The sequence below is a fragment of the Homalodisca vitripennis genome, chromosome 2 (genome assembly GCF_021130785.1).
Source record: "Homalodisca vitripennis isolate AUS2020 chromosome 2, UT_GWSS_2.1, whole genome shotgun sequence".
NCBI classification, from domain to species: Eukaryota; Metazoa; Arthropoda; class Insecta; order Hemiptera; family Cicadellidae; genus Homalodisca; species Homalodisca vitripennis.
This window is the reverse complement of record NC_060208.1, coordinates 120787537-120859625: the sequence shown is the minus strand read 5'-3', so window position 1 is coordinate 120859625 and position 72089 is coordinate 120787537.

Sequence of the window (72089 nt, the reverse complement as noted above, 5' to 3'; positions counted from 1 at the left end):
CGGATCGTGGGGATGTCCTAACCGGTCGTAAGATCGGCGGATAAGGGTGAAATAAAATAGCCCTCGTGGACCAAATTAGGCATCGGAGCTGAAGAGTCACAGCTACCTTCCGTGGTATTCATGTGGGTTGGAGAAGGCTCACTGTTTTTCCGAGCAGAGGGCAAAAGTGAAATAAAATAGCTTTCGCGAAAAAGAAAAAACAAAAACTCCCCTTCAGACATGAAGGGTTGGTCACACCATCTGACCATGGGTCACGTACACAAGCGGATGTGGTGACACTGCTCGATAGAGATGTGTGGCTGACCCATGTAGCGCAGCATGCGTGGTAACTCCCGGCATCTACGTGCCGCACCCACGGGAGCAAGAGGAAGCCGATGAAGGATGAAGGTGGTTGGTCGGAGCGGATGCGTTTTCCCGCTGCAATGGCCATGAGCTCTGCGTCAAAGGGGGTAGCTGTCAGGGCGAACACCCCCCACTTCCTGAGGCATCGCGTTCGGAGACGACCTTTTGCTTTGGAGTACTTATTAACATTATGGATAAACTAAAACAACAAAAATAACGAAGAGAAAGGAGAGGACGCCCTCATGAACGTCGAGCAGAGTACGAGCGAAGCTTGTACTAAACAATACGAGAGAGGACCGTGTTCGGCGCCTTCCACCGGGACAGAGTTAACTCTATACCATCCGGTGGATGCCGCCAAAACACCGGTAGAGCGACTGGGCTCTAAAATTGACGAGCTAGCAGCGTATATCAAGGACAGGAATAACGTTCACGGGGAAATAAAGAAGTTAGTCAAGGCTATTGACACTGCTTACCACCTGGCGCTAAGGGACCTTACCGTTGCTCCGAAACCCGTTCCAGGCAAGACCGCGAAGACAACGCAGACATCTCCCAGGACGATTTCCCAGCCGAGTGTGCCGCAAACACCAAACCCTACATCCCAGGAGTCGAAAACCAAGAAAAGGCCTTTATCGACACCGAGCCCCGTTTCTGATCAAGATATGCGAGTGCCTAAAAAACCGGCTAAAGAAAATACTTGGGCTGTAGTGACTGGGAGAAGATGAAAGAAGAAAGGGTTACGGGATCCGGTTGACACACCGAAGGAAACTGAAAAATCCCAAGGAAATGATGGTTTCCAAACATATGAATAGCCATCGTAAGACAAACAGGATAAAACGAAGAACAAAGGCTGTCCTTGTTCAACGTGCTGAAGGGCGAACATATGCCGATCTCCTTAAGGAAATCAAGGCGAAAGTAAACCCGACGGCAACTGGCGTGGACATTAAGGCCATCAAACAGACGAGACAGAGAGGGGTACTTCTAGAAATGAGCCCCAAGTCAACGGACAGTGCAGCTTTTGCTGCTGTAATAAAGACGGCCACCGAAAATATAGGCACGGTAAAAAGCACTGACGCCAATGACGACGATAGAGATTCTTGATCTAGATGGAGTCTCCACGGAAAATGACGTTCGTGAAGCGCTCAATCGAGACTTCACGACAAACCTAGAAATAAAACGAATAAACTTGACCAAAGTTACACCGCGAGGACAACGAGCGGCTTTCTGCGAAATAGACGAGACCAGTGCAAACAAGGCCCTCGACAAAGCTCGCATAAAAATTGGATTGGATTAACTGCCGTATTCGCCCAGTCGTCAAAGTGACCCGCTGTTTCAGATGCCTTGGTTTTGGACATCAAACACGTAAACTGCGTAGGAACTAGATAGAAGTAAATGTTGCTATAAGTGCGGCGGGGTTAACCCATAAGGCGGTTGACTGTACGGAGATGCCAAAATGCTTCCTATGTGCACTGGAAAAGGAAGATCAAAATAGCACAAGCCATATTGCTGGCTCCAGAGCTTGTAAGGCATTCCGCACTGCGCTTGCCGAGTATTCGAAAAGAGCAGAAATGACAAGCGTATTACAAGGCAACCTGAATAGGTGCGCCTTGGCGCAAAATCTACTGTGCCAGCTCATCTTTGAAGACAAGATCGACATCTGCCTTATCTGCGAACAATACCTAAACATCCAAAGTAGGTCGTGGTTCGCTGATAACTCCGGCACGGCAGCAATCTGGATCACAAACCCTAAGAAGATTACCGTCGTTGACAAGGGCAGTGGAATGGGTTTTCGTCTGGATCAAAACCCCAACAACCTACTTTTATAAGCGTCTATCTTTCGCCAAATGAGGGGATCGTTGTATTCCGTCAAAAACTGGCAAACGTAGAAAACACTATCCTTAAGCTTGGCGGGGAGGTCATTGTCGGTGGCGACTTTAATGCTAAATCGGTCGAATGGGGTACAGACCTATCTGACACCCGAGGAAATGAAGTCGCGGACCTCGCAGCGAGGCTTGACCTTGTAGTGCTAAACACCGGGAACCACCAAAACCTTCCGAAGGCCGGGTTACCGAGAATCCATCCTGGATATTACGCTGGCGACCCCAAGGACTGCCAACATTATCAAGAACTGGAGGGTATCAGAAGAATACAGCGGCTAGCGACCACCAGTATGTGACATTCGCCATAGGACTCGCACCTGGATCGACTTCGCTACGCAACTTTCACATGCGGAAGTGGAACGCCAGGAAACTTGATCAAGATGCATTGCTAACGTCCCTTACACGGAGCATGGCTATCTTCAGGTAAATCCTACTCCAAGTACTCGGAGGGAGACGGAGGAAATTGTGTCAAGAACAATGAAGGTGATTATAACTTCAATGCAACGCCTCTATTCCACAACGGATAGATCGGGGTGTCCCACAAGCCGGCTTGCTGGTGGACATCGGAGAAAGCGGATCTTCGAAAAAAACAATGTCACTTGCTACGTCGACGAGCAACGAGTGAAGCAGCGAAACATTTCTCTTGACCAGGGTATTTACTCGAATGAGTATAAGCAGGCCAAAAGAGCTATGAATAAGGCCATCAAAGCAAGTAAAGCGGCATTGTGGAAGGAGATCTGCAACGATCTCAATAATGATTCTCTGGGGTAAAGCATACCAAATTGTCCACTAAACGACTAGGTAAAGCTGCACCGGAAGCGCCGAAATCTCATGCTGTAATGAACAGCATAGTGTCGGAGACTGTTTCCTGAACACCCGCCGCGGGAGAAGAGACAGTATGTAGCAACCAGTGAAAAAACACCCTTCACCACCAAGGAATTGCAGGATGCAGCGAAGACCATCAAGATCGGGAAAGCGCCAGGTCCTGATGGCATTCCAGCCGCAGTGATCAAGATTGTAGCTCTGAAGTTTCCACGCATACTTCTGAGTGATTACAATGCATGATTAGCTACTGGCACGTTTCCCACAGTCTGGAAGCGGCAGAGATTGGTTCTGCTAGATAAAGGGAAGGGAACCCCTATAACGCCTTCGTCGTTTAGACCACTCTGCATGCTGGATATAGCAGGAAAACTGCTTGAGAAGATCATTCAAGGTAGGCTTCGCAAGGACATCGATCGTGCCGGAGGTTATGCGACAAACCAACATGGCTTCCGAAAGGGGAGATCGACAATTGGCGGGATTCAGAAGGTAATGGAGACAGCTCAAGAGGCATTGGTCTGGGAGCCTCAAAGCTCGCAAGGTGTGTCTTCTCCTTACATTCGACGTAAAAAAATGCTTTTAAACAGCGCAAATTGGGAAGACATTTTGGACGCTTTAGAGCACAGATTTGTGGTGAAGCCAGAAAATCTGGGAATGATTGACGACTACCTCGACAAGAGGAAGCTGATTGTGGAAACGACGGAGGGTCAGCGTGAACATGAAGTAACAGCCGGCGTGCCTCAAGGCTCAATTATGGGTGCCGACCTCTGGAACGCTGACTACGATGAGCTCTTGCGTAGCTCGTTTGCCGAAAACAAGTACAGCTCACGGGCTTTGCTGATGACGTTGCGGCTACGATAGTGGTAGATAGTGCCGAAGAAGCAGAGTTTTTAATTCGGGAGACCACGGATGCCATCGAAATATGGCTTGAAAAACACCACCTGAAACTTGCCAAACAGAAGACAGAGATGGTCGTCTTGACTAGACAAAACCATTCACCGTAGAAATAGGAGGCGCAACTCTGACGTCAACAAGAGCTCTACGCTATCTAGGAGTAATGATTGATAAGAAAGCTATCCTATCGTGAACACCTCGAAAGTGCATGCAAGAGAGCCAGCAAGACCGTATCCAACCTATCAAGGATCTTGGGCAAACTCGATAGGGACCACGAACCAGGAAAAGACGAGTCCTGCTTGAGGTAGTTCACTCTGTACTGCTTTATGGAGCAGAAATATGGGCGGACGTCTTGAAGCAGAAAACATATCGGCGAAAGGTAGCAGCGGTGCAGCGGAAGAGGCGCTCTCAGGGTTGCCTGCGCATACCGCACCGTCTACGAAGCCGCAGTATTGGTAATTGCAGGGAGCTGCGCCTATCGACTTATTGGCGTATGAGAGAGCCAAGCTCTCCAACGCTAAAGAAAATTGTGACAACTACACGGAGGCAAAAACAAGAATAAAAAACGAGAACGCAACAAGAGTGGCAGAACCGATGGACGTCGGGGGATACAGGCAGATAGACGGAGCGCCTCATTCCGAACATCGATGTTGGGGTCTCTCGGAAGCACGGGGACACGGACTTCTTCCCTGACCCAGTTATTGACGGGACACGGGCAGTTCAATGCGTATCTTTTCAAGATGGGCCTGCACACCACACCGACGTGCAAATATTGCCCTGACAAAATTGACAACGTCGAACACACATTCTTCGAGTGTGCTCGGTGGATTGACTGTAGAAGCACCACTGAAGAGATCATAGGCACCAGGCTCTCCCCCTCAAGCCTGGTGGCCTATATGATCAAAAAAGAAGAAAATTGATCAGCTATTGAAGCTTACGCACAGCGCCTCCAGAAAGATTAAAATTGCAAAAAAGGGACCAGTAACCTGGAGTCGGCGTTGCAAGACGCAGCACGGACTGGATTGATGTAATGCTAACGCGGTTCCAATCCAGTCCCCCCCCGTACCATCTACGGGGGGAGGGGAGAGGATTGTTTTTTTTAGTGGGTAGGTCTGCCAGTCTGGCAGGAATCCCACACTACCCCCACGTATATCTGCCGGAAGATGGACGGTGGAGTTTAGCGATGGTGGTGTCTTTGGAAGATCTTTTTTCAAACCTCTAAAAAAAAAATACAGCCTGAATGTGTGTGTGAGTGTGTGTGTGTGTATGGGCTCTGAGGTCCCGGAGGACCGGTAGCAAGCACAGTGACAGGATCGTGATTTTGGTCTTGGACGCTGTGTGGTAGTGGGGGTACACGTTTGCGAGGAGAGCTCTCAGTCTCGGTCAGTGATGGAGGAGAAGCAGCATCTACTCGAGCAATCGCGGGAAAAGTTAAAGGATGGGAGGAAAAGTATTGACTTACGAAGGTTATTGTTTGTGGTGTCTGTGTTTAGAAGAGTGAAGGAGGCTATATTTACACCCACTGTGAGTATACTATAATATACCAATATTTAGAAACTTTACTATAGCCATACGGTAGTGTCTCATACTCTCCTTCCCGCTTACGCTTAGGACCGGTAATTTTAAATAGTTTAGTCTCTTCTACAGTAACTATGTTTTTATCTTTTGTCCGTCTAATACGGTTTTCTGTTATTTCTAGAGTTGGATCCGTTTCACTAAGCACCATTTCTTTTAATTTTTAAAAATTTAGACGTTTACTAGTTTTTAAATTTAGAGTGAGACCTTTTATTTTACAGACTTCAACTAACGAATTTTTATTTGTGGACCACACTAAGTAGGCATAGGTTTTAGGACCACCAGAAACGAATTCTACAATGTATGACCCGGGACCGTAGTCGACCAACTCATCGGTCATCTCCCCGAGGTAGTCACCGGTAGGAACTTTATACATGCCATTTTTATGTATGTACAGTACGCTGTCTGTGTCATAGTAAAGGACTTGAGATTGTAGCTGTTCCAAGTGTTCATACAGTTTTAACCTCGCGTGAGATGTAGCAAAAGCGGCCAAGACGACGTTGACGGTTCTGAGGGACTCGCTAACCTCTTCTATGTTTTGCCAATTTACGAGGAAAACCTCTTCGTTAATTTCTTGAACCGTATTTACTTGTGTCCCGGGACTGGTTAGTAGTTTGAAAAATGTGTCGGGTGATCGTATTATCGATGTCTTTGTCTGGTTCTCTCTCTGTCCGAATTTTCCCCAAAACGAATTTAGCATTAATTTCGCGAGGGAGCGAAGACCCGCGTTCTTTTCAATTTTTGTTCGGTCAAATCTGATACCTTCATGTTCAAAATATGTTTTAATGTACGTTTCTTTGTCCTGATCAGTGAGACACAGGGTAACCCGATGCCTCCTGCTTGATTTAAAATATTTATTTACAAAGTCTGTGATTTATTTACCTCGTATTCCCATAATTCGTACATTTCTAAAATGGTATAGCCTTTTTCTACAGCTTTTCTAATTTCCTGCATCGTCCATGTCCCCGTCAATGCTCTCTCTTCCGTTGTGAGGGCACAGTCACCCGAGTACATGTCCTCCCCACACGTCCTACATAAAACAAACATTAATTTATCGTTCATGCGTGTAGGGAGAACCGGGTGATACAACATTAGCGGGGGCAGGACTTTACATTTAAGAAGACCTTCAGCCTGCATGCCTCGCCCCCTACATTCTCTGTCACCCACATAGAGTTTAGGATGAGATTTTACGTACATTTTAAATTTATTAACAAAAGGATAGAGAGAGCATACGTCCACATACTGTATAGACTCCCCCTCTGCACACTTGTGGTATGTTCTTGCGTTGCCTGTTCTACCACCAAAGAAGGCGTCTCTTGGAATAAGTGGGAGCGTGTTTAGAATTGGTAATGAATTTAGGTATGCCAATCTAGGATCTTTTTTCATTTTCTTAAATTCACACTCCCACATCTCGATAACTTCGTATCCGGAATTTTGGGGTTTAGCTATTTTGGATTTGGTCCTTTCGTACCTCAGATGCAAAGAGTCTGAGGGATCATCTGATAAGGGCACTTCCCTCTCATACTTGTAACATTTAGGCCACCCGTGGAAATAACAACCCTGAAATTCATACACACCACCGTCGAAACCATCTACTTTCATACCAGCAATTTTGACTTCTTTTTCCCGCCCTGCATGCTGAATTCGGACGCCGCGCTGATCCTCCTCCCAAGTCAGCCACTGCAAAGCGATGGGGGATTGCATGTCAACAAGTCTGTATCCATTGTTAGGGACCAGGCCAGTAGTATTGGGTTTTAAGAACTTCCGTCTAAACACCAAGTTACAGGCGCTGGCTATGGTGACGGCTTCCATGAACGGGTCTACGTTACATTCTTCGAGAAACATTGCTCTGAATTTTATGCACGCCTGCGCCAAAATCTCCACATCTGAAATACAATACTCAATCAGTTCTTTTTGGAAATCGAACACTTCGTTTTTGTTGACCTGGTCATTATGCCACTTTTCAAATTCTTTATAACTTTTTTCGAACATCGATTCAGGGCAGTAGTATTCCTTGGGTGGGATGGGGCCTACATAGTTTTGGTTTGCCAGAGTGTTAAACAAGTGAGGGAAGTAACCCTTCTTCTTCTCTGGGGGTAGATCAAAGGCTTTGTTGAGTGCTGAGAGGGCCATGGGGAAATAGTTCAGTGAGTCGATAAATCTCACGTTGTCCAATTCCATGAGAATGACTTTGGTGCCACGCATAATTAGCTCTGGACTGAATTTTGTCTGTTCCAGTACGTATTTTAAGATGAACTGAAAATCAAAGCCCTGGCCGTTATGAGCCATTACACAAACGTTTTTGAAATTTTTTCTAACATCCATCACATAATCCATGAATTTAACTACAGGATCTTGTCTGAAGACTCGAGTGCGGGTATTACAATGTTTACAATTTCCACCACCGATACATTTGAAACAGAATTGTTGCGAGACACATAGATTTACTTTATGAACTTTTTTATCATCAATGTACTCGTCCTGTCTTGTTTCCAGATCGAAAAATATGAATAGATAATCTTCTGTTTTGGGCTTGCCTGTGTCGACTCGCATGTAGCACTGGTGGTTTGGGGCCTTGAAATCATTACAGATTTTACAGAAAACTTCCCCGCACACGTGTTTCGATTTACGCTGTTTCAGAAATACGAGTCTTTGACATTGTTTGCATTTATTAACAGATTTACACCGTTCACCCTGGTGAGCCGCGAAACATATTTGATTTTTTAGAGTGATGTTACAATTTGGGCAAACTATTCCTCCATGCTCCTCTTTACAGGGTGGAGAAACTGTCTGGCACGCAGGGCAGATATTGGAACATCTGTGAAAACCTTTGTGGTCGTAAGGGACATGGAATGCTTCGCAAAAGAGTTTACAAGCAAAGGCTGCAGTGAGGGATGTGATCACATTATAATGACCGTTATGATACAGTAGGTTAATTTTATACAGAACACTTTCATTATTACCGCTAAAATACACGTCCCTACCCTTATTGTTATAGTTGTAAACTGTAATATTATATTTTTTGAGGTGAGAAATTTTGAAAGTTCGGGGACCCCCGCTCCCTGTTCAGAAATTTGGACCCCGGATTTAGTCACCAGTTTTTGAGCTCTGAAAAATTGCCTCTTACCCATGTCTTGCCTTATTGCTTTGAACTGAGGATCTTTTTTAGAGTTGGCTTTGGCTACTACCAGAGCACGCGCTAGACACAGATTATCGCTATTCTTAATGACTACGATACCTCTACGGGTCTTGCATTCTTCTTGGAAATTGTTATAAAAACCAGGTCTTACCCTACCACTATCAACAGGGAGATTTACACGCGCACATTCGACTTTGAACGTATAGGTAGATTTTACAGAGTCCGCGTTACTTTGAATTATCCCCCCGAAAATTTCAAAAAGGACATCGTCTTTGACCTGATCAGCTGGTCGAAATGCCACGTAGCCCGGATCTTTACTTTTTAAATTTAGACTATGAAGGGTGAAGCCCAGGTAGTCCGAATCAGTGCAATTTGCTTTCATTTCATTTACAATTTTAGAAAACCCCGTCCTTAGCCAATCGATTTCATTAATGTTTTCAGGGACGGGATTGAATTTAAAGGTGGTCTTAGTACCACATACCCTGAATTTTCTCACATAGGTCTCGTTTCTTCCTAGAATTTGTACAGGATCCAACTCCATATCCATATATACAGGTTCAAAATCTACTTCAATATTTTCGTACGACATGTTTAAAACTAAGGATATATTATTTACAATAAGGTATTATAGAAACGATATTACGTTAGAAAAGCAACTAAAATGACTAAAAAGCCAATATCCAAAGCTGCTACTAGTAACGATAATTTCTATTTCGATTAAGAAAAATAATTACAAGAATAGTATTAACGGTAATTAAAATAAATATTATTAAAAGTAAAAATATTTTATCGTATTAGATTGAATTATTTTACTCGAGTAATATCAAAAGGTCGTAATTGTTTAAGAAATTGTGTAAAACTCAGAGCGACACACGTCCTATCTCCCTGGCCTCCCGCACGGATCTGACGGGAGAGAGAGGAAGGAGTGCTGGCCTCTCAGGTTTCACCAATCAGAGCGCTTAGATACTATTTACATCCAATCAAGGACGCGCTTATTCCAGCCAGTGGGGAAGCGCAAAATTTTCTTGTTCAGACCTGTCTAACTCAGGTCTATTTATGTTAGACTTCCTCCGATGACGTCACGTATTGCTACATGTGTGGTGAGAGTGAAGAGTGCCAATGTGAATAGTTGTTTAGAAATAGTATAATAAATTAGTTTTTACCCAAAAAATGTTTTATTTTAAACTCCTGGAACCCCTATGCTCAGCTCTATACATCGACTAACCACATCACACAATAAGGTACGATTCGTCTTTATTTCTCTTGTTTACTCCATCTTGACTCCGTAAAGTGATTTTACTTTCCCACCATTTTCACAATTGAGGTTATGTTCCCCTGTTCCCGCCAACTGGGCGCAGCCATCTAAGAAAGTGAGGTTATGTTCCCCTGTTCCCGCCAATTTTTCCCGCCAATTCATGGTCGCAGCCATATTGAATACGCGGGAAACCAAGAAAGTGAGGTTAGGTTCCCCTGTTCCCGCCAATTTTTCCCGCCCCCACCGCCATATTGGAATTCCCTCCGTCCCTCGTTTCTCCCTCACGGGGAGTGTGAGGACCCAACAAATCATCGATTTTGACACCCCAAATCACCGATTTTACCGAAAAATACCCAGAATTTGGAACATTTTGATAGGATAAGAGTGTGAGGAGGGAAGTTCTCCCTCACATGAGGGGATTTCTCCCGCACATGAGGGAATTTCTCCCTCCCATAAGAGCCCATGTTACGGCTCAACGCGGACGAGGTCTACTAGTATAGAATGATAAATGCTTTAAATAGTGTTCGTTCTGTTACCCTGTGTATCATACAAAGGATATAATACTGACCCCAGGAGTTAAGGAAACGTCACTGGATAGTGAACTAAAACCCGGCATTTCTAAAAAATGTACTTGTTTGTGAATGACAAAATAGTATTGGTGCTTTTATAATTTTGTATCAATGAATTTATCACGGTCGGTTGAAGATTCGTGATTTCGTAAACTGATAAGGATTACTACTGGTATATATTTAGTAGTGACAAGACGGGGATTTTAGCCAGTGATCGGTAAATTTGCATTGAAAACACCTATTAGAGTCCGGAACTCTCATTGCACCATAAACAGTCACTAACGGTGACAAGATGGAACGCCCTCTCGTTACGCGGTAGACATACGTACATTTCTAGAACCATGGTTAAGTCTCAGAATTCAAGCTGAAGCAGGTAGCTATTTTATTTAACCGCTTACTTTTCGATTAATTACTTCTGGTCATTCAAAAAGGAAATCTCTTTAAAAAAATTATTTCTGTGTGTTGTTTCTGGTAAACAAACATTTTTTTATTCAATATTTCTTTCACTCTTTTACTTAACTCTACAAATTTAAATGTTCTTTTACTTCTTGTTTCATGGTTTTTTGTATTTTTTACAGTGTCATTATTGACCTTTTACTGCATTTAATGCTACAATGGGAACTCAACGAATACCCTGAGAATTAGCATATACTGATTTGTTTGCAAAGTGAAGCATATTGGATGTTACAATGAATAATTCAACGATGCAATTAAACTAAAATATCGAAAGATTTTATGTACTTAAGAAAAATTGTAGTAATAATTTTAAGTATCAAAACAATGAAATTACAACGACACCATCCTTTTGTAGAATAAGAAACAAAAATTGTTATACAATTGAATGATATAATATGTAAGATGTTATGAAAGTATTCGTTATTAGTTCTATTTCATAATTTGTGTATGTTTTTTTGTTTGCTACGAATAAAGACTGGAGTGTCTGAACCTTTATAGTTTGTTTAGAAATAAATATTTATGATAAGATTATTATTAGGGTGTGTATGAACTGAGTATTAGCATTCAATGAAACAACTGAATAAACTTGTACCAGAATCTGCCGGGTGTTGTGTAGGTGTAGACACCAATACACGTAAGTCCCTTCTGGCCCATCCGTCATTTATTATTACCGACGGGTAGTGCAGTCAGTGATCGGTAAATTTGCATTGCAAACGCCTATTACGGTCTGGAACTGGCATCGCACCATAAACAGTCACTAACGGTCTTGCCTAGAGCATAAATATGGTTGTCTGTATGAAAATGCAGTAACACACCGCCATCTTTACAGCCCTGTTTGCTGGTTGTTACATCGTTTTACTTTTACTGCTGGCTATGATGTTATAAGTTATTGCATATGTGTTATTGATGATTATGTATTGCGGAGAAGATTTATCTTGTAAATAATGAATCTCATCACTATTCACTTTACACAGAGGTCGCTAAAGTTGGTAATTGCTAACGGAGTTGAAGACGAAGAAACCTACAGTTCACGATATGTTCTGCAGAGATAATAACACAGACATTTCTATCGAGTCACTGAGTGGAAGGTATAATTTAGAGCAGTAAAGTTTTAAAAACTAATTTTTGGCATGAGTTTTTTAAATCTCATTTAAGCCTCAGCGTCGGCTTTGCCATCTTAGAAGTGCACTGGTTTTTCTTTCAAAGTACAAAGTATATGATTGGACCCCTCCGGTATTTAAATCCATTATCTCTCGATTAGGGAGCCAAGACTATAATCATTAGTCTACGGAGGAGGACAAGGCATGAGTTACACAAAAATACAATATACAATTATACTATTCAAGGTGTTATTAAATTACCATTAAATGTCGACTTTACCTCTAGTTCACATTCCGCATAGACAGCGCCTGAAATCCAGTTTACAGGAGTAGAGTCTGTAACAACCTGAGATTTTACACGCTGCGTTAATTGTAAAGTGAACATGAAGTAAACTCAACATTAAAATTGAATGAACCCTTCCTAATTCTTAAAGCGTTATCATTGACCACTTAGAGTATTTCATGTTAATATAAAAAACCTAACGAATATGTTAATCTTAAATTATATAAGTGTTACACTATATTATGTTTAAATTGTCTTCATATACTATCCGAAATTATTGGTAGTGATTTAACTAGGTTGGAATGCCTTAAAAATTAAAAAAAGAATTTAAATATTACTTTTGAAACTCTATTCTACTTTTTTCCAAATCACTTTCCATATATTTTGTAATATTATATAGCTTATAAACTATGAAAACTGTTCATAAATAAGACTTTGAACATCTTAGGTCCTAAATTTATAAGCTTTTTATGTTGTAATTGTGAAAATTACAAAATTGGACACAGAAACCACATTAGAGAATGCATATAGAATCAGGTTTCAACTAAGTATTACACAGTGTAAACTAAAAGTTACGTATTTATGAAACAGAATTACATAATTCATACTAAATTTTTAACCTATATAGACATTTTTCCATATTATATTCCTTCTACATAAAATGTTTAGTGTTACATAAGCAACAAATGGAAAATTCACGAGGTCTGGTACGTTATATCAGTACGAATTAAATATCTGAATATCGAGTACTGCACATGAGCCCTTATGTAGTAAATGTACAGTTGAACTTACAGTTATAATAGGTTTTCTAATATTGCTCTCTCAAACGTGGTGACCACTTAAAATATGATTTTTTAATAAAACTCCTGTTTCAGATATATTGAAAGGTAGATAAAGTATTTACTTACGAGTTATTTGGAGAGCTTAAGACACGAAATCATAAAACAAGTTATTAGAAGAATCAACGAACATAAACAACCAGGATTAGCATAGCATTTATTCGTAGTATTTATCCATCCATATGAAGGTATATTTGTATCCCTGGTTTTACAAACGCTAATAAGTTCTGTTCGTATCATATTCTACACAAGTAGTGTATTAAAGGAAGTTAAGATTTCAATAATTTTGTTGATTATATAATTAGGGACTATGCTCTTAAAACGGAAATAATAAAATTCACTCATTACGGAGATTTATTATGTCAGTATTTATAGCGGCGTCTGTTGAAAATAAAGACTATATTTGAGTGTAAGCACGTACGGACTTTTTAAGGAGTTAAAATAGACGGTTAAATTTAATATCTAATAAATTACATTAATACAAAAATGTCAAAGGTCGTAATATGAAAGAGTAGAATTAGGAGTTACTCTCCAGTCCACTGTTCGGCGAACTCAGTGTCTCACGATCCTCTTTCTTGCAGTCCTGAATTTCGTGAATATTCTCATCAATAGTTTTTCCCGCTTAGTTAATAGATGTAATACAATTGTTATGAATCGTTAACTGACAGAGGATATTTCATAGTACTACAATTATTTTTAATCCTAGGATTCTTATCAATTTCGAACATCTGTTGGTCATGAATAAACTAAAATACAAATTGAGCATGAGTGAAAAAGAATGCAAGTTCCCACAAAGTGTAGAGTAGGAATCACTTTGATCTGCACCAAATAGCATAGCAATGATTAACAGCAATTACAAGGTAGGCTTACTTTGTAGGGCAGGTCTTGTCGTTTAGTCAAAGCTAAATAACAGTCAATGATACAGACATTTGCCTGGTGCGCCTAAATACTAGTATTAGATATCCCTGTGTGCTTTAAACCTTGCTCCACATTAAAGCCAGGAAATTCACTTCCAGTACAGTAGCATACATGGGAATTAAGGAATTTAACGCTTTTGTCAAATATTTCAATATTACGGTAAGACACTTTATGTGTATATTTTAACTAATATTAATAAATAAAACCAACTTCTTAGTTATAACTGCAGTAGTTGCCCACTTACTATACCTATAATAAATCAATAACTGGGAAATATTAATGCTTGTGATACAACTTTTTTTTTAAGGAAAACCCAGAATGAAGTATAAAGCAGATGGGTATTAAATTAAAATAAGTGCATAAATAATCGTTATACATAATGTTTCCTATTAAAAGAGACGGTGATGTATGTTTAAAACTTATTCTGCACGTCATAATCATAAACATTAATACATTCAAAGACAAGATTATGAACCTGTGTTATCTCTATTTCAAATTCAAATTCCGGCGTCTTAGACCATTTGTCCATCGGTCTTCCCCAATCACAGGCAAATAATAATTATTAGGTATTTCATATTATGCTGAAACAAGATTAATCGTTAACTCTTGTTTAATCCCTTACAGTGATTCTGTATACATACGTATCCCCTTTCTTTGGGTTTTACATACAAGTGTTTCTAAATGCTAACTAGATAATCAAACCTTTATTATAACCTATAAAATTTATCGTATTTGTGTGTACATAATCGAAGGAAAAGTATTGATGTGTCACCCGAATGGAAATATAGCTTAAACTAGTATATCTCCCAAAATATTTTCTTAAGTCCGTAGTGAAATAGAAATCGTCAGAAATAAAAATATATGAAGTTATTTTGTGTACTATACTGAGCTCCTACTTTCAAAGTACCATTTATCAGTAAATAAAAATGTTTTATTTCAAAATCGTTCCGCAAAGTCTATTTTTTTCTTTTACTTAACTGCTACCGTAAAAATCTAATATTTTCCAACGTGTATGCAGTTAGTCATTTATTTGTTTAACTGATCCGTCAGCAGTTTTTTGAATAACAACAAATACATTGAATTGAAAACATAAGCGTTAGGAGATTTAATCAGTGCACGGAAAGTTAGAAAAGAGCAAATAGTGGGCGAGTTGAATGATTTGGAAAGTTGATCTTGAATTTATAACATAAATGTATCAAGTGAATAACAAATAGTTGTGAAAAAATGTTGTGGTTATGTACTAAGTTGTTCTGATAATATGTGGATTACTTTTTAAATAACTTAATTAGCAATTGCATTAAGAGTGCGTTAAGTGTCTGACGCACACTTTCCGGATAACGCAGATGTAAACTGGATATTAAGCAAGACGAAACAGTTGAAAGGTACATATACAGGGACTACTCTAGAGACTCGTCTTCACCAGTCGTCTCATCGCTTTGTGGAACGAGCTGGAAAGGCGGACCGGTAGGAGAAAGCTGTGTATATGGTTCAATCATCTGGCCTTGCAGGATTGCCATTTCTCGTGGTCTGCAGGCAAACTGAAGCAAATGGTACGGGTAGATGTGGTACAAGTCATTCGAGAACTGGAGATCTATTCTGAGAACCATGGACGACAGAGCCAAATGCGCGGGCATGAGACAGAAGCTGAAAGCAACTGAATGGGTGTAGATCGCACAAATAGTAAATAGCGCCTTTCGATTAACTCGCCGCTTACTGAATTGAACTGATTTCATTCAATGGGTTAGGATAACAAGTCTAAACATTTTGATTTGGGAATTATTGAATTTTGATATATTTGTTTCAATTGTAAATTTTGTATTAAAAATTTTAAACGTGCAAAATATTTTTATAATTTAAAATTATGTTTATAATTTTCCCCTAAACTGTCATTATCACCAGGATATGGACAAACTTCATAAGAACAAAATGGCGTATAAGCTATTATTAGTTATATTCTAAAACACTTTGTTCATTGACTCATTTATTTATCTGCCCGATATTTGTATTATATAAAATAGTAAGGAAAGTCAGACAAAGATGACGTTGTAATTATTTTTCAGTAATAAGCAAACTTATAATGGTCACATAAAACGGAACCAGCGTTACAATGAATACAGAACAAATGCTGTACTCCAGACAGCCAAGTCGACATTGCATTCCCTCAGTTTTTACAGCTCCTTTCTTTAATTAGAAATATTTCTTTCCTCTTAATGCTTGACTAACCTTTGTTTTAATTAGGGAAACATGAATATAGTTTAAAACGTTGTACCAGTGGAATAAAGCCTTTAATGAACATTTATATCCTATTCACATTAAGTTCGTCTTTTAAAACTCAAATATAAATCGGTCTAGTATACCTTTTACTTTATGTTTCAAATAACTAGGCAAAAATACTTCTAAATATCTAGTTTTTTATCTTATATATTCAACAGCAAATAATCAGCCAATTCTTGAACACAGAAGAATATTCGAAACTAGAATAGTGTAGGCCTATCTTTAAATTCACTTTATAACATAAGGAATATCTTTAAATAAAACCAACCTGACTTCAAATACATGTAGGCAATATTAAACTTTACATTTCCTGATAATAGGCCTACTAAAATTTTAAATATTTTAGGCAAAACGCAAAAATATTATATTACTAGTGTACTGATTTGTACTGCGGATTGTTATGAAAGTCGTGTTCGTAAAATCATTATTTCACGTGGTGCACAGGGTTTTTCGTATGTTTATCCATTTCCACGGGTGGCAGCCAAGTGCTGTCTGGCTCGTAATATAATGGGATGTTTCCGTTTCAAACTGATGGAAACTACGATAATACGAGTACTTCATGTCTTTGGGCTTATTTTTGTTGACATTATCATTTGACTTTGAAGATGGTTAGATTAGTTAGTTTATTACCACATACCAACGGCTTCGTCCGTAACTTCTATGCAACATTCCGTGCATTTAATTAAATAGCTCCCACGATTTCAGTAGGTGTTGAAATATTTTAGAGCAATCTATAGGATCTCCAAAGTTGAAGGTCCTAGCTTTCGTCGTGAATGCACTTTTGATGCAATATGACAGGTTCCTATGATATTTAAAAAATTAAATTATTCATATATAATGCTGTAGGTAACCAATTTCAGTGTTTACGAGAAAGAGGACAAGAAATAAAGCAAAATTTCTAGTAATTATTGTTTTAGTTTTTTTACATATAGTTCAAATTAACTAAGTGTCTAACACACGATTGGAGTTTGCTATTATGCCCCTACAAACAATATATGTATATAGATGTGTTTTTGTAATGAGGTTGGGTTTTAAACAGTACTTTTTTGTAAAGTGTGTTGAAATAGTTAAATTATGCTAATGCACAGTCCCTTCGTTTTTGTTCCTTTAACTGCGTCAATATGCCGTCACACAATGTAGAATGAAACCCAATTAATTACCTTACATGTAATTCACAATTTAGGTTATTAAGAACAAAAATAAATCCGGAATGAATTAATTAACTGATTTGCCTTGCGCCACGATGTTGAAATACGTGTTGTTAGTATTAAGCTTTTATTTCTCCATGCTTTCATTTTATAAATATCAAAATATTAAAAATGCAGGTTAAATAAATTGAAAAATTGTCGAGCTGCCATAAAAATTTTATATCAGAGCAGTTAATTACATTTAGCCGTGCTCTTCAATTATGATTACACAATATTATACAACAAGATAAATGGGATACTTAAGAACTAGTACCATTATCTTTGTTTTAGAATTGTAATTCCCATCGGGCACAAAACTTATGACTTTAGGACCTATTTTATAATATATAACACTTTCTTATGTGTAATACTTTAGATAGCCTGAAAGTGTGAACCTTCAGTATTTCCTAACCTAATAACATGAACTGTTCAACGCGGGCATTTTAATAACAGTTTTTCGGTATTTTTATTAAAAGCATAATATTTACGATGCAATAATAAGACTTTTAAACTACATACTACATTATAGCTCATAATGTATTCTTCTTGAATATAATACATTTCATGATTAAATTGTATCGGCTGTATTATTTTCTGTATCAAAATAAATATAATGACGTAATTTTCTTCACAGTCTTCTGGTGATTTTACTGTGGTGGCCGTTTGTGCAAAATTTCAGATTGCTTAGAATGGCATAACGACTTACACTATGACACTGCCAAATGTGCACTGAACATAGCTACACGGGGCACTCAGATTGCCTCCTCCCCCCCCCCCCACCCGACAAGCAATCCTCGTAAATTCTGTGATCATATACTATGGATTTTCAGTAGCAAATCCGCCTACTGCACAGCTTTGTTCACTAGTTTATATAATTTTTTTTTTCTATTCATTATTAGATATGATACTATAAGTATGATATCGTTGGTTGTGTAAGGTAAGTAAATACTAGTACAGTGTGTGTGGGGTAACAGAAACTGCATGATTTGATGTACAGACCGATACAGGTAACCTCTTACTAGCCCATATATGATATGTTATTACTGACGGTATTGTGGCCAGTCATCGGTAGATTTGCCATGCAAGCGCCTATTACAGCTCGAAACTCGCATTAAGCTATAAGCCGTCACTAACGGTCCTGCCTGGAGCATAAATATCTGTCTAAAACTGTAGTAACACCAACAACTGCACACCTCTGCTCACTGGTTCCTATTATATTTTTTCAATTCACTATTGAGTCTGATATTATAACTATAGTATAGTTTGTGGTATAAAGTAAGTAAATACAATGTGTGCGGTAACACAAACTGCATGGTGTTGTGTAGAGACCGATACACGTAAGCCCCTGCTGGCCCATTCGTCATAAATTAATAACGACGAGTATTGTGGCCAGTGGTCGGTCAGTTTGCATTGCAAGTGCCTAAAGTCCGGAACTTACACGTACTAATACGTGTAAGTTGTAGTAGTTTGACAATATTCCCAAGCTATTAGCAACCTACAATATTGTACAAGATTTATATTATACAATCAAGGCTACTGGTTCTAAACTATTCGATGTGGTAGTCCCCCCTTCCCAGGAAAAATGCTACCGATACTAGTACTTATAGGTTATACTAATGTGATATTATTTATATTATATTATTGTAGAAACATATACATTGACAAGTTTATTATTGTTATTGTTGGAATATCCTGGATTTTCCTTCGTGTATTTCCGTGGTATAATGTTGTGTGCGTAACGTCACGTAATAATAGTGTATTTTTTTAAGTTTTATTTTTTTTGTATTATATATTACTTTTAAAAGTAAACGTGCAAACTAAGAATTACTCACATTTTAAATGCGGAATGTGTCTGATCAGTTCCTTTTAAGTGATACAAAAAGTATCCATTAAAATGTTTGAACTAATTGTATTCATGTAATCCAGTTCACAGTCCACCACGGTAGAATTGAAACTTCCGCAGACGAAAGACTGGTGAAATTGTTTCACATCTAAATTATTATTTATGAATAAAGTCCATAATTTCATTTAAGACTATACATTTATACTTAAAATTGAGCATTAAGTTTTAAAAATAGCCTACTATTAGAAAGAATAGTAACCTTTAAAGTTACCGTATAACCTTTACCATACCTTTACCTTAGAATAATTATCAGTCTTTATAATATAATGTTAAAACTCTTCAACTGCTTCTTGACTTCAAAATTAGAATTTTTCATCCCAAATAAATTGCATAGTATAAATTAACAGCATTTGATTTCTATAATTACTCTTATATAGTTTTAACTTATCTGTTATATATAATTGTATACCTTTTGCGAGATTCATACCTTGTCTATTTTATGCAATTATTTTAACGTGTTTGAAGCGTACTAATACTGACTGTATTATATGTTTTTATGAAAACCAACGACATGTGAGGTATATATTTTGTATAAGATACAATAGTTGGTATTATTTCTACATATATCTCAGTAGCTTATTTTTAATATATTAACTGACGTTTCTCTAGCTATGCACCTAAAACTTCTTCACTTTACAGTACGTAATATTGACTGCATCTTTATACTGATCATGAAACATCCAAGTAACCTATGATCCATGTGATTTTTATAGTCATCTCAGTAGCTTATTTTTAATATATTAACTGACGTTTCTCTAGCCATGTACTTAAAAATCCTTCACTTTACAGTATGTAATATTGACTGCATCTTTATACTGATCATGAAACATCCAAGTAAACTATGATCCATGTGATTTTTATACTCATCTCAGTAGTTTATTTTGAATATATTAACTGACATTTCTCTAGCTATGCACCTAAAACTTCTTCACTTTACAGTACGTAATATTGACTGCATCTTTATACTGATCATGAAACATCCAAGTAACCTATGATCCATGTGATTTTTATAGTCATCTCAGTAGCTTATTGTTAATATATTAACTGACGTTTCTCTAGCCATGTACTTAAAAATCCTTCACTTTACAGTATGTAATATTGACTGCATCTTTATACTGATCATGAAACATCCAAGTACCCTGTGATCCATGTGATTTTTACAGTCAAATAATATCTTTATAATCACATATAATATACAATCTAAATTTTGGTATAAAAATGTTTTTAATTAAACAAAACAATCTTCAGCTGCTGTGGTTTTGGTAGAGGTAGATGGGTACCTAAAACTTTTAACATAACAAATGATAATTTCATTACTGCAAATATGGCTAAGATTTACACGTTTAGAATAAGTGTGAGGCACGTACATACATACATACATACATACATTTATAAGCATCAGCTAAAACAGACTTCTAAAATGACTCTCACCCTATTTATCTGATTGTCTAACAGTGAATAGTAAGTTTAACTTTTCAGTATCTTCCTATATTTATTGTTCCCTGACATTAATAATATACGAATCGGCAGTGTTCTAAAAACACTTAAGCTGTATGCAATAATATAAATGGCCTAAAATATTATTATTTATTCATTCAACATGCAAATAACGCATAAGTTTAATGGGTAAGACTTAAAATACAAGCTAAACATTTAGATGTTACATCAAGTAACGGTTTAATTTTAACTTGTTATATATATCTTGAGATCATCAAAACAGCATTTTCCTTGTTACATTATATTTTATTTGGATATATTGTGTTTTCATAATTTCATATTTTGGTCATACTTATTTCGAGAAAATGATAACATAAAATATAAATACATTTAAATGAACGTGTATGATTTAATATAAACAACACAATATAGAAGACTTATTATTCTGTTTTTGGTTTACATAATCTGCGATTGGAGATCAAGCAAAATATAATTCCACTCCCAAACCGCTGATAAGGATTTGATGTTTTGATACGTTCCTTTGGATTAGATTTTATGAATTGTGATGATGAAATTGCAGTTCTATGGTTAGGTCAACAATTTATTTTGGTAGTGAACAAAAATAAAGATTATATTTTTAACACCGGTCTTGTAAGCCTAAAACATACAAAGTAAATATGTATAATAAGAGGTATGGTTTGATGTTATTCACAATATAAAAAAATATATGATTAAGACCGCTTTATTCCAAAAATAAATAATTTAAAAAGACTCAAAACTTTATTACTTCTTTTTTTTAAGGTTATAGCCACTGAATGATATTGTAACACCTCATCCATGTAAGATTCAAAACAAAACACGAGTTTTCGGAACTCTGAATTCGGAGAGAAAACGGTCAACAAAACATTATTGTTTTAGAAAATTTAAGCACTACTTAAAACTTGTTGCCCTATTCAGCTTTAATAGTAATTTAGGTTAGTTAGAAATTTAAGTCATTAATTTCTCGTATAATAAACAGATTGGTTATTCAATGTATATCGAACGTACATTGTGACGGTATAATGTTTTATAAGTCTTTTTAGTTGCACGTTAAATTCATTGCAAAATAAACAAATAATTTTCGACTGATGGGAATGTTTGGGTAAGAGTTATCGAGAATAAATGGATTTAATTGTGGGATCGACAAATAAAGTGGCGCCATCTCACGGCTATATACAGATAGCCTGATCACTGTAATATACAGCTGTAATTATTGCCAGCTGACAGCCAAGCGCGTTCTTACGGATTTATAAACTCGATAATTTTATTATATCTCTTATATGAATGGGGTATTATTCTAGTAAAAACGTAACATTTGCTAAAATACGGATTTTTCATACCGTAAAAACTAACTTATTGCTTACTTAAGTTGTAAATAGGGAAAATCTCGAGACGTGGTGTTAGTGTTTTAAGTTCACTTCATGGTGGTAAGTTTCAAAACAAATCTTGTTATACTAAGCAAGTTTAGTTGTAAATAAACAAGTCATAGTTTATTGTTTTTGAATGAAGAGTAATGTAAATATATTCGTTTTTCTTTTTATTTTGAAATTATTTCCGTATGGCAAGAAATAAATTAAAATTCTTTCAATATATTTGTTTTTCGAGTATCTTCAAAGTTCTCAACAATTTATTAGGTACAAGTAGAAGAAACTCTCCAATTAGGTGCAGTGAATTAGCATAACAGTTCGTTACAGCAGACAGTCTAACCACAAGTATAATGGAGTAAGTTAATAGTCGTTAATGTAGTACGTGGCTCTCTAAGTACAATAATCAATTACATTCTGGCCTTATCGCTTCTTTAATGCGGGGGAGTAACAGCCTAAACATTAATAACATTTCAAATCTTACAAATGTATTAAATTGATTTAAAGCTTGTATCAGAATATTGCAAAATGACGAATGAAAATTCATCTTGCAGGTATGACAAGAAAATTTTTTCGAGGGATAGGCTTACACTTAATAGGCAAATGGTCAGGTGAGGTGGTGGTTCTACAAGCAATGTCAGTCAAAGCAGGCTGTGGCTGCGATCAGCTACGACCGATTGAAAGTTTAGAGAGGTCGAGACAGTCTTGTTGGAGAATTTTTGGAGTTTATTTTGGTGTAGTCGCAGTTGTAGCTTAAAGATAATTGCAATGTAGTTATTTGAAAGAGTTCAGATTATTGGCAATTTGTGGAAGGTGTTCGTATTGACTATTGTGCTGGGCCATTAGAAGTACCAAGAAACCAGCAAAGATTTATAATGTCAAGTGCAGCAAAAGAATATTATTAATTGAAGCTCGTATTAAAGGCCTAGAATAAACAGACTCTGAAGCCTGGAAGTTACTGAATATTATGATAGAGTGAGATGGCTAATTAAATATTCAATTGAAGTAAAATATTCTTTATACCTACCCGGTAGTAAGTAATCTACGTTTATTCCAGCCAATTAGGAATTTACAACTAGTTATAATTAAACAGTTATTGCATACTGAAAATATACCCAGTACCTTGTTGTCGTGTGGCTTATATAATTTAAAAAACCATTAGGCAACAGGAGTAATCATGTGGGCTACGATTTTCAATTTAGTATTCTAGCGTACTCTAGAATTAAAAAATTATCAACACTGGGATTTATTATTATTATACCCGTTCTCTACGAAAATCTTTATGTTACCTACCATAATTTTGCTTTTTAGGCTGGCTTGGGTATCAATTATGCAACATATTAAACATTTTCTTGTCAAGGGGTGGTCTTTGCTACTATATTCTGCTATAGAACTAGAAAAGATAATAAATAATAGATGTAAATAATAATGTACAAATGGGTATATTTTGTAAGTATAATGTATGAACAAACAGTTTCTATAAAAAGTGGCATAATATATGAATTTGTACTATATCCCAGATAATTCGATAAAATTTAATACAATAAACATTTTAATTTGATAATATTCTATATAAAAATAATGAAATAAAACTACTTCAGGATATTTTAGTGTTTGCTTACCCATATAGATTTCAATCCTTTAAAACGCTGATAATATACACTTTGTTTGACCCAATTATATTTCAAAGACATTTATAGTAAATAACTCAGGAGCATTGTTATTAGCATAAATACGTTTATAACTTTTATTACTCTGTTTACTGAAATGAATTATCTTCTTAATCCATAGAATGATTTCCCGAAGATTTATATCAATGATTTTTGACAAAATTTTATAAATAAACGGTGATAAAATTATGACTGTCCTTTTTGTATTTCCTGTTATCTTAAGTTGTTACTGGTTTTAATATATTTAGCTTAGTACTGAGAACAAATTTTAATCCCTAACCTTTGTGGAAAAGTTGATGGGCAAACATTACGCAGATACAGCAACGGAGGGTCACGTCTGTTCTTGTAGGATTGATTGCCTTATTAGAATTGCAAATGTCTTTCTACTAATGAATAAGGTGTAGCAAATTGCACCAATTTCAATAATGGAATGTAATTGCTGGATGGTAGGCAACATAACGTTGAATAGCCGATTTAAATTATTTGAGTATTTATTTTTATTACAATTAATTATTGGAATCAGTTTAATAACTCACCACGGAAATTGTCTGAACATTACTAGTGGGAGGTAAAAATATATTTTGCTGTCTATCTCTATCCTTTGCTTTGGTTATTACAAAATACGCTTTTCGTTAGTTTAATTATGGAAGAATGTCAATAATATTTTAATATTGTTTACAGATTTCTTGTATATTTACCTAAAAGCGATGTACAAATTGCTAAATGCTTGGACTTAAACATATATTTGTATATCTACCGGCAATAAAATATACGTTGCACTCCGGTAGAAAAATATATATATATATATATATATATATATATATATATATATATATAATATGATATTTTTAGAATCGATGAAACCTGAAACCCTTTGATCCTAAAAGCATATACTCACTATAACACCTCTGAAATACTTCTGTTCGCTGAGAGTTTTTGGCAGTTATGAAAATCACTGAGATATTAGTAACATCAACATTATGTTACATTATGAAGATTCATGTAGCCTTAAACTTATATTTCCAAATTTCAAGCGTTACTTTTTCGGAAAATATGGAGTCTTGAACTCTAAAAACTTGTCTAGATTTGTTATTATTCCACTCTGTGTACATTTAAAGAAACACCTGGCTTACAGAACCTTGGCTACAAAGGGTGAACGGTTTAAAGGAGCTCGTGACTTCCAGGAAATCAAGAAATACTATAGTATCGAATACGTAGAATGTTGAAGCATCTCTGCACAAAACTCTTGCCAGCTAAAATATATAGAAATTTCCTGCCTCGGATAGCTACCAATTTCAAAGTTCACACAAGGGTATCCGAAGGCTTTAAGAGCATCCAGCTAATAAGAGTTATACATATGGGAGCTTCTGGTGCCTTAAAAAGCTTTCTGGCTATGAAAATAAATCAGTCACTAGAAGTAACCGGACTTTGAAGCTTGTAGGTATCGAGTTCTTTTAACAACTAGAAGATCTCAAAATTTGGTTTTCTTTTTTTTCTTAGATTCAGGGCATCTAGATCCACTAGGTTATACAACATACCTCTTTAAATTACCAGTTTTACATAGGATTTATCGCCTTTTAGACCGCACAGCTTGTAAGCACCGGAGCTATGAGACCTCTTGATATATAAAACTTCTCGGTGTTCTCAGCCTCCTAATATAAACTTTATAAACTATAAAATTTTATTATCCCTAAGGAAGTCCGACCGCTGAACAATTCTCGTCTACATACGGTTTTTAGTTCTAAAATATTCTACTTTCGAGCGATCCCAGCCTATTTGAGTTACAAACTTATGAAAACAACTAGCATGAAAATGGATTAACGACTGTACTTTTTCGAGGTCTGAACTTTCATTCCCTGAGAGTGAGCTCCAAATCAAATGTTTGTGGTTGACAGTTTTAAGACTCTTAAGGGTTTCTGTAAAAAAAAGGCAGAATGTGTAAACCATTAACCTCATAAGCCTTTCCAGATCAAATTTGGGGCTGGCATATTTTTGATCTGATTTTATTTTTAATCGTAATGATGTAATGTGAAATATAAACAGATAGAAATCTACATAATTAAAAAAGATTAATATTAAGAAAAATGTATAATATTGTTTCTAAGTACTCGTAAAATAGAGGGGGGAATATCTAACAGATAACTGTGTATAATTGCAATGGAATAACTGTAATTCTCTAGTTTGAAAATGCATTATTGCTATGGCATGAGTCAATGTTTGTATAATTTTATACCTTAGTAGTATATAGGAGTCAAAATATTGGATTTAACGAGGAAAACTATTATTCCTATAACTCTTGTAATTGATGGTGTTCATTATTCCATTATATAATTAATACCTTATGAGACTTACTGTGCGTATTATGAACCAAAGTCAATACAGCATCCAGTGGTAAATTTGAACAGCTAATAGATCAGTGAAGGACAGTAAATAGTGTATTCCACGTAATATTGCATTCAACTTGTAAAAAATTAAATTTTTATATAATCTTCAATGTATAATAATTTGTATACCTGCAGTATAGTATTAACATCATCAATACATCCGCATTTTCTATGTCAAGAAAAGTTATGACTTAAGAATGAAAACTGAAGCATTTGTTAATTTAAAATTATAAAAAAATTCTCAACACGCTATTCCCTTCAAAACACAGAGGAAGTTACTCACATTATAAATAAAAATGCATCGTTTAATTTTCTCCATTTTTCTGATCTCAGAAACGGTTGTAACAATTCACCTATAAATTTAATTATTATTCGTTGAAGTGTGAGGAATTTTTATACAGAGAATAATTGGAAAGCTTCCTGGAATGTTTGACAATTTGGAATGATGAATGTTTTATTCCTGGAAAAATCATGATAATATTTAAGAAATATAATCCAAGTGTAATTGACAGCAAATAGCCGTTGACACTTCAGCTGAAATTCGCCAATGAGGCAGAAGCAATTTTTACACTGAAAGTTTATAAAATATGATTATAAACTATACAGTGCTTTATTAGTTGCCTATTATCTATCTATCTATCTATCTATCTATCTATATATATATATATATATATATATATATATATATATATATATATATATATAATTTTCAATAAACATTGAATCGCAAAAAGTACTTGCTCCGCCGGGAGTCGAACCCGGATCTCTCACTTGCTGGGTGAATGTGCTACCATTACACCACAGAGCGCTCACTTTTTTTCCGATTCAATTATTTTGTATATGGCCGTATCTGTCACAATAGCAAAAAGTACTTCAATGTTTATTGAAATTAAATAAGGCAATTGCCATTTATACAATTTAATGTAAATAAAAGTCGTTTGACAGGTATTTGTTCTTCCGATCATATGTTAGTTTGCTTATTTAAACGCATATGTGACAGATACGGCCATATACAAAATAATTGAATCGGAAAAAGTGAGCGCTCTGTGGTGTAATAGTAGCACATTCACCCGGCAAGTGAGAGATCCGGGTTCGACTCCCGGCGGAGCAAGTACTTTTTGCGATTCAATGTTTATTGAAATTAAATAAGGCAATTACCATTTATACAATTTAATGTATATATATATATATATATATATATATATATATATATATATATATATACGGCAAATGCTAAATATTAAAGGAAATTTTTACTAAGAAGTCTGCTTTATGTTTATAATTTATATTATATTTATGCAATCCAAGTGATAAATAACGGCATTTGCCGTTTTCAAAAAGGTATAAAGAGCAGTAAAATAGTATAGCAAAAAAATTTACGTAAATATATAGAAATATATATCCCTCCTGATAATATCTATACAGAAGCGGCCCCCATCCTAAACTTTACCCATCTTTAATATCCTGTTACTCTGGAAGTGGCGCAAAAGGATCTTTGGTCTAAGTGCAATTTAGGTTTTCTTTATATTTTTGGCCAAATTCGACCAAAAGTATCCCTTTCAGCTCTTTTTGAATTATGGTATATTAGACCTGAGGCTACCATCTCTAAGTATCAAACTGAACATGTATTATTACTAGAAACCTTTAATTTTCACAGCACCGTTGGTACAATAATTCTTAATGCTTTTATTTCGATATAAATATAACTTGTGACATGCCCGAAATAATAATTTGCCCTAAAATTAAGTGACTACCATCTTGACACGTTTTAATGGCTAACGAATATATATAAATAAATATATATAAAATGTAAAACGCCGCCTACCGCATCAGAATACGACGATCCAGTCAGAAATGGCAGCGCATAATGTACTTCACAATGTGTGACTAAACCAACCCGCCATTTCTGATTGGATAAACATTTTGAGATGCGGTTTGCGGCATTCAACTGTACTTAATTAGCTCTTTCAAATGAGGTCTTTCACTCGACCCATGTTTTTATTTTAGATTTCCATGTTTTCCTCTGTGGGCCGTCCCCCCATGGTTGGCATGTCATGGTAATAGCAAGGAAAAATAGTTTACATAGCCATTTGATACTGTGCTACGTTTATAGATGTTGTCTGCTATGGTTTGTAAAATATTAAGCCGTACCCAGACTTTTCAAACACCTTGTATTATAAATGTTGGTAGTAATTGTGTTCATAATGAATTCCGCAATGTTGTATACTACTTAAAACTTTGTACGCCATTTTTCTGCAAACCTTAAGAGGTTTACAAAACATATAAAAACCCTGATTACTGTTAATGAATTAAAAATCCTAAACTACTTTACTGTTGTTTAGCATTATAGCGTAAATATTTACATACAACAACTCCTTTTCCAAATTTGAATGGCCATCATGTTCAGAAGTATAATTTCTTTGTGTAAAGAACTCATCTAAGCTATGTGCGAATACAGGGTTTTAAAAAATTTTATTTTATTATTTAAAAAACTAGCAATATTTGGATAATATCCCTCTCCTATCACACGCACACAATTAAACTAACATACATTTTCGGATAGAATACTTTTAATTCTGGGTCTCATAATCGCACGCAATGTTGCAAGACTTCTGGAAAATCCGTCGTTAGTGCGATTGATAAAATCTACCTATTTAAAGAAGATATTTGTAAGATTTGTAAAATATAATTATAATTAGGCTTATACTCCTTTTAATACATATGTAGAAAGACACATTTTCTTTATATTAGAAAATATGTTCTAGAAATAAATACGATTCTATGTTAATGTAGTCACCTTATAAATTGCTATTAGATAAATCCACATTAAAACATACCGGGTAAATCACTGAGTAGTAATTGGAGCTATTTGACGACATTTACAGTTGCAATTGCAAGTGCTGTTGAACAAGTAGTATCCTTTGATGACATAAAACATGATGTAACAGTTAATTTCTTTTGAAAGTAGTTATTTATCTTGTATCTTTTAAATGTCCACTGCATAAAAGTAAAAGAAAAGTACGGAATTCTTAGCTTCACAATATATACATTCATAATCATGAATGGAGTACATCAGAAATGTTTTGTTATTGGAAAATCTCTATGTAAATTTCTCAATATAGATGATCACAAAAGCCACACAACCTTAGTTCAATATGAAACTTTGTCAGTAAATAAGGGTTGTGACGATTAACTCTACCTTTGTCTCAAATAATTTTCCTCTGTATCTAAGGGACAGGAAGTTTAAGCACAGGATACACTAATCCAAGTAATTTTCTATAAGAAGACAAATTTGTGGTATGACAGTGTTTCAATTAAATTGAACGAAACCACCATCAAAGGGTCACCTACTATAAATGCTGCTCTTATTCGCTATTTAATTAGTAGCAGTACAAAGTTGAACCAACGCTATATTTAGTGAGATCGTATATTCTATATTAATTGTTTCTTTTACTTTACTTTGAATTGCATTAATTACGAATAAATAATTTGGGAAATCGTAGTTTATAACTCTTAAAAACTATTTTTGTTTAATTGACATTCACTTTGTTTGTGACTACAATTTATTCTCTAAATTCATCACCATAAGAGAAAGAATAGTAATTGTTCAATTTTAATATACAAATTTAAATCGTTATTTAAGTCACAATCAGATTATCTTAAATAAATTAACTATGCTATGAGTGAAGCTTTGAAAAAAAGTAATGATATGTTTTTAAAATTCTAAATCCTAAAACAAAATATGTTAATTTATTTAAAGTATTTCTAAAAGACAAAAGAAAAGCATACCTTAAAGGCATTGATCATTCAAATGTATTATCATTTTTAATTAAAACCAGAAACTACAATATTATACAGTTTAATTATCAGTTCACAAAGTTTTTAAGCAGTAAAGATTCAAAACATATTAAAGTTCTTGCAATCTAGCGATGTTATTAGGATACTTTCACAGTACTGTATACTATGGTTTAGGAAAATCCAATCATTATGACTTCACTTCTTACATTTTAAGGAATATATTTGTTTGCTTTAAGGTCTTTTTCTGTATATTACGTACCTATAATCTTAAATAAAATAATTTTATCTGCAAATATGCTATCATAGTTGTGTTATTTATATATGAATATGTCTAGGATATTTCTAAAGTGTATGTATATTAATTAAAATAATGCTAGATTTATTTGTTAAAGATTCACTAAATAGAACTAATTTATAGTTTTAAACGTACCCAATAGTGTGCCAGACTTGTTCAATTTCACACGACTACACACTTTTTCTTCTATGACAGCAAAATAAATGGTTTCCTCTATACTGACCAGAGAGTAAACTGGTGCAATTGAAACTAACACAAGCAATATGGTGACACATTTGTATAGCACCAGTATAGGTGGTTCGTATAATGCTTGAATCAAAATATAAAATATTTGTTGTAATAAAATGTAATATATAATTACGAAAATTGTATTATTGTATTGTATATTAAAACTTTATTAACGTACTAAATATGGTGTAGCCTACAAGTTTTATGGACATGAAGGACATTGAAACTAGTAACATTTCACAGGAACGATAAGTGCTTCTACAATAAGTAACTAAATAAACTGTAACTGGCTGAACGGAGCTAAACAATACATAAAGGTAAAAAGTACCGGGGATGAGTTTAGGCAGCAAACGTTTATATGGGGAGACCAAACCAGTTTGTTCAAGTTTGGGCTTATCTTAACAGCTTTACCCACAGACTTCTTGTTGCAAAGCTTGAATCTAAACTTGGACCTCTTTCTTACTTTTACTTTCAAGTTAAAAAATACGGCTGGTAAACGTGTAGGTTCATATCCTGGATATTTTTACTATAGAATGGTTTTAAGGATAAGTTATTAAATCTTTCCTCTAACGTTTAATCGTACGATGCATAATATTTTAAAACCAATATTCTATCTAAATATGTTTTTTTTTATTGTAGCAACACATATATATTGTATTGTAATATATATTTATATACAGTATATATAATTTATGAAAGTTTTTTGTTCGCTCTTTTTTCGTAGGTTATTTATATTTTTCTCGGTAAATATCTAATTTATATTTTTAAACTTTTTGTGTATATTTTTTATACATTAATAGTTTTAACTCAATCATTGTGTATTGTAAAAAGTTTATTAGAATTATACAGACATTTTTTTGTAATTTGTTTCTTGTGTTGTGAAATATTTCGTAAAATTTACAGCTTGTGGCCTAACTTGATAAATTTCGAAAGATTCTATAACTGTTATTGCTTCTCATGACTTCTTAATACATGCAAAAGAAATATTATACGGGAAGAGAATTAGCACGTTGCTTTAATGAGTTCGTTAGTCAGCCTTTAAGCATGAAACAAATTTAATGATGGTGGTTATTCGCATATATGCAAAAGTTTTAACTCATCTATTTACGCTTCAATTAATAAATACATGTATTAAAATATACAATAAATACATCAACATTTATTTTTCGCAGAGCATTATCTGTAATAATTATAAATACCTTTCACCTTTACTTTTTACAACGTATTCCGATTTTGAAAATGGAACTGTTTGCTACAATATTTGTACTTATCTTTATTTTTGAAACTGTTAATCTTTTCCAAATATTGGAAGTACAACGTTTTGAAAAAGAGGCTGCACTGTAACATTGCGGAGAGTGTCACAGTATTTTATTATACTGCCTTTTACAAATAACGTACCACCAGTTATCTGCAAAATATGTGTAAACTAATAACGCAGCTTCAGTTTAACAAATCTTGAGTACCTTCATATGTAACTAAGCAGGTATCTAAATATTATATTTCGAAATACTTTAGATTGCGATATTACAAAAGCTATACAGCTATTTTATTGTACAGAAATGTATTGTTATGATGATTTACCAGATAATTCTTAGCTTTAAACAAGCCATAGATTTAACTGGAACAGAGGTTACACATACATAGTGGCAAAGCTTCTTTTGGTAATCCTTTTGTGGTTGGTTTATATGGACTAGGAAATTCCAGAGAAAATATTTGAAAACAGTTAGATCTTCTGCTATATTACCTAGAAGATCTAAAATGTATTTTTTATGGATTCCGATACGAAGGTTTATATGTTCTCTTGGTGTAGTATTAGAAATTGCTCGTATAGTAGTTCTTCCATAGGTAAAATTTACAGGTTAGTGTGAATTCAGTTTTGTTTTGTAGAAATAGTAGGATTTCAGGGCTTTAGTAATAAAGTTTTTATTTGAGGTAACCTTAGTTTTTACTGAACGTGAAATTTATATGTGAACTTTGACTTTGTAGTTTATATTTAAATACTGAGAGGGTTCCCTTGTCCTAATATTGTACATATCACCAGTGTTTTACATGGTTGTCTTGTGCATGTAGGAGCATATTGGACGTGCAGAGATAAGCAGAGAGAATTTGAAATTCACTCATACATTACTCATAGTCTAGATTCACTATGATACCTTTTAACACAGGCATTTTTACAAACTCTACTGCTGTGTCAGTAAACTAGAAGAACCGTTTTACTTATTGATTCATTTCAATATTGAATAAATCACAAATTAATATAGTACTAGGGTGCCTACATAAAGCATTTTACCATTATCCAGAGTCAAGTGTTATAATGTTGTAAGTTTAATTACATTCATAGATAAGTGCAGTATGTGTAGGGGTGGTCGGTTAGAAAATTTGAAGAACCGATAAGTCGTTTAATGTTTAAAAGAAGATTATTTCTGTTGATGCGTGACTTAGAATAATATAGTTAGTTATTTTCTTGGGGAGAAATATTCTTACATATACATTTGTAATAATTGTATAAAAAGTAGGTAATAATTATGATTAGGGCAAACGATTTATAATTTGGAACTATGAATAGATTTACATGTTCTGGTAATATGTCTAACATTCGTTTATCAGTAATGGCCATTATATTAAAAACTGACTTTATTTATTTAATTATTGCTCGGATATGGTTGGAAACGAGAGTAAGGGTTAATTTATAATTATTTGGTATCAGCACGTTGCTTACAACTTGTTTCACACGGAAAGTGTTATATATAAGATTATCTTACAAAACTACAAAATAAACTAATGAAATCCTTGAATACAATTTTTAACGACAAAATATGAATCAATATCGAAAAATCCAAATGTTAATTTGCCCTAAATGTAGTCAGAATAAGACATATTATAATATAAACTTTTGTTGCACTAATTGAAAAAATAAACTTTTCTGTAGTATGTGTATAATTATATTTCCTTTGTAGGATATTTTAAACTTAACTTTAAACCACTGAAAATCTATGTACATAAATCATCATTGTCATTTTAGTGCTGTTGTCTAAATTATGACTACAAAATAAATTAATACAATGCGATCATTAGTCCTTATATTTAACAGGTAACATACCACATTGATGAATAAAATGAGAAAATAGTAAACAAAGTCGCAATTATTTTTTTAGTGTAAAACAAGTAAATACTTGGGGAAAACAAGGAACCAGACTTTTAATGGACAACGAAACAAATGGCCTTGCTCCAACCAGCCAAGTTAACATTGCATTTTTTCCATTTTCTCAGCATTTTTCTCTAATTATAAACGTTCCTTTATTTTACAGCTTTTAATACACATTTGTTTTCGTTTAAATTTCTTTATTCTATTCCACGAAAGAATAAATATGCATTTCAATACTATATTCATAATAAATACGTATGCAACATTGTAAAAAATGTATAGCAAAACCCTTGCAGTATTTCAAGTATCTAAAATATGTGTAAGGTGTGTACACTATACAGCTTAAGTGAGATGTACTTTACTATATTAAACCTTTTCTATTCATCTATGTTACACAAGCAATATTTGAGGTGTAATGATTTTCAGTATAAATGTTCATGGATGTTCCGCATAGTTGACGTCTTCTTCGTTTTCTCTACTCCCATGGCTCCAGGCACACAGGTTCCTAGTCAGTTGCACCTGTACCTGGTATTGTACCAGTTTTTGATCATAATATTATTCATGTTCCTTTATAAATAATGGAATGTTCAAATCTAACCTAAATATTTTGACTATTTTAAAAACTATTTTGAAATATTAATTCGTTGGTAATTATATTAAAGTGTTTATTAAACCATTATAACTGGATTTCTTATGATTAGCCATCAATTAAAGGGTTGATAGTGTAAAACGTGTGTTTTACTGCACTATACTAGGAATGTTTTAAATTCAAAAGCCGACATAAAACTTTACTTGGTAGACGCTTCCTCATTTTTAGGTGGATTAAAACATATGGGGTTAAAATTTCTGTCAATGATCCCCATTTTAATGTAGAAAATGAAACCTGTGTTTCAGGTGTTATTATGTGTGTCTTAATGATTTTAGGTGTAAATTATAATCTAAATTAACTTTATCCAACTGTATACAAACAAACTTGCAACTGCATAGAAACCAATTTGTGTTAAATAATGGGTTTATTATCAAAGTAAGTCAATTTTTTTAGCTAACTTACTGCAAAGTATCACAGGGACCAGAGCATGCCAGTAGCATAATATATAGTTTATGGTTTTAATGCTATAAATGTAAACAGTTTGTTAATAGAGGTTACAGTAAATAAAAATGTACTTGCGCTCCCATAAAAATTTTTATACAGAACATTTTTTACCGTTTGACAGGTCATTTCAATTAATAATTTTGGTTTATTGTTATGTAACTCTTGCGACTAGTATAGTATTATTAAATAATTTAGAAACAAATGGGTCTTAGCTCTGAAGAATTTTTATAATAATAATAATACTTATATGATAACCAGGGATCCTAATTATATCAATGTAAAATTTACAAGCCTCCAAGAAAATCCCATTCTGTACAACTTAAAATTTTGTTAACCTTTAAGATCTCTTCATATGTTTAGTAAAATATAATCGTCAGTACATACAAATATTTAACGGATAAACCTACAAAAAAGGAAGAGTAGGAAGGCGGTAGCAACAATAATACTAAGAGCGAAAAAAGGCAAGGACACGAGAGCATCGTTTGATTCCAGCTGACTTGTAATACGTAGACTTCATTTTCTCTTTACTTAACAGTCTATCTCCTATTGGACATTCATGTGACTTGTTTTATCATATACACAAAATGTATATAGAAAATAAATGTAAACAAATATTATCTAGGATTACGTAAAAACTAAAGACGGCTGTGTTATGTAAATCTCTTTATATACAGAATTAAAATAAATAAATACTATCTGATTCCATACAGTTTTGGGTTGGGGAGTCTAAAAACTATATTATTACTACTATATTAACGTAATGAAAAGTAACTAAAGCCCTTTTAAAAATCTGTTTATTGACATACACGTGTTTCTGTTTATTTATTTATTTAGTGGTTAATGTACCACTAAATAATGGTTAAATGTATAATGGTTAAAAACCGAAACACGTGTATGTCAATAAAAAGATTTTTAAAAGGGTTTTAGTTATTTTTCATTACAATGATATATATATACAAGTGCAGTTAATAACATATTACTACTATATTTGCAAATATATAATAGCGACTAGTGTCTATATTTTGAATATCGCCGTATATTGCTTAACCCACGAGAGGTCCCCTTGTTAGATGGCACCTAACAAACAAAGTTGGTCTGATGACTATTTTTAATGATACATCCTTCTGATACTTTACAAGTGCCTCACTGACTATATGACACATTCTTTTTAGTAGAACACAGCATAATTCATCCATAGCAAAAGTGATGTAGAGCCAGAAAATTCAACTCTAAACTTACCACCTAGGTGTTTTTAATGCACTGTTAGGAAAAACAGATTTAACCCGTTAAAGTGTTCAGCTTGTTAAAGGTCTACTTGGAGGTTAATTATAGTGGTGTCGTAATTGTGCAACAGGAGAAAAATAATGAACTATTTTTGAGCAGTTGTCTATCAATTTATTATGAATTTTCAAGTATTTGATACTCAGTTTATAATCTTTAACAAACAATGCTTGCTTGGTAAAGAAATTAAATTTATTAATTGTCCGTTTCACATTAATCCACTAAAATGTGTAATTAATATGACATATTTATAAGTTCAGAAAAGAAATTATCCAAAAATTAATGGAAAAATTGTATAATTTATTTTTACAAAAATAAGTATAAATCTATCCAAAAACAAATACAATACGTGTAATAAACGTAAATATCGTTTAGAAGCATAAAAACAAAGGAAACATACAAAAACACAATGTTAGATGGCAGCTATACAAAGGACCTGCTACGTTTGAGGATAGGACACGACCTCTCACGGGTTAAATAAATAAAAAGCACAGGCATTACTATATTACAGTTTCTTAATATTACAAAGAATAGAAGGTAGCATATCCAAACAATAAAAAGTCAGGTAGATAGGTAGATGTCAAACATTATTTCTACCAACCGACTGGTTTGGTTGATATTTATGATTAAGTAATACTTTTCAATTGCCTATTCAAGTCTTTAAATCATATTGTACCATAAAACCCCATAACGGCTCCATACGCAGCATACAATATGGAGGTACGCGTGAAATTAGATTTTATACATTAAGTTATATTGGTCAGATAGTTATTTTATTATATTAAATTTATGCATTTTATCGGCGATGAAACTGATAAAAATATAATATTTCTGCTATATGATTAACTTTTAAATCCATAAAATTTTTGAATTGGTGTAATACTACGGACACATTCAGCATAAATTGCACGTAAATATCAACCAAAATTACTGGTAGAAATGGAGACTAACGTGAATTCCTTCAGCCCACATGCAAAATATTACTACTAGTTATGGCCAACATTGCTAGTGATCCGTAATTTAACTTTGCAAACTTCTGTTACGGGACTCGTCTTACACTACAAACCTCAATACGGTAACTACCATAAATAGATATGGCGTTATAAAACGCACTAAACACGCAGCTTAACACTTTGTTTCTGTATCGTTTGGGTGGGTATAAGAACTAAACGATGGGATTGATAGAAAGGAGTCAGTACCTACTGATAACTGATAACTGTTTTAATACTCTACAAAAGCTCAAGTATATTTTCTTTATTAATATCTCAGTAACTGTTAGTATGTAATAATAAGACGTTAAATATCAATTATTTGATCCTTATGGTTAACTGCTGTACTTGTTCAATTTAATAACTGCCACTAGAAAATTTAAAGAAAATAACATATCTTAATCCCTTTGCTTTCATTATTACGCACTAGTGTTCCTGGACACTATTCAATGATACTACATTGTTTACGTTAAGAAACTATATTTTGTGGTATAAATAGTTTCCTAAATACTCTTATTTTTTGCTAGCTGTTGAATATACATGTTAAGTTGAAATTGTCGTAAATAATCAAGTTATATTTTATTTTCATATCCATAATAAATAACCTAACGGCTAATTAAATTATATGTAACAAAGTGTACGTATTATGTGTTTTAGTCTATATTCACCTCATTTCTACAAATATAAGCCAAACTTATAAGTTGAAGTTATCAAGGAAAGCAATAGTGTAAGTAATCCTTGAATGTGCCATACTGGTGTAATTGAATGGTAAGCAAATTCTTACAACTTTACATTTCTACTTTAATGTATTGAAAGTTGAAATTAAATATCACATGATAAATACATGGAAATATTGCTCATACTTATGGCCGTGTTTATCGTACAGAAGCTATAATAGTATCCCCAGCAGTTAATCAACCGTCAATGAATAATAGGCTAGGCTAAACGCACACTGAAAATTACTAAAAGGTGAACCTGTTTGTAGTGTAGAACAAAGCATTTGCGGTGCTTTTATTATTGGTGGAGGTTTTTATGAATTAATTTACAAAGCCACATCCCTTGAGGGAGTTATTCGTGTCTTCGTAAATTTGTAAGGATTACTAATTGCATATTTCATTGCAACATTATGGAATGCCTTAACATTATGCGGGAGACGTAGCCTATATGTATTTCTAAAACTATGGATATGTTGAAGAGTCTAGCTGATTTGTCTGTTAGGTCATTTAACCAATTACCTTTTAATTAACTTATTTAGGGGATTAAAAAAAGAAAAGCTCATAAAAATTTATTTTTATATGTAGTTTGTAGTAAAACAGCACTATAATATGTAAGATTTTTAACATATTGTACATTAAACATGTTATTTAACTTCCTGTTTCATGGTTACCCAGTTCTTGACAATGTTATCACTGAGCGGCATATTTATGTTACAATAAACACTTCTATGAATATATTACACTTAAATATTGAAAACTATTTGTACTAAGTATAAATATAGTAATAATTCTAAGTATGGAATCTATGAAAGCAATGAATTTACACCGACACTATTTTTCTTTACAATAAGAATTTACAATATTTATATAGTTGAAAGATATAAATAGTATATGACAGCATATTGTAGTTAGTTTACTATTAAGGTTTTTAAAGTATTAGTTATTTAGACCTAATTCATATTTATATTCATTTCATTTTTTGTTTAAACTGTGCGTTTGGAGTAAGGACTGGAGTTTCCTAACTTTAGTGGTACGTTTAGAAAAAATACTTGTTAAAAAATTATTATTAGGGTGTATATGAACTGAGTATCAGTATTCTGACATAATTGAATACAAATTTGTACCAGAATCTGCAAGGATGTGGTGTTGGTGTAGGGACCGATACACGTAAGCCCCTGTTGGCCCATCCGTAATATATTATTACCGACGTGTATTGTAGCCAGTGATCGGTAAATTTGCATTGCAAGCGCCTATTACTGTCCGGAACTCGCATTGCGCCATAAACCGTCACTAACGGCCTTGCCTGCAGCATAAATATGGATGTCTGTCTGAAACTGCAGTAACACACCGCCAGCTGTAGGGCTATGTTCGCTGGTTATTATAATATCGTTATCCTTTCACTACTGGCTATGATACTTTAAGTTATGGTACGTTTTAATAATTGGTATGTATTGTGGAGAAGGATTTATCACGATCCATGAAAGGCAACACTAATCTCCTAAAGAATGATTTTTATCACCATTCACTAAGAAATCGGACCTTTTAATGCAAAAATTCTCTGTTAATATTTAATATTATTTAAAGTTGCATATACAGGTCGCCAAACGAATATGAATTCAAAGATAATGAAGGTTAACGATATGTTCTACAGTGATAATACCACAGGTATTTTAATCGAGTCACTGCGTGGAAAAGGGCTTGAAACTAATTTGGGATATCAGTTAAATAACAATACAATATCAAATTATATTAATGAAAATAATGATTAAATCACCTTCGAAAGTTGATTTTACCACCAGTTCACCTTCCGTCTGGTTCAGCGCTTGAAGTTCAGATTCTAGTCTATGACATCGTCAGATTCTATGCTTAGCACTAAGCGTAAATTAAAATGAAGGTCAATTAACTTCAAATGCAAACCAACTATTTACAGTCCTTTTACTGAATAGGAATGCCTTACAAATATATAATAACATATTTGTTTGGTTAAAGTTGTTTAGTATAATTTAAAGATTGTATACTATTTTATTGGTAACTCTATTACTTTCTATATGTTTTAATATTATGAAGCTTATACATCACAAAATTTTATCATAAATAAAACTTGGAATTTTGTTGGGATTAAATTGATACCCTTTCAATGTATTAAATTTGAAAATTAAAAAAATGGGAATGGACTAATGATATAAGTGGACAACATTATATGAAAAATGTTCATCTCATATATATATATATATATATATATATATATATATATATATATATATATATTGAATTGAATTGGTTTTATTTCCAAAAGGGTTACATTTCAATGGCCCCGCTAAGTACAACACTTGTCAGCGGGGTACAAATTAAACTATCTTAACTAAACCATACAATGTATTTATTAAATTACGTATCAAAACTGGCACTTATTATTTTGTTAAAGTTTGCAAGCAAAAATAACAGCATACAAGTTTGTTCTATTTTATCTTTACATTTCAAATTATTAACACTGATAAAACCGGTCTCTTAACTCTTAAAATTAAGTTCATGTTCCCAACTAACAAATTTGCACTAGTCATATAGTGTGATTGGATCGTATGATTTCGAGTCAGAAGCAGTCGATGTCTTTACCCAATTCCAATCGGTATGAGACAAGAATAAATACCCCCTCCCATCAGGCGTTCCTTGTTCCGCCACTACCTGTGTTTATTTCCCAATTGTAATGCACGTGAATATCTAGCATGACTTTTGCTCTAATTATTAAAGTTCCTTTTAGTTGATTATCAATAAATAAATAAATGTGTTAATATATTTCACCCATGTGTAGCATTTACAGCATTCAAAATATATATCAACGTTTGCCTATTTAGTCTGTGATATGTGTTTGTGTTATCCCTGTGCTAACCTAATTGTGTTTTAGTATTGTGTTATTGTGTATGCGCTATTGTGCATGTGTTATTGTATTGTGTTTTGACGTATTTATATGTTGATAATAATTTATTTTCCTATTCCTTCCAAAATGTAAGTTATATCATATTGCATATTGTTTAGTCATATCTAACGAATTTCCGTTCTCTCACCTCTCTGATTGCAGTATACATGACAACTATCGGTCAATATAGATTTATACTATATATATATATATATATATATATATATATATATATATATGTATATATATATGTATATATATATATATATATATATATATATATATATATATATATATATATATATATATATATATGTATATATAGTCTCTTAGAGCAGTTTCATAGGAAAACTGCAATTTTTAATGTACAATATTTCGTTGTAATTAACAACTTTTTTAAGTACACTTTTAAACATACACAGAATAAAATAAACAAACAAAAGAAGAAACACCTGATAAAAAACATTCTAAATGTAAATGTAATTTTGACATGTATACAAGTTTTGATTAGTTGTAAATTAAAAAAAAAATATATATATATACAGGGTGACAATTAAGTCTGGAACCTCTTTTTTAATTTTTGAAACCACAATAGGAAGAAATACCAAAGTTCACACGTGCTTACTGGTGATAGTAACGCACACATCTGCTCAATTACCGACCCGGATAATCCCTTTGGGGGACGGTCCACAAAGAGTCACACAAAATTCTTAAATAGCAGCATAGGTCAAGTTTGGTATCAAATTAAAGGTCTTACTTAGCAGAGTACAATGCCGCAAACCGAACTTCAAAAGGTGGATTCATTCAGTAGTTATAGCTATTTGGAATTTAAAAAAACAATTGAACAATGTAAATTATTAAGGGGAGATGTACGCCCTATACCAGCTCATGTTAATTTTCAAATATTTATGTTCCTTTTTCTCAAGAACTATGATACCTAACGAATTGGAATTTTTAGCACTTCTAAAACATACTATTATACACAAGCCCTGCCACTTTTAAAGATTTACAATCAATATTTTTGGCTTTAGAAATTTTTTAAGGATACTCAATATTTTTTTTAATTATTTGTTTTTAAAAAAAATTTTATTTTTTTTTTATTTTGACCTAGACTTATGAAAGTGGCAGGGATTGTATGAATAGGTACGTTATATATATGATATATAAATTTCATGAAGATTGGACAACTAGTTCCTGAGAAAAAGGAACATTTATGTCAAAAAAGTAAATTTTCGGTAATTCACAAAAAACTTTTATGTATACAAAAATATGATTGAAAAGTACCTTTTAAAACATTCCTGCTTCATAGTCTTGTTCCTTGGCCTTATCATCATCAATTAGTTTCTTCCTCACCATTCTTGCCCGTTTCCTAGCTTGCTTTGTATCTTCTTCACCAGCTTTTTCGGCTTTCCTCACTCGGTCCTCATCAATCTGACGTAGGGTATAAACACAGTTTTGGCCTAGCTTTATACCTAGATCATTAAGTACTTTTATTCTGCCTTGACTTCCTTCATTAAAAAGTAATAATACTGTCAAAAACACCAAATCTTAGTGTTTGCAGGCCTACAAAATTTAATTTAGGTATACGCGTCCACAACACAGAATTAAAACATTCTGTGTTTGACCATGGAGACATTTTTTAAGCAGGTCTGGTGAAAATAATATTAAAATTTATTAAATAATATTAAGTAATATTAAAAAGTGCAAGTTATGTATATTAAAATGCTCAAAACAATATCCTATCGTTCAGAACGTCTTCGATAACGTCTGACCACGGATCCGTGCGCCCGACTAGCATGTTTATAATTTTTTTTTAGCATATAAATATAACCCAAATATATATTGTATTATATATCACTGAACTCAGAAAAATCTATACTTTAAGATAAAAATATAAAAAAAAATATTGATTTTTTTTACAATATAGGCGTACATCTCCCCTTAAGTATTACAAGTAAACACCAATTTTTAAGTAACTGTGATCAAAGTAAGTGTTTCAAAATGTTCCCCTTCCATACTCTGATTTGGATACTGGATTCATTCAGTAGTTATAGCTATTCGAATTTTAAAACAATTGAAACAATGTAAATTATTAAGTATTACAATAAACACCAATTTTTAAGTACCTGTGATCAAAGTAAGTGTTCAAAATGTTCCCCTCCCATCATCTGACAATGTAGTAAACAAAGCCAGAGGAATCAATAATTATTACCAATAACAACAACTACTGTTAGAATGTGAAAGTGGCAGATTGAGTCATTCACAGAATCCACAGAAACTTAACGTTTGGGCAGGTGTTATAGGAAAATCAAATTATGGGCTCATTTTTATCAATGGTAAATTTAAATGGTGACTCGTGTCTAGCAATGCTCCCAAAATGAGATAAATTCCTGCACTACAAGCTGCTCTTGATCGACAATTTCAAAGAATTTATTTCCAACAAGATGGCGCGCCACCACACTTTGCTCTCCTTGTTAGAGAATACTTGGATACAATATTCCTTCACAGATGGATTGGAAGATGTGGTGGCAGTACAGTGGCCTGCTCGTTCCCCCTGATTTATCTCCGATGGATTTTTTTTCTTTGGGGATACCTCAAAGATAAAGTTTATCGTACTAAGCCTCGAGATTTGGCACACCTAATAAATCTCATAGTCCAAGAAGCTCAAGATATTCCTCGTGACTAACCTTCAAAATGTAGTGGATGGCTATTAAAACCACCGAGGACATTGCCAGACTATGGAAGGGGAACATTTTGAACACTTACTTTGATCACAGTTACTTAAAAATTGGTGTTTACTTGTAATACTTAATAATTTACATTGTTCAATTGTTTTTAAATTCGAATAGCTATAACTACTGAATGAATCCACCTTTTGAAGTCCGGTTTGCGGAATTGTACTCTGCTAAGTAAGACCTTTAATTTGATACCAAACTTGACCTATGCTGCTATTTAAGAATTTTGTGTGACTCCTTGTGGAACCGTCCCCCAAAGGGATTATCCGGTCGGTAATTGAGCAGATGTGTGCGTTACTATCACCAGTAAGCACGTGTTAACTTTGGTATTTCTTTTTATTGTGGTTCAAAAACTAAAAAAGAGGTTCCAGACTTAATTGTCACCCTGTATATATAGTTCCGTAAAAGAAAAATAGTTTTTGGGACAAAATGGGTACTTTTTAGAGCACTGCTGAAAATATATAACAATTATATTATTCAAATGTGTTCTGCTTTCTCAGAAAATAAGGATTCACATTTATACTACATTTCAGAACGCATTACCCAGGCGTTTTCTATTACCGCATTGCACTATACATTCTATGTTTGCTTGGAATGGAACAAATTACCCGTTTTTATTTGCTGAACTATCAAATTAATTTAATTGCTTTTTACTATAGTTGCATTTAATATAGTTGCTTTACTATATTAAATGTTACACATCCTTGAGTCTGGGGAGTAATGGCTATTGAGAGAATGTTATAACTGCTCTATATTATAAGTTTACGTAATAACTGATGAACGTGTGACAGACTTGCCTAAAAATCTGCGCCACTTCACAGTATTATAATTGTATTCATTTATATGATATATGGATTGACATATTCTGGAAAATCTTTCCTTCGCGTTATAAATCCTTTTAGAGTCTAAGAAAAACAAAACTTTTTATATTACGTAAAAGATTTTAAACTGTATGGTATAATTATTGAATTTATGAGTACAATAGTTTTAATATTATTGGACTATAGTTTATTTATTTTACTAAAATGTATCATAGTTTTTGGTAAAAATCCTAATTATCTGTTAATTATATTCTGACGCATGCATTAAAAAATGTTTATATTTAATTTCAATTCTAGTAATATTTCCGTTTAATTCTTCAATGTTCCTACATATAAAATATAACTAAACATAGAGCTATTACTATTCAATGAATATAAAACATGATTATCCCGTTTTACACGCTTAATAATAATTAGGACTGTATAATATATGTTGGTTAGTAGGCGCAAATACTAGTTTGTGTTACTAGTACCTTTCTATATTGATAAATTAACAATTATGTATGATTTAAAAAAGTTGTGCTCTTAAATAGATTTTTTATGCTTTATTTAAGTTCTCAATAGTATAATAAAGTATCGTCAATTAATGAAACAGAAAATTAACCGGCCGCTTGGTAGGTGTGGCTTACACAGTGACACATTTAGATGTTAAATCGACGTATGGTTTAATGATAATATATCCTGCAACATACATAAATAATTCAGTAGTTCCATTAACAATAATTAGAAATGAAAATGCATATATGATAGATAGAATATTATTAAAATCCCATATGTTATAATGTTCAACTCATCATGGCTTTTATTTCGTAACACATCAGACTGTCAATTAAATTAATTAGCAGCTCACAGCACATTCAAGGCTAGCTGGATATATATAATCTCAATATCTGGTTGATATTTGTATGATGAATTAAATGACTTGATCATGTTCTTTGTTCATTCATATATTTTTGTTTTATGGTATGATTGAATAAAATAAAGTAACAAGATTAAAATAATTACAAATTGAAAAATTTTACAGAATATCAGTTTGATGGTAATGAGAAATCGATACGCGCTGGTAGATCTCTTTTGAGATATGTACAAGTACTTGCTGCTTAATACTAAATATGTCTGACCCTCCACACAATTGCACAGCTGTTGCACTTCAAGTCAGCTGGACTTTGTTCAGATTTACGTTGTTTTCGTTCTGCATTGTAAGCATTTTGTACAATTTTGTACCAGCATAGCACTCTGGATGTGTCTATAGTTTTGTATTTTTAAATTGCAGGTGTTATGCCTAGGTTTTATACGCTGGATAAAATATATATTAAATTTTCTTACACAAAATGTTTAATTATCAATTCTAACTAGTACAAATAATTTAATACAGGCAGTTTCCTCACAATAAAGGACAATAAATTTACGTAACTTAAATTAATTTTAACTGTTTTTTTAAGAAATTTTTAAATAGGTTTTTGACATTTTACATTATTCTGGTGCTCCTGAGCTGAACTTTAGAGTCATCATAACGCAAAAAAGCCATTTCGAACTACTTGGAGTGTTTGAATTATATTTAAGAACAAACAGTGTCATTACAGGATCAGCCAAATGATATGGTGCCATCTCACAGCTATAAACATGTGGTCTGATCACTCTAGCAAACAGCTCTAAATGTTCACTGATTTGTGAACATATCTGCGTCCCTTATACAAGATATATAGTATAATTCCAATCAATATACATTTTCTATGCTAGTCGTTCCTTTCAAATGAATAAAACTAAGTTGCTGATGGAATGTGTCTATAGAATGTTTTTTATTATAAGTAATGAGTAAAAATACTACTACTAATAAGAATACTTTTTTGAGCTGTCCCCAACTATCCTTAACTGAGCCTATTATTATAGGTCACAGTGTGGTCTTTTTAGAGCAATAGTTTTATTATTACACGTATTATTCAAAGATATTCATAAAATTTATGGTGGTTTTAGGTATTTTATACACTTATTTTATAATCATATTTTGAATCATTAGGAAGCTTTTTTACACTAGATTTACTTCTTTATGATTTAGAATGTTTGCAAGGTACTTTTTTCGTATATAAAATAAACTATATGAGAGCTAGTTGACAAATACTGAAATAACTAATTTAATTTAAGTAGGTGTGAATACGTTTTTAAACTGTAAGAGATAGAGTACAAAATAAAAATTGCATTTAAAATTGAATAAAGTAGAAATTTTTTAATTTATAAATTTTTATGTTTAACTAGAAGAAAAAAACGAACACATAAAACTAATACAAAATAAAATACAAATTTACTTAATGAAATATAAAATATGTCTTTAATTTTAATACTTATTGCTATTATATAAAAGTAAAATGTTTATTATATTAAAAAGATTATTTGGATTAATAATTATGGTATACAAAGTTTCTTGAGCAGTTTTAACTAGAATACTTCCTATATATAATTTCGAAAATTCCAAATACTATGTTTGTAATTCTTTATTTTTGTATAGCAAGAAATGATACTCTTACATTTACGCATTAAGATATATCCTCCGTTACTATAATCTTTGAACATAACATCTAATATGGTTCAGTTTATAACGACTTGGATTGTTGATATTAATATGAGTATTAATATTTAAATCATCAATAATGTAAAATTTTGTTGATTAGGAAAGATTCTAGTGAATATTAAGTATGTATTACTAAATTTGTTAACTATTAAATATTATCATAAAAATACAGTTCTAAATCAAAACAAGGATTTATTTTTAACTGGCAAAATATAAGTTTTTCAGAATTTTTATCACTCTATTTTCCACAAAGAATTGACAAACCTTTTTGTAAATTTAAAAATTCCTTTGGCAAGAAATAAAAATATTAATAAAATATATCAAACTAAAAATCAGAGCTCTCTTCTAAAATAAAATAATAAAGTTTTAAAATAAGAATGAAATACCACTTGGAAATAATAAAAATAAAAATGTTCACTTCTAAGTTCACTCAAAATTCAAAATAAAAATTTCAACTTCTCTTTGCACTATTTGAACCTTAACTTTTCAAGTCTCTGCAATTCAGATTACAAGTCTCTCTCTAACAATTATTAAAGTTCAATTAATTTTCAATTAATAATTTACAATAAACCAGTTCCAGTTAAATATTAATAAATTACTACCTTTTCAAATCTCAATTAAAGTTATTAACAAAGTTCAATTTTAATTCACTTCTCTTGCAAGCATGAACCAAATGTAACTTGTGTGATTCTATTATGCTCTATTGTTCTTTGAGAATAAGTTATTCAGATTGCTCTGTAGTTTCTATGAATTTAATTTTTTCCTATAAAAAAGACAACAAAATTAATTTAAAATCCGATCAGGATGACTATTTCAATAAAACGTACAATAAAGTGGTGCTTACCTCAAAATCACTCGCGGAAAAAAAAATTAAGAAGAACGTCGCACTGCAATTAACTTTACTCACGAAAATAACCAAAAAGAAGGGCGAAAATTATGAGCGGGCGCTTAAATACTTCCCTTTCCAATCACCTTTGCAGGACATCCGTGGAGCTCTCTCATTGGTCCAGCTGTATCAAACCAGGAGAACAATACTCACAATATGACAAGTTCTAATCAATTCAAGGCAGTCAACCTGCCTTCCTAACAATTTAAAACTACCAGTGCTAACTTGCCAAAGGATTACATGTTCGATTTTACCCTGACATTTCACAATCTAATCTAAAATTAAGTCCCAATATTTCGATCCCAAAATTTTCATTTAATTTACGTTTTAATTAAAAAAAAAAAAAATAAATCAATGTAGCTTTAAAAACGCTACACAGTTAAATGTTCTATAAACACAAATATCCAGGACAATGCGACTGAAGTCAGAGTTCATCGCCTGCAACAGTAAACTGGGACTAAAAGTAAGAAAGCGTTCAGAGTTTTAAGTCGAGCTTTGCAACAAGAAGGCAGTGTGCAAAGCCGTTTATATAGGCCCAAACTTGAACAAACTGTTGGGTCTCGAAATGTAAAAGTTTACTACCTAGCCTCATCCATGCTGCTTGTAGACGTAATATAATGATCATTTATTAACCGATTAAAATTTCGCTTCGTCACTTGATTATGAAACAACTATCAGTAATATTGCTTATGCATGTATAATAATATTTATGTATGTAAGTATTAATCGTTTTCTTTATAAACTTATGAACTTATATTATGTTTATGTAAAATTTTGATCAAAGCTTATGTAAATATCTCAGATCTTTACTCTCCATTAAATGGCTCAATTTGTAACAAAGAAGAAAAAATCCATTTGTTACTTTTAATTTTGTCAGTGATTAGGTTTTCGATGTTAACATTGGCTACACTTTTTATTGCGGTATGACGGTAAACCATGTTTTGTAACTCATGTATCCTCAATGTTTACAATTTGAGCGTGACATGAATCTCACTGACCTTATCTTAGTGCTGAAAAAAAAGAGAACTACTTATAAATAAATGAGTATATTGTTTTAAACGATCTTTAGTTAAAACTAAATTTCAAGAGAATTTACTTGAACTGTATCAAAATTTCGTTATTTAATTTTCAGCTGAATATCTTTGTAACTGTAAAAAAGAATACATATAACATAAATATACATTTTTATTAAACCTGTCGTGTGGTGGAGTGTTGTAATAAAACAGAATGTTTCTTATAAAGCTGCTTACAACAAAATTGATATGTTCCTTACTTGGCTTTAAATTATGTTTGTCAGCATTAGTATGTTGGCTTCAGCACTATACGTTTAGGTAAAGGTAAGAAAGAGTTCCAAGTTTTGAGTTAAGCTTGGCAACAAGTAGACCGTATGAAAAGCCATTAAGACTATTGTGTGTCCGAATTCAAATGTTTACTGCCTAACCGTATCCCCGCAACTTGTCGATATAATATAATGTTTGTATATAAACTGCATAATATTCATTTTGTTACTTGATTATTAACAATTTTCAATACGTTTTATGTATGTAATAGTTACTTGTTTTCTTTAGACACTTTTTTATGTTATAAGTTGTAACACAGGCCAAAACACTTTTGTTAAATGTAATTGGTCGATGCTCTAAGTTTTGATGTACTACCTTGACTAAAGGATGCTGTAATATCATGTTTTATTAACTTATGTTTCACAATATAGGAGCGTATAGTATTGATCTTGCTGACCTTAGTGCTGAACGAAAAGAGAATGTACCTATCATTAAAAGAGTATGGTCAAGCGCATTTTCAAGTGAACTTACTTCAACAGAATTACAATCTACAGGGTGTCCAAAAAGTTCCGGGTCAGTTAAATATTTTTCAAAATATTTAAAATAGAGCTACAAATACTGGACATAAAAATCTATTTTACCACATATTCAGTGATCCGCTATTGCCTCAGGGGGGCGGCCCGCTAGGAGTCAGAAGAAAATCTTAAATGTAAACATAGGTTGATATGCATATCAAATGAAAGGTCTTTATTAGTAGAGTACAGAGCCGCAAACCCGACCTGAAGCGGATAACCAGAATGTACCTATCAATAAAAGAGTATGGTCAAGCGGATTTTCAAGTGAACTTACTTCAACAGAATTACAATCTACAGGGTGTCCAAAAAGTTCCGGGTCAAGCAGAATAGGAAGGCAAGCAGGTTGTAGGGAGATGTCTTTATGGTTTGTTCGTTTGACCATAGAGGCTTGTAATTTCTTGTGTTCTGCAGGAAAGCTGATGTCGAGAAACCCCCAAGTAACCGGCTATACAATTAGCATCAACAGCAGTTAGGAGTGAACGAGTCAGACTCTTACCTTTAAAAATGGAAATGGATTGAGAAAACCATGGAGGGAAGAGCTAAATGCGCTGGCTTGAGACAGATGCTGGAGGCAACTGAAAGGTCATCGATCGCACCTACCAGCAGAATGTCTCTCGATGAACTTGTCGGTAATGACTACATAAAACAAATTTAATTCATTCAACTAATATAACATATTTCTATTTGAGAGAGGTGTAATTATATTTTGAGATTTTGGGTTCGCATGTAATTTTTGAAATAAAACGTAATTGATGCAAAAAATCTTTGGATTAGTTTTTAATTATGTTTATAATATTTCCTGATCTGTCATTGTTATCATTATGCTAATAACAAGCTTGATAAAAAACTATTGTGTACGAGTTATTATTAATTTAACTTTAGTAGTTACGGTCTTAAAAAAGGTTTTGTTCGTTGACACATTAATTTTATTAACCAATATATTGTATAAATTAATAAGAATAAGTCATATAAATATGAAGTTATAATTATTTTCCGATATGAAACCAACATATGAAGGACACATAACATGGAAACATTACAAAGAATACAGAAAAAATGCTGTACTCCAGAAAGTCAAGTTGATATTGCATTCCCTCAGTTTTTACTGATTCCTTTCTCTAATTAAAAATATTCCTTTGTTTTTAACGCTTGACTAACCTTTTTATTAATTGGGGAAAAATTAATATAGTTTTAAATGTTTTACCAGTGTAACAAATTCCTTAATGTAAATTTATATTCTATTTCCATCGATTTCGTCTTTAGAAACTCGGCTATGAGATTGTCCTGTATTTCTTTTACTCTATGATGCAAATAAATCGGCAAAAACATGCTTAAATATCTAATGTTGTATCTTACAGATTAAAGAGCTAATAATCAGCCAATTCCGGAATACAGCAGACTGTTTAAAAGAATGATAGTGTAGGCCTTTCTGTGAATTCACTATAAGATATTACGAATATCTTTAAATAAAATCAAGCTGACTTCAAATTCCTATGAGCAATATCAATTATAACATTTTCTGATCAAACTAATGGTTTAAGTTATTAAGCCAAAAACACTGAGATATTATCTTAGTAAATAACTGAATCGCAGGCAAGTGCCATTTGGCTCATAACATAATGGGATTTGTTAGTTTAAAACTGATGGGAGCTACTACAGATAACACTAAATGTTTTGGGGCTGTTCTTTATCGACGTTTTCATTGGTATATCTTTTGGAATATTCAGAGGTTTTATATTCTGGTTAGGATTCCCAGTTTGCTCTTGATGACATTTAAACACAGGTTTAACAGTTAAAACTAAAAATCCCTATTTTACAGATAATAAAAAATTTTGAATTGAAGATTGTAATAGCCAATAATGTATAAAAATTGCATAGAGGCAAGCATTACGGGTATAATGTTGTTACTCCTATAGCGAAATAGATTAGTAATGTATGTTATAGAGGATCCTTCTGTCACCCATCATAGATCACTTCTGGCTGGTTTATACTTTCCAGTAGAAAATACCTCTGGCGACAACCAAAACTGATGTGTCGCTTAAGTCTTAGCATCCTTATGGATGTCCAGGAGTGGCACATCACTCACCGCAAATGTCGAGATTCTGGGGTTCAAGGGTAATTCGATTGGTCTAGTCCAGGGGTTCTCAACCGGTGGGTCGCGACCCCCAGGGGCGTCGCGGGACGTGTCTGGGGGGGTCGCGAGATAGGTGATAAATGAAAAAAACTAAAAAACTCAGGCCATATATACCATATGAGCGGCGAATATCAAATGAAGCGACCATGTACTTATTTAGAAACTGAGTTGATCTCAATGAAAACAGCCTACTCAACACGTTACCCCGGGACAGCCATCTCACTTCGGTGTGGAATAGCAAATGTTTGTGCAAGGCTCCTACCTATTCACACAAGTTTTCAAGTAATTTACTCTGCAATCGTCGACTCTTGACGTAGTTAACAACTTTGATAGCCTCAGCCAAAACTTGACGCAAGTCATCCGGCATTCCTTTAGCTGCCAAAGCTTGTCTATGTAAAAAACAATGCACCCAGTTTGCATTTGGCATTAACGTTTTTTACCTGGCAATCAATCCGCTGTTTTTACCCGAAAGGGCTCTTGCACCATCACTACAAATTGAAACAAATTTGTTCCAATCAATTTCAAATGGTTCAGTTGCCTCAATGAACACTTTAAAAAGACTTTCACCTGTGGCATGGTCTGGCAAAGATTTGCAAAATAATACATTTTCCTTAATAGATTGACCGCAATCATACCTATTAAAACGCAAAAACTGAGCACAGTTAGCAATGTCAGTTGATTCGTCGCATTGAATCGAAAAAAAACGTGCTTTCTTTTATTTGCATCTTTAGCTGGTTCTGAACATCTTTCACCATGTCTGATATTCGTCGTGACACAGTGTCATTTGATAGTGGGATTTTTTTAGCTTGTCAGCGTCTTGAGGATTAATCATATTTGAAACCATATCGATTGCGGCAGGAAGAATTCATTCCTCAGCAATGGTATGTGGCTTCCCCACTTTAGCAATCTTTAGCGCTACCTCGTACGAAGCTTTGAGGGCATTTTTGCTAACATCAGTATGACTTTTAATATTTACCTGTTGACTGCGAAGGGACAGCAGTTTTCTCTGGAAAAACTCGACTGGTTTGTCTTTCAGCGCAGAATGCTTAGTTTCAAGATGACGCTTCATTTTTGAAGGTTTCATGCTTTCAACTGATAAAACTTCACTACAAATAACACACTGAGGTTTGTTTTCAAGTTCAGTAAAACCAAACTGTAGATATGCATTATCATACTTTCGGCATTTTGGTTTTGAGACTTCGGAACTACTTTTGCTACATGAAGCTTCTCTTTTTAAAAACTTATCCATTATTAATACTAAAACTTTAGTGTTCAATTTGAAGATCAAAGTACGCACTATTTCTCAAGACGTCAGGCAGTCGACTGGCACACTGGCACACTGGCTTGTCGGGGGACGAATTGCGCCGTGCGATGGCTGCGCGAGCAGCTCCATGTCAGGCTGTCTCCGCGGCTTTAAATACACCACGCGGCATTTCTGTAAATACACTGCGCACAGTCTTTGCCTGCTTTGATATTGAAGAATTGAAAACGATTACAATTACTTTCGTTACATTTATTACCGGATCGTTTATTAATTATTAAGAAATTAGTGCTCACTAACGTGTTTATATCGTTTTGAATAGTGTTTTTTTATGTTTTTAAAACTAATTATTGCTGTCTTTTTTCATACAAAGGCTTACTTTACGATGAAGGGGGTCGCCAAAATTCTCAACCTAAAAAGGGGGTTGCAGCGTTGAAAAGGTTGAGAACCACTGGTCTAGTCTACTGCGGGAGATGACTGTTGGAGTTGGTGGGGTTTGTTCCCTAAACTCAGAGGTTCTTGCTAGGCTCAACAAGGGTGTGCCACCCTTTGCCTACTTTGACTGGAGAGGCTGTTCAGAGCTGACCTACCCTTCTTCTGGGGAGACATGACTTTGAGATTTAGTGCCCTAATTCTTCCTCATGGATAATAGAAGGCGGCCCCTGTCACTTTAGAAGCAGCGCAAAGGTTCTTACACGACTAAGTGCAATTTATAAGCTTCTTGTCCTAAGATAACAAAAAACATTGTATAGAGGAAGAACAGTTCTCTATCGTTTAAAATGTATACCTTAAAATATATTTGCAGTCCAACAGAAAAATATTCAATTATTGCTTCAAATGATGTTTCTAATTACTCCTGAATATTGTGATGACACGTGAATGTAAGTTAACGGTTATTAATGAAACGTTACAGAAACAACAATCGTCACTTGCTGTGTCACTGAATAACATTTTTTTACTTCAAGATCCTGTTTATTTTATCTCACTACGGCCTAGTAAGTTTTACTATGAGAATGAAAACCCGAAAAGATCTATAAAAATTGCAGGGATTAAAAAATAAGGACTGATTGTTTCTTCCAAGGCACTCCAAGGCAATTGTACGAGACTTGTTCTTATATGAATTCTCCTTTCAGTCGGGTAATGTTGCTATCATGAGGTTAAATAAAATCAGCGACCATATTATTTTTTCAGCAGTTCAATATCAGAAGTCTCATATAAAAGCCCATATAAAAATATCATTGTATTATTTCTTCCTTAAATTTGTCATCCTCTATGTAATTTTCAGTTTTTTCATGGTGATGGTTTAGTTAATTGCATTGTACATTACTACTATAAAACGCTACTTCCCTAATGTTATGGAATAGGTTACATTTTCAAACGTATTTTATTATTTCGTATTCTGAAATATATTTAATAATATATGTAGGTGTTCACAGGCAGGTGTTCATTTCGTCAACAAATTACCAAATTCAATAAAAAACGCTCGAACGCCCAAGGTGTTAAAAACTCGTTTGAAACGCTTTTTAGTGTCACAAGCATTTTATAATGTAGACGAGTTTTTAGCATATGATTGGGAGACCAGACCACCAATTAAAAAGACTGACTGAATCCGTCGCTGGAAGTGGGAATCATTGGCGAATGAATGGATGTATGTAAATTTGTAAATGTTATGTCTGAATGAGATCTATTGTGGGGTGTATGACAAAATTCTAGCAAGTAAAAAGTTGACTTTTGCCATGCGTTATACAATTTGCCGGCAATAAAAATCTGATTTGATTTGATTTGATGTATCATTTAGTCCTAGTTACATTTCACAATCAAAAGTAGAGGGTTAAAAATCTCAAATATAACATCACTACACGGTTTTTATGGTATTTTTCAGAAATATAATTGATAATGGAAAAAGGAGTCAGTACGAAATGACTAAAAACAAATAAGCGCACTATATAAATTGAAGAGTGTATCTGTTTATAGTACATATTAGTAGTTCCAATAATAAATAATACTGTAACTCATACCTTTTTTAATATCATACGGAAATCCTTAGTGTTTAAGAATTAATTTTCCAACACATACACAGCTAAGATCAAAAAATTAAATGAACGAAACTATAGCCTTTGTTTTTTACTCTGAAAACGTTCATATATTTGAAGATAATTACTTGTCTCAAACATGATATGTAACTCTTTTCCTCAGGGTTTTGTAGTTAATCAACATCTTCTTCTAATGCGAATTTAATCAAGAAACTTTTAAATACAAAATGAAACATCAAACAGTGTAATAAAAATTATTACATAAATAAATATACTTAGTATCACCTAAATAGCCCTATTTCTAACTGTGCATTTCCAGTTATGAATATCCAGTTTACAAATTGTATCCTAAAGGCGTAAAATAAATTAAAACATATTATTCATTGGATTTGAGGTTTTTTGAATAAAACGTATAGATACATATTTCAAAGTGTAACTGAAACACTATTGGACATGGTGATTTGTTATGATTACATACAAATTTACCCAACTGCAAAGTTTATAAATTTTTTGTAACTAAAAGGAAAATTTACAAAATACTTAAAACGAAAAACTTTTGAAACTTTAACAAAGTATTAAAGAAACACCCGGACGAGAACTAGTAACAGTTTCAAGGATCAGTAAGTGGCAAAAGATGGGTTGGTGTGGATAGGAAAGAGTTGATGGGTTGAGAGCTGCTCTCAGTTTATGACAGTTTTACGAAAATGAGGAGAGAGGGTTGTGGCCAGAAATAGCCTCTGCTACTTGGTTTGAGTGGCATCTTGTCATCCTCCAAAAACAACACGTCAACACATCCATTATATACTAGCACTGAATCAGTAAAACTACAGAGCCTTTGAATATTCACGACACTTTATGAATAAAAATTGATTTTTAATCTGTGAATATTGAGTATGTAACAGGTTTAAAATATTGTACGTGAATGCCTACATGTCATAACACATTTAATGTTTTAGTAGGTCGCCTCTTATCTGATTACATAATACTGAGATGTACAGTTAAAAATGACCAAAAAAAATTTAAGCTTAGATTTTAAAGTCGTAAAAAGTGTTACATTATATTATATTGTTTAAATTAATCTTAACGATCATCATAAATATTTGAGTAAAGCACTTTTTAATCTCTTGTTTACGTCTACGTTTACTTTTTCTGTGTTGCAGTTAAAACAATACAGATACAATACAGACTAACATAACAGATAATTTTGTATATATTTCTTACTATTACTACCACTTGTTATAATAAAATTCTTCAGCTGTCTCAACCATTAGAAATTATCATATCAATAATTTATGCATTTTTATTAACTTTTACCGTTTATTAGTGTCTAAATTATAGATGATCACTGGCCGAAATATGTAATTATATAGTTATACAGTTATACACCAATTGAGTGTTTAAATAATTTTGGCTACGGCCTGTATAAAGTATAGAACCTACTTATTCTAATATCTTGCCTCCTACGCAGGACATATTCTACAACTTTTCATAGTACATGGATGTGTTAAAACTTTTTAAGTGTAGATGTAACTCAATCATTTATTTACTGTTTAAATAAGTTAAAAGCATTTTTATAAATTCCTTTAATATTTTCCGCCAGAAAATAATAAACGTTTTATTGAAAAATTTATTTTTTATATTTATTATCCCAAATAAATATGACTTGGCATTACTTCCCAGCGCACTCAAAGATTTGGTATTTGAACTACATTCCTTCTGTTTAACACTAAAGACATCTATAAATTGAACTATATTTCCCAATATCGTCGCTCAGCCAATATCGTCCGATTTTACTCCCTATATGTATTATTTAGAATTCAGAATAACACCACATTGGTTAAACCGTACTAGGTTAATATTAGGAATGTTTACATTTTCAAGAAGATTACTATAAAAGTGTGAAAAGATTAATATGATCAGTAATATAAGTACTAAAGCAATTAGTACTTTTGATTTGTTTGGTTTGTAACTTTGATAAATCTCTATTCTTTTAGATATATAGTAAAAAGTTCACCAAATTTTTATTTTATTTCAGAGCAAATATTATTCATCTATTTATAAAAAATGTTTTGGTTCTATTTAATTTTAAGCAAGTATCTCTCAAGCAATCATATCTTGCACATAAAATGTTTTCTTGTTATGATTTATTTCCTTAGTGCTTTTCATAATTTGACTAAAAGAAATCCCATCCTATACGGTTATCACACAAATATAATTAAATTAAATGTATATTTTAATTTTACAATATTTTTTTTAATTTTCTGTATATAATCTTAATTTAGTCACTAGTAAATTAATGTTTTCTTAACCTTAGAATTTTTCTCAACTAATAATTTGCAAGATATAGAAGAACTTACAAAATGCCTAATATATTATAGTCAAATTGTTGAGTATTTCTTTAGCTCTAAAATTGTATGCGTTTCAAAATAGTTACTGACAGCTCATCGAAGAGTAATAAGAAAATAATGTATCTAAATACCATTGTTACACCAGAAATAGGGCGTTATCAATCTTTACACCAAGAAATATCAATATCTAGTGATTATATTTTATCATTTTATATTTCAAAAAAGCAGATAAATAAACATTAACCATATAGTACATTATAGTACCACCTACCTTGTGTGTAGACTAAAACTTATTTAACACACTGTAGTAACTGAAATATTTTAAATATTTTAAACATAGTTGCAAATATTATACAAGATTCAAACAAAAAAGTTTGAAAAACATTTGATCTGATGTGGGTACATTTTATTATAATAATCAGGTTAAAGGGTTGTTAGCACAGGAAAAATACATTAAAAGTAAAGTATATCAAAAAATCAAAAATAAATTAGGCAAAATAGCTTATGAATAAATTAAACAGAAAGCATAATTCAATAAATGGTAGTTGTAGCAGCCAAAAGGTGAAAAGTAAATAGTAAACTATTGAAATACTTTCACATGAATGAAAATCATAAATTGGTGGACATTTATTGTAATTTCTTATCTTCTATAGTCTTGTTAGACTGTAAAAGCATTGATTAGAAAAGCATAACTGTGCTGTACTGATTTAGTAATAAATTGTCAAAATAAGTCAGGAGACTAGAAACTAATAATTGTGAAATAACACAAATGCTAGAGCAGGAAAATAGGTTAGGTCTATACAACTGTAAAACGAAAAATTATATTATCGCAGACATCTGGGCCAAGGCTATAATAAATTCCATGTGCCAATCGCGGTTAGCAAAAAAAGTTATGATATATGGTCTAGACTTGTAAAATAGTAAAAAGGTCTTAGCATGTAAAACCAAAACGTTTAAAGGTTTTAGGTTCAATTAAGAGAACAGAAAAAAAGAAAAGTTTTTTATAGATTGTAAATATCAAAAATGTACCTAAGGCTAAAAAATTTGCATAACAATTAGTTAGCCTGGATGAAAAAAGGTAAAAGTTTGAAAACAAACCAAACTTAACCGTTTTATGATTAAGCAATTACTGGTGGTTACAGTACAGTAAGCGGCCACATTTAATGCAAGAAATACCTGGAACAAACTTGTAGATAAAACTTATTCATAATTTGACAAAGGGATCAAAAAACAAACTTTTAGAATTTACAAAAAGTAGACCCCTTAAAAATAACTATAAACTATGAGTTAGCTCTCAATATTGTGTGAATAATACTCCACCCGCTCCCTCCAGCTATGCCTTATCCTTCCATACTTTTCTCGCTGCTGTCACATGCATCGAATATATTGGTTTGTAAGTGGAAGACTGAATTTGGAAGAACTAGTGGGACCTAAAATAAAACTATGAGAGGTACGTTTACCTTTTATGGAAGGCAAGTACTCGATACAATGCTGCCGGGACCATAGCAAGCGGGGCAGCCAGCTTTATATAACGATTCCCATAATCTCTATCCACAGGATATAGTCAGGACGTCCTAAACGGTAGATGGTTCCAAGAGAAGAGGGAGCTATACCTCTTGCAAAATAATTTTAGCAAGCAACGAGTACAGACCAGTAAAATTAACAGGTAGAAACGAGGTTAGAAACGTAACCAGAGTAGACGACATTACCAGCTGTAGCCGAGAAAGCCTTGGAACGGCTATTGGCCCGAACACCAGCTAACAAACTAAAAGTGGCAGGCGTTACAGTTTTTAGTATTAGCTACGTCTAGTCGAGAATAGTGTGTATACAAACCCAGTAACCACAATATATCTCTCATAAAGAAAACTATGCAGTAAGCACTATGTTTGAAATACTAAAGTAATGGAGTAAAGACATTCGTCAATGGTGTATTTGTGTCGTCCAGGAATTTTAAATTATGTGTTTCATAGTAAAAAAGTATTTATTTGTGGGAAGAATACATTTTTGACCTACAATCTTGGGTGATTTGGACAGCAGCAGAATAAAACAATTCTAATTTGAAAAAAGAATATTTATTTAGCACAATAACAGTTTTATAATTTACAGCAAAATTCGTTTTCAAACAGTTCGTTGTAGACGCATTTAGGTAACCCAGAGAAAGGTTATATCAGCAACAAGAGGTTTATATGCTGTACCGTCACAAATGAGGGGCAGATATGGGCGATCAGTATCTGTCAATGAGTCTTGAGGAGTGTGTGGCCATCATTGAGTCAAGAGGGTGGCGAAGAGCATAAGAGTAACAGGTCGCAGAGGGATGTGGCTGAGGGCTGCGCGCTGTCTCTGGATCGCAGCCGTGTTTTCCCCCTCTACAACATTAGGTCGCATTGTAATTATTAGCTAGAAATTAGGAATCCAAGATTTGTTACATTTTAAGAACAAAGGGAATGTCAAAAATTCTCAGGTTAGCTTACATGATACATTCAATAAAAGTAATTATTTATGTATTATATGATGTATAAGGTAGTGTTATGTAAAGTATAATACTATTTTATTTAGAGGACAACGAGTTATTTGCATGTTGTCAAAATATTATTTATCACGTCATTAGTTCTATCACATCAAAGCATAATAAAGAATAAAAATATGACTTGGTTTTATAATACCAATTTTATAAATGCTTTGAGATCATGTTTGAGCCAAAATCTGAGAAATGAGTCGTTAGAGGCATCAAACGTTACATACTTTATATCCTATACAACACTCTGTACTAACATATGAAACAGAGTCAATATAACTATCAAACATACCAGGGATATTTTTTGTAATTGATTATTACACTTTTTAAAACTCTACTTGAAATAATATTAGAAATCTCTATGAAATTTTGTTTCAATGGTTACTTAACCTTAGTGGTGTTTCTTAAGACCGAATAGTGCTTTGGATGATAATCCAAATATAAAAAGATCTTTTAATGCCAACATAAATTTAATTTGTTACAAATTAACAGGTTTTTTTATTAACCGTTGCTAAGTTCAAATACTTGCACACACTGTAAACTGTGCGATAATCCAGTAGTTCATTTGTTTAATATTTCTCGCTTCTGTTGATCCAGAAGATTTTGTTTGCTCTGTTTGACTATTATTACAAGTTCTCTTTATTGTTCAGCTATATTATATGAGCTGTGCAACCATCTATTTAAAACTTTTGTAACAAACATTATACTATACGAATTAGCACATGGTTCATAAATATATAAATTAGTTAGCACTGTTGTATGCCTGATTACAATTCCTGTGGGGGGGGGGGGGGGTGGGGGGGGGGGGGGGTGGGGGGGGGGGGGGGTGGGGGGGGGGGGGGGTGGGGGGGGGGGGGGGTGGGGGGGGGGGGGGGTGGTTTATAATTTTGTATCAATGAATTTATCACGGTCGGTTGAAGATTCGTGATTTCGTAAACTGATAAGGGATTACTACTGGTATAATATTTAGTAGTGAAAAGACGGGCATTTTAGCCAGTGATCGGTAAATTTGCATTGGAAAACAACCTATTAGTGTCCGGAACTCGCATTGCACCATAAACAAATCACTAACGGTGACAAGGTGGAACGCCCTCTCGTTACGCGGTAGGACATACGTACATTTCTAGAACTATGGTTAAATCTCAGAATTCAAGCTAAAGCAGGTAGCTATTTTATTTGACCGCTTACTTTTCGATTAATTACTTCTGGTCATTCAAAAAGGAAAATCTCTTAAAAAAACTTATTTCTGTGTGTTGTTTTTGGGTAAACAAACATTTTTTTATTCAATATTACTTTCACTCTTTTACTTAACTCTACAAATGTAAATGTTCTTTTACTTCTTGTTTTCATGGTTTTTTGTATTTTTTACAGTGTCATTATTGACCTTTTACTGCATTTAATGCTACAATGGGAACTCAACGAAATACCCTGAGAATTAGCATATACTGATTTGTTTTGCAAAGTGAAGCATATTGGATGTTACAATGAATAATTCAACGATGCAATTAAACTAAAATATCGAAAGAATTTTATGTACTTAAGAAAAATTGTAGTAATAAATTTTAAGTATCAAAACAAATGAAATTACAACGACACCATCCTTTTGTAGAATAAGAAACAAAAATTTTTTTATAATTGAATGATTATAATATGTAAGATATTATGAAAGTATTCGTTATTAGTTCTTTTTCATAATTTGTACATGTTTTTTTTGTTTGCTACGAATAAAGGACTGGAGTGTCTGAACCTTTATAGTTTGTTTAGAAATAAATATTTATGATAAGATTATTATTAGGGTGTGTATGAACCTGAGTATTAGCATTCAATGAAACAACTGAATAAACTTGTACCAGAATCTGCCAGGTGTTTGTGTAGGTGTAGACACCAAATACACGTAAGTCCCTTCTGGCCCCATCCGTCATTTATTATTACCGACGGGGTAGTGCAGTCATGATCGGTAAATTTGCATTGCAAAACGCCTATTACGGTCTGGAAACTGGCATCGCACCATAAACAGTCACTAACGGTCTTTGCCTAGAGCATAAATTTAATATGGTTGTCTGTATGAAAATGCAGTAACACACACCGCCATCTTTACAGCCCTGTTTGCTGGTTGTTACATCGTTTTTAACTTTTACTGCTGGCTATGATGTTATAAGTTATTGCATATGTGTTATTGATGATTATGTATTGCGGGAGAAGATTTATCTTGTAAATAATGAATCTCATCACTGATTCACTTTACACAGAGGTTGCTAAAAGTTGGTAATTGCTAACGGAGTTGAAGACGAAAGAAACCTTACAGTTCACGATATGTTCTGCAGAGATAATAACACAGACATTTCTATCGAGTCACTGAGTTGAAGGTATAATTTAGAGCAGTAAAGTTTTAAAAACTAATTTTTGGCATGAGTTTTTTTTTTCAAATCTCATTTAAGCCTCAGCGTCAGCTTTGCCATCTTAGAAGTGCACTGGTTTTTTCTTTAAAAGTACAAAGTATATGATTGGACCCCTCCGGTATTTAAACGGTTATCTCTCGATTAGGGAGCCGAGTCTATAACCATTAGTCTACAGGAAGAGGACAAGGCATGAGTTAAACAAAAATACAATATAACAATTATTACTATTCAAGGTGTTATTAAATTACCATTAAATGTCGACTTTACCTCTAGTTCACATTCCACATAGTACAGCGCCTGAAATCCAGTTTACAGGAGTAGAGTCTGTAACAACCTGAGATTTTACACGCTGCGTTACTTGTAAAGTGAACATGAAGTAAACTCAACATTCAAATTGAATGAACCCTTCCTAATTCTTAAAGCGTTATCATTGACCACTTAGAGTATTTCATATTAATATAAAAAACCTAACGAATATGTTAATCTTAAATTATATAAGTGTTACTCTATATTAAGTTGTACTCTAGGTTGGAATGCATTAAAAATTAAAAAAAAAGAATTTAAATATTACTTTTGGAACTCTATTCTATTTTTTTTTTTTTTTCCAAATCACTTTCCATATATTTTGTAATATTATATAGCTTATAAACTATGAAAAATGTTCATAAATAAGACTTTGAACATCTTAGGTCCTAAATTTATAAGCTTTTTATGTTGTAATTTGTGAAAATTACAAAAATTGGGACACAGAAACCACATTAGAGAATACATGTAGAATCAGGTTTTCAACTAAGTATTACACAGTGTAAACTAAAAGTTACGTATTTATGAAACAGAATTACATAATTCATACTACATTTTTAACCTATATAGACATTTTTCCATATTATATTCCTTCTACATAAAATGTTTAGTGTTACATAAGCAACAAATGGAAAAATTCACGAGGTCTGGTACGTTATATCAGTACGAATTAAATATCTGAATATCGAGTACTGCACATGAGCCCTTATGTAGTAAATGTACAGTTGAACTTACAGTTATAATAGGTTTTCTAATATTGCTCTCTCAAAACGTGGTGACCACTTAAAATAGGATTTTTTTAATAAAACTCCTATTTCAGATATATTGAAAGGTAGATAAAGTATTTACTTACGAGTTATTTGGAGAGCTTAAGACACGAAATCATAAAACAAGTTATTAGAAGAATCAAAGAACATAAACAACCAGGATTAGCATAGCATTTATTCGTAGTATTTATCCATCCATATGAAGGTATATTTGTATCCCTGGTTTTACAAACGCTAATAAGTTCTGTTCGTATCATATTCTACACAAGTAGTGTATTAAAGGAAGTTAAGATTTCAATAATTTTGTTGATTATATAATTAGGGACTATGCTCTTAAAACTGAAATAATAAAATTCACTCATTACGGAGATTTATTATGTCAGTATTTATAGCGGCGTCTGTTGAAAATAAAGACTATATTTGAGTGTAAGCACGTACGGACTTTTTAAGGAGTTAAAATAGACGGTTAAATTTAATCTCTAATAAATTACATTAATACAAAAATGTCAAAGGTCGTAATATGAAAGAGTAGAATTAGGAGTTTCTCTCCAGTCCACTGCTCGGCGAACTCAGTGTCTCACGATCCTCTTTCTTGCAGTCCTGAATTTCGTGAATATTCTCATCAATAGCTTTTCCCGCTTAGGTAATAGAATATACAATTGTTATGAATCGTTAACTGACAGAGGATATTTCATGGTACTACAATTATTTTTAATCCTAGGATTCTTATCAATTTCGAACATCTGTTGGTCATGAATAAACTAAAATACAAATTGAGCATGAGTGAAAAAGAATGCAAGTTCCCACAAAGTGTAGAGTAGGAATCACTTTGATCTGCACCAAATAGCATAGCAATGATTAACAGCAATTACAAGGTAGGCTTACTTTGTAGGGCAGGTCTTGTCGTTTAGTCAAAGCTAAATAACAGTCAATGATACAGACATTTGCCTGGTGCGCCTAAATACTAGTATTAGATATCCCTGTGTGCTTTTAAAACCTTGCTCCACATTAAAGCCAGGAAATTCACTTCCAGTACAGTAGCATACATGGGAATTAAGGAATTTAACGCTTTTGTCAAATATTTCAATATTACGGTAAGACACTTTATGTGTATATGTTAACTAATATTAATAAATAAAACCAACTTCTTAGTTATAACTGCAGTAGTTGCCCACTTACTATACCTATAATAAATCAATAATTAGGAAATATTAATGCTTGCGATACAACTATTTTTTTAAGGAAAACCCAGAATGAAGTATAAAGCAGATGGGTATTAAATTAAAATAAGTGCATAAATAATCGTTATACATAATGTTTCCTATTAAAAGAGACGATGGATGTATGTTTAAAACTTATTCTGCACGTCATAATCATAAACATTAATATATTCAAAGACAAGATTATGAACCTGTGCTATCTCTATTTCAAATTCAAATTCCGGCGTCTTAGACCATTTGTCCATCGGTCCTTCCCCACTCATAGGCAAATAATAATTTATTAGGTATTTCATATTATGCTGAAACAAGATTAAACGTTAACTCTTGTTTAATCCCTTACAGTGATTCTGTATATATACGTATCCCCTTTCCTTGGGTTTTACATACAAGCGTTTCTAAATGCTAACTAGATAATCAAACCTTTATTATAACCTATAAAAATTTATCGTATTTGTGTGTACATAATCGAAGGAAAAGTATTGATGTGTCACCCGAATGGAAAATATAGCTTAAACTAGTATATCTCCCAAAATATTTTCCGTAGTGAAATATAAGTCCGTAGTGAAATAGAAATCGTCAGAAATAAAAATATATGAAGTTATTTTGTGTACTATACTGAGCTCCTACTTTCAAAGTACCATTTATCAGTAAATAAAAATGTTTTATTTCAAAATCGTTCAGCAAAAGTCTATTGTTTTTCTTTTACTTAACTGCTACCGTAAAAATCTAACATTTTCCAACGTGTATGCAGTTAGTCATTTATTTGTTTAACTGATCCGTCAGCAGTTTTTTGAATAACAACAGATACATTGAATTGAAAACATAAGCGTTAGGAGATTTAATCAGTGCACGGAAAGTTAGAAAAGAGGCAAATAGTGGGCGAGTTGAATGATTTGGAAAGTTGATCTTGTATTTATAACATAAATGTATCAAGTGAATAACAAATAGTTGTGAAAAAATGTTGTGGTTATGTACTAAGTTGTTCTGATAATATGTGGATTACTTTTTAAATAACTTAATTAGCAATTGCATTAACAGTGCACTAAATGTCTGACGCAAAATTTCCGGAAAACGCAGATGTAAACTGGATATTAAGCAAGACGAAACAGTTGAAAGGTACATATACAGGGACTACTCTAGAGACTCGTCTTCACCAGTCGTCTCATCGCTTTGTGGAACGAGCTGGAAAGGCGGACCGGTAGGAGAAAGCTGTGTATATGGTTCAATCATCTGGCCTTGCAGGATTGCCATTTCTCGTGGTCTGCAGGCAAACTGAAGCAAATGGTACGGGTAGATGTGGTACAAGTCATTCGAGAACTGGAGATCTATTCTGAGAACCATGGACGACAGAGCCAAATGCGCGGGCATGAGACAGAAGCTGAAAGCAACTGCATGGGTGTAGATCGCACAAATAGTAAATAGCGCCTTTCGATTAACTCGCCGCTTACTGAATTGAACTGATTTCATTCAATGGGTTAGGATAACAAGTCTAAACATTTTGATTTGGGAATTATTGAATTTTGATATATTTGTTTCAATTGTAAATTTTGTATTAAAAATTTTAAACGTGCAAAATATTTTTGTAATTTAAAATTATGTTTATAATTTTCCCCTAAACTGTCATTATCACCAGGATATGGACAAACTTCATAAGAACAAAATGGCGTATAAGCTATTATTAGTTATATTCTAAAACACTTTGTTCATTGACTCATTTATTTATCTGCCCGATATTTGTATTATATAAAAATAGTAAGGAAAGTCAGACAAAGATGACGTTGTAATTATTTTTCAGTAATAAGCAAACTTATAATGGTCACATAAAACGGAACCAGCGTTACAATGAATACAGAACAAATGCTGTACTCCAGACAGCCAAGTCGACATTGCATTCCCTCAGTTTTTACAGCTCCTTTCTTTAATTAGAAATATTTCTTTCCTCTTAATGCTTCACTAACCTTTGTTTTAATTAGGGAAACATGAATATAGTTTAAAAACGTTGTACCAGTGGAATAAAGCCTTTAATGTACATTTATATCCTATTCACATTAAGTTCGTCTTTTAAAACTCAAATATAAATCGGTCTAGTATACCTTTTACTTTATGTTTCAAATAACTAGGCAAAAATACTTCTAAATATCTAGTTTTTTATCTTATATATTCAACAGCAAATAATCAGCCAATTCTTGAACACAGAAGAATATTCGAAACTAGAATAGTATAGGCCTATCTTTAAATTCACTTTATAACATAAGGAATATCTTTAAATAAAACCAACCTGACTTCAAATACATGTAGGCAATATTAAACTTTACATTTCCTGATAATAGGCCTACTAAAATTTTAAATATTTTAGGCAAAACGCAAAAATATTATATTACTAGTGTACTGATTTGTACTGCGGATTGTTATGAAAGTCGTGTTCGTAAAATCATTATTTCCACGTGGTGCACAGGGTTTTTCGTATGTTTATCCATTTCCACGGGTGGCAGCCAAGTGCTGTCTGGCTCGTAATATAATGGGATGTTTCCGTTTCAAACTGATGGAAACTACGATAATACGAGTACTTCATGTCTTTGGGCTTATTTTTGTTGACATTATCATTTGACTTTGAAGATGGTTAGATTAGTTAGTTTATTACCACATACCAACGGCTTCGTCCGTAACTTCTATGCAACATTCCGTGCATTTAATTAAATAGCTCCCACGATTTCAGTAGGTGTTGAAATATTTTTAGAGCAATCTAGAGGATCTCCAAAGTTGAAGGTCCTAGCTTTCGTCGTGAATGCACTTTTGATGCAATATGACAGGTTCCTATGATATTAAAAAATTAAATTATTCATATATAATGCTGTAGGTAACCAAATTTCAGTGTTTACGAGAAAGAGGACAAGAAATAAAGCAAAATTTCTAGTAATTATTGTTTTAGTTTTTGTACATATAGTTCAAATTAACTACGTGTCTAACACACGATTGGAGTTTGCTATTATGCCACTACAAACAATATATGTATATAGATGTGTTTTTGTAATGAGGTTGGGTTTTAAAACAGTACTTTTTTGTAAAGTGTGTTGAAATAGTTAAATTATGATAATGCACAGTCCCTTCGTTTTTGTTCCTTTAACTGCGTCAATATGCCGTCACACAATGTAGAATGAAACCCAATTAATTACCTTACATGTAATTCACAATTTAGGTTATTAAGAACAAAAATAAATCCGGAATGAATTAATTAACTGATTTGCCTTGCGCCACGATGTTGAAATACGTGTTGTTAGTATTAAGCTTTTATTTCTCCATGCTTTCATTCTATAAATATCAAAATATTAAAAATACAGGTTAAATACATTGAAAAAATTGTCGAGCTGCCATAAAAATTTTATATCAGAGCAGTTAATTACATTTAGCCGTGCTCTTCAATTATGATTACACAATATTATACAACAAGATAAATGGGATACTTAAGAACTAGTACCATTATCTTTGTTTTAGAATTGTAATTCCCATCGGGCACAAAACTTATGACTTTAGGACCTATTTTATAATATATAACACTTTCTTATGTGTAATACTTTACATAGCCTGAAAGTGTGAACCTTCAGTATTTCCTAACCTAATAACATGAACTGTTCAACGCGGGCATTTTTAATAACAGTTTTTCGGTATTTTTATTAAAAGCATAATATTTACGATACAATAATAAGACTTTTAAACTACGTACTACATTATAGCTCATAATGTATTCTTCTTGAATATAACACATTTCATGATAAAATTGTATCGGCTGTATTATTTTCTGTATCAAAATAAATATAATGACGTAATTTTCTTCACAGTCTTCTGGTGATTTTACTGTGGTGGCCGTTTGTGCAAAATTTCAGATTGCTTAGAATGGCATAACGACTTACACTATGACACTGCCAAATGTGCACTAAACATAGCTACACGGGGCACTCAGATTGCCTCCTCCCCCCCCCCCCAGACAAGCAATCCTCGTAAATTCGGTGATCATATACTATGGATTTTCAGTAGCAAATCCGCCTACTGCACAGCTTTGTTCACTAGTTTATATTATTTTTTTTCTATTCACTATTAGATATGATACTATAAGTATGGTATCGTTGGTTGTGTAAGGTAAGTAAATACTAGTACAGTGTGTGGGGTAACAGAAACTGCATGATTTGATGTACAGACCGATACAGTTAACCTCTTACTAGCCCATCCATTATATATTATTACTGACGGTATTGTGGCCAGTCATCGGTAGATTTGCCATACAAGCACCTATTACAGCTCGAAACTCGCATTAAGCTATAAGCCGTCACTAACGGTCCTGCCTGGAGCATAAATATCTGTCTAAAACTGTAGTAACACCAACAACTGCACACCTCTGCTCACTGGTTCCTATTATATTTTTCAATTCACTATTGAGTCTGATATTATAACTATAGTATAGTTTGTGGTATAAAAGTAAGTAAATACAATGTGTGCGGTAACACAAACTGCATGGTGTTGTGTAGAGACCGATACACGTAAGCCCCTGCTGGCCCATTCGTCATAAATTAATAACGACGAGTATTGTGGCCAGTGGTCGGTCAGTTTGCATTGCAAGTGCCTAAAGTCCAGAACTTACACGTACTAATACGTGTAAGTTGTAGTAGTTTGACAATATTCCCAAGCTATTAGCAACCTACAATATTGTACAAGATTTATATTATACAATCAAGGCTACTGGTTCTAAACTATTCGATGTGGTAGTCCCCCCTTCCCAGGAAAAATGCTACCGATACTAGTACTTATAGGTTATACTAATGTGATATTATTTATATTATATTATTGTAGAAACATATACATTGACAAGTTTATTATTGTTATTGTTGGAATATCCTGGATTTTCCTTCGTGTATTTCCGTGGTATAATGTTGTGTGCGTAACGTCACGTAATAATAGTGTATTTTTTTAAGTTTTATTTCTTTGTATTATATATTACTTTTAAAAGTAAACGTGCAAACTAAGAATTACTCACATTTTAAATGCGGAATGTGTCTGATCAGTTCCTTTTAAGTGATACAAAAAGTATCCATTAAAATGTTTGAACTAATTGTATTCATGTAATCCAGTTCACAGTCCACCACGGTAGAATTGAAACTTCCGCAGACGAAAGACTGGTGAAATTGTTTCACATCTAAATTATTATTTATGAATAAAGTCCATAATTTCATTTAAGACTATACATTTATACTTAAAATTGAGCATTAAGTTTTAAAATAGCCTACTATTAGAAAGAATAGTAACCTTTAAAGTTACCGTATAACCTTTACCATACCTTTACCTTAGAATAATTATCAGTCTTTATAATATAATGTTAAAACTCTTCAAACTGCTTCTTGACTTCAAAATTAGAATTTTTCATCCCAAATAAATTGCATAGTATAAATTAACAGCATTTGATTTCTATAATTACTCTTATATAGTTTTAACTTATCTGTTATATATAATTGTATACCTTTTGCGAGATTCATACCTTGTCTATTTTATGCAATTATTTTAACGTGTTTGAAGCGTACTAATACTGACTGTATGATATGTTTTTATGAAAACCAACGACATGTGAGGTATATATTTTGTATAAGATACAATAGTTGGTATTATTTCTACATATATCTCAGTAGCTTATTTTTAATATATTAACTGACGTTTCTCTAGCTATGCACCTAAAACTTCTTCACTTTACAGTACGTAATATTGACTGCATCTTTATATTGATCATGAAACATCCAAGTAACCTATGATCCATGTGATTTTTATAGTCATCTCAGTAGCTTATTTTTAATATATTAACTGACGTTTCTCTAGCCATGTACTTAAAAATCCTTCACTTTACAGTATGTAATATTGACTGCATCTTTATACTGATCATGAAACATCCAAGTAAACTATGATCCATGTGATTTTTATACTCATCTCAGTAGTTTATTTTGAATATATTAACTGACATTTCTCTAGCTATGCACCTAAAACTTCTTCACTTTACAGTACGTAATATTGACTGCATCTTTATACTGATCATGAAACATCCAAGTAACCTATGATCCATGTGATTTTTATAGTCATCTCAGTAGCTTATTTTTAATATATTAACTGACGTTTCTCTAGCCATGTACTTAAAAACTTCTTCACTTTACAGTATGTAATATTGACTGCATCTTTATACTGATCATGAAACATCCAAGTAACCTATGATCCATGTGATTTTTATAGTCATCTCAGTAGCTTATTTTTAATATATTAACTGACGTTTCTCTAGCCATGTACTTAAAAATCCTTCACTTTACAGTATGTAATATTGACTGCATCTTTATACTGATCATGAAACATCCAAGTAACCTATGATCCATGTGATTTTTATAGTCATCTCAGTAGCTTATTTTTCAATATATTAACTGACGTTTCTCTAGCCATGTACTTAAAAATCCTTCACTTTACAGTATGTAATATTGACTGCATCTTTATACTGATCATGAAACATCCAAGTAACCTATGATCCATGTGATTTTTATAGTCATCTCAGTAGCTTATTTTTAATATATTAACTGACGTTTCTCTAGCCATGTACTTAAAAATCCTTCACTTTACAGTATGTAATATTGACTGCATCTTTATACTGATCATGAAACATCCAAGTAACCTGTGATCCATGTGATTTTTACAGTCAAATAATATCTTTATAATCACATATAATATACAATCTAAATTTTGGTATAAAAATGTTTTTAATTAAACAAAACAATCTTCAGCTGCTGTGGTTTTGGTGGAGGTAGATGGGTACCTAAAACTTTTAACATAACAAATGATAATTTCATTACTGCAAATATGGCTAAGATTTACACGTTTAGAATAAGTGTGAGGCACGTACATACATACATACATACATTTATAAGCATCAGCTAAAACAGACTTCTAAAATGACTCTCACCCTATTTATCTGATTGTCTAACAGTGAATAGTAAGTTTAACTTTTCAGTATCTTCCTATATTTATTGTTCCCTGACATTAATAATATACGAATCGGCAGTGTTCTAAAAACACTTAAGCTGTATGCAATAATATAAATGGCCTAAAATATTATTATTTATTCATTCAACATGCAAATAACGCATAAGTTTAATGGGTAAGACTTAAAATACAAGCTAAACATTTAGATGTTACATCAAGTAACGGTTTAATTTTAACTTGTTATATATATCTTGAGATCATCAAAACAGCATTTTCCTTGTTACATTATATTTTATTTGGATATATTGTGTTTTCATAATTTCATATTTTGGTCATACTTATTTCGAGAAAATGATAACATAAAATATAAATACATTTAAATGAACGTGTATGATTTAATATAAACAACACAATATAGAAGACTTATTATTCTGTTTTTGGTTTACATAATCTGCGATTGGAGATCA